This window comes from Myotis nattereri (assembly GCF_964212035.1).
Source record: "Myotis nattereri genome assembly, chromosome: 8".
NCBI lineage: Eukaryota > Metazoa > Chordata > Mammalia > Chiroptera > Vespertilionidae > Myotis > Myotis nattereri.
In genome coordinates this window covers 9,773,871-9,845,959 of record NC_138083.1, presented here as the reverse complement: position 1 = coordinate 9,845,959, position 72,089 = coordinate 9,773,871, and the positions used below count along the sequence as shown (strand labels likewise).

The window sequence follows — 72,089 nt, the reverse complement described above, 5'->3', positions numbered from 1 at the left end:
GTGAACTATAAACTGTAAATGGTGTAGCCACCCCAATCACAGTAAGTTGGCACAGAGAAATGTTTTGAATTATGGGAGTTATTCAGGTGCAAATCGTTGACAAAAAATATATCTGCCCTGTCCTGGGAACTGAATGAAAGAATGGCACGCAGATGTGCTTTTCCCACTCAGATTTTTATGTGCCTACAGGTACATACATATTTTTGATTTGTCTCAATGTACAGAGATTTGCTAAAAATATTCTTTCACCAATATTCCATAGACTTATTAATTCTTCACAGAAATTCTTCCTCAGTTAATTTGCACTTACCAAACTTGTAATTATCTCAGCAGATAGGAAGTTGCCTTTGAATGAGACTATTTCCATAGGGTACAAAGCTGGATAATTTTAGATTGTTCCCGTGTGTGAGTCTCCCGGAACGTCGTGGGCATCTGGAGGCGAGAAGTATGTTTATTGTTTAGTGAGAATGTCAGCCATTGTCGTGAGAGCTGCTGTAGATGACGGCGGATTGCTCAGACCTTGCATCAGATGCACATGGAAATGCCTCTTCCATCTCCAATGTTCCTTGAATGGCCTTTGTTAATTGCAGCTCCGGCAGGGATGACAAAGACCCTGAGATCATGACAGGACTGCTCATCGCCTCACTGCTTAGGTCTGCGTCTCTTCTCATCTCAGCGAGTGAGTCACTGAGAGGTACAGTGTGTTTTTCCAAAGATCAAAAGAGAGATTGTACAAACGGTTGGCAAACGTTTTCTGTAAAGGGCCTGATATTAACTATTTGGGGCTTTGTGGGCCAGATGGCTCCTGTCGCAACTGCTGGAGCCTGCCCTGGTGGTGTGAAAGCAGCCACAGACCACAGGAGAGCAAACGAGCATGGCTGCTTGCCAATAAAGCTTTATTTACAAAAGTGGGCCTAGCTTGTCAGCCCCTGGAGTAAAGCATAAATGTTTAAAGATATAGAAATGAATAGATAGATATAAATAGATACTTGAAGCGTGGCAGAGGCCATTACTACCTCTCCACCACCCACCCTCTCCTCTCCTTTGAGAGCAGAGCCTCCAGGGCTGTCCTGTCACAGAGAGATCTGTATCCTAGTCTCTCTTGCAAATAGGGGTGATTCTTGAGGTGAAAGCACAAAATAGAGATGAGGCGCCTGGGAATGCTCTGCAAAGAGGCCTTATCTAGTGAGCAGGTGCTATTTTGCCATTTACCTGTCTCTTTTCTTCTGCCTGGAACATGGGAGTATTTGCTGGTGCTCAAGTGGCCATTTTGTGATCAAGAGGGCAAGTTCCAGAACATGTCAGAAACATCATCCTGGATGATGAACCAATGAAAATCCACCAGTAGCTGACCTCTGGACTTCTTGTTATGTGGGAGGAAGAGACCTTCTATGATACAGCCACTGTTTAAGTCAGGTCTCTACTTGCTGCATAACCGAAATTCTGATACATGTTGATAAGGATAATAGATGCATAGCTCAGCTTACAAATACTAGACATGGTAGTAAATTAAGGCTATGTGAAGTATGAAGAAGCATATTTATGACTCTGAACCCATCAGATCCGGTGGCCAATACCGACCTTGGTAACTTCTTTCTCTATGCCTCAGTTTCCTCCCCTGCAAAGCAGGGATAATAATATCATTGTTACTGTTGTTATTTTGTTGACCTGGTGAATGACCATGCACTTCTTTGAAATAAGGATGTAGATAAGAACAGTTGGTGATGACGTTTCTTCCCCATCCCTCACTTTTCAGGCCTCCCCTTCATTACTAGAACAATCCATGGAAATCCACCCACAAACTTTTACTAGTTATCATATGTCTGTCAGAGTATTAGGTTCTGGGAGTCCTAAGATGAGGGAGACAGTTCCTGACTCACCCACTCAATGGCCAACAAGGGCAGGATATGACTGAAGCGGACCAAGTCTAAGGCAATAAGGATGGGTGGTGAGTGTGGTGAACTAGAGAACACTCAGCTGGAACTACTCAGCTCTATCTGCTTGTAAAGCATAGGCTAATGTTTCTATGAGCATATGCACATTTTTCTGAGGCGCTGTACCATAACAAATTAAGACCATCTGTCAGGGCATTGGAAAGAAAAAAAATCAGACCTGTTAAGATGGGTATAATAAAAATGATGGGAGCCCTGGCTGGGTAGCTCAGTTCGAGCATTGTCCCCATACAAGAATCAACCAATGAGTGCATAAGTAAGTGGAACAATAAATTGATGTTCCTTTCTCTCCCTCCCTCTCTCTAAAGCCAATAAATTAGCCCTAGCTGGTTTGGCTCAGTGGATAGAGCGTTGGCCTGAGGATTGAAGGATCCAAGGTCTGATTCCAGTCAAGGGCATGTACTTCAGTTGCAGGCTCTGCCCTGGTCGGGGTGCATGCAGGAGGCAACCAATTGATGTGTTTCTCTCACATCGATATTTCTCTCTGTCTTTCCACTTCTCTTCCACTGTCTCTAAAAACCAATGGAAAAATATCCTTGGATGAGGATTAAAAAAATCAAATCAAATCAATAAATTGAAAATAAATAAATAAATGAAAGTGATGGGAATAACAAGTGTTGGTGAAAATGTGGAGAAAACCCCAGAGACAACAGCCTTCTCCTGGGGTACCTGCCTGAGGCTCTTCTTGAGGAGGGAGGTGTCACTCTTTACAAACATGTCCATGGTGGTTCGCTTGCTTTCTTTCTTTCTTTCTTTCTTTCTTTCTTTCTCTCTCTCTCTCTCTCTCTCTCTCTCTCTCTCTCTCTCTCTCCTTCCTTCCTTCCTTCCTTCCTTCCTTCCTTCCTTCCTTCCTTCCTTCCTTCCTTAATATATTTTTTTTATTGATTTCAGAGAGGAAGGGAGAGGGAGAGAGAGATAGAAACATCAATGATGAGAGAGAATCATTGATTGGCTGCCTCCTGCATGCCCCCTACTGGCGATCAAGCCTGCAAACCGGGCATGTGCCCTTGGCCGGAATCTAACCTGGGACCCTTCAGTCCACAGGTGGATGTTCTATTCACTGAACCAAACCAGCGAGGGCTCTTTTTTCATTATAGATTTGTTTGTAAGCAGACAATGCACCATGAGCATCCCAAACCCTTCGGGTTGGGGGTCCATGTTTAAAACCTTTTCAGGAGCTTGTTGAAGTCTGCAAAAGCTTCTGCACTGGGGGTTCTTCCTTTCCTCCTGTACGCTCTCCTTTTCCTCTTCTTCAGCTATGTGTTCCTGTTCCATTCCCCACAGAGCCTCATTAGCCAACTCCTCAGGAACCGCCTCTAGTTGCTCCTCGGTGGCATCCTCACCCACACCCAGGATAAAATGGTTGCCATCTCTACCAGCCTTGTGGATTTTTGCAACCTTTGCGCCATGCCATTACGATGACTACGTCACTAGGCGATAGGAATTTTTCAGCTCCCTTATAATATTACTAGAGGCTCAGTGCACAGATACATGCACCAGTGGGGTCTCTTGGCCTGGCCTGCGCCCTCTCACAATCTGGGACCTCTCCATGCCTGTGCATTGAGCGTCTGACCCCTGGTGGTCAGTGTGCATCATAGCTACCAGTCAAACGGTTGAAAAGTCGCTTAGGCTTTTATTTATATAGATGGGACCACCAGCATATGTGTGGCTCGTCACTGACCGCCATGTAGTTCATGACTGTGTATAATGGGGTTGTAATAAGTACACTCTGCAAAGCCTTTTACTGGGACAGAATAATATTTATGCCTGTCTAGGACAAGTCATTACATGGGACTTGACCTCTTTCTTGTTCATGACTAACTGATAAACCATTGTATGGATACACTTTTTAAAAAAAATCATTAAATTTATTAGGGTAACATTGGTTAATAAAATTAGATATTTCTTAAGTGTACAATTCTACACCACATCATCTGTATATTGCATTGTGTGTTCACCACCCAAAGTCAATTCTCCTTTGTCACCATATATTTGTGACCCATTTCTATCTCCCCCACCTCCTTGATATGACTTAATTTATCGCACCAATCTTCTCTTGATGTTTTTAGGTTGTTCCCAGGTTTTAAATTATTTGAGTGCAGGTTTTTCACAATCTTGAAGCACTTGACCCACTAAAAGAAATGCCTTTTTTACATTGAGATCCATTATGCGTACATACAACACACACACACACACACACACACACACAGAAACAGCATTTTGTATTTGTCCTTCCTACATGTCATGCATGCCATTCCGTTCCATCCCATTCTATACCAAAGTGATAGAGACACACTGCTTTCTCTGACCACCTGCTGGTAGGTCACGGCATGCAGTTTTAACAGCACGTTCAGTTACAAATAACTCATGGGATGTAAAGTGCAGCATAGGAAATGCAGTCAATAACAGTGTAATAGCTATGTATGGTGCCAGGTGGGCACTACACTTATGGGGGGATTACTACGTAAATTATATAAATGTCTAAGCGCTATGCTGAACACCTGAGGCGAATAAAATCATAGTGAATGTCAACTGCAATTGAAAAACAAAAGAAAAAAGCAAGTAAAACAAGTTGAATAAAAAGACACTTTTAGTGCATGTTAAAGAAAAAGGGAGCCCCTGGCTGGCGTGGCTCAGTGGTTGAGCATTGACCCATGAACCAGGAGGTCACGGTTGGATTCCCAGTCAGGGCACATGCCCAGTGTGAAGCGTGCAGAAGGCAGCTGATCAGTGATTCCCTGTCAACATTGATGTTTCTATCTTTCTCTCCCTCTCCCTTCCTCTCTGAAATCAATTAAAAAAAATACATATTTAAAGAATAAAGGAAAAGTACTTATGTATATTGTTCTGCTCTGAACATTTTACAAATATAACTTACTTAATCCTTACAGAGTCCCAACAGGATGGGAATCGTTATTCTACCCATTGTTCAGATAGCAACACTGAGCCTCAGAGAGGTTGAATGAGTTGCCTCAGGTCACAAACTAATATGTGGGAGAGCCGGGATTCACCCCAGGCGGTCTGGCTGCAGTTTCTTTTCTTCACCCTCAGCCCACAGGCTTCCTCCTGTCTCAGGAACTGATGTGAGACTAAGTACTCAGAAATCTAAATAGCTCACTCAGTGTTTCAGTATACCTCATTCCAGTATATTCCTTTACAAGACAGTCAACAGGTCATGACAAGTGTCCACCGCTATTCACACACCTTGATGAATATAGAAGCTAAACAAAGACTCCTCCGATGTGCCAGTCTCCAGAAACTCCACATCAGCAACACACACACACACACACACACACACACACACACACACGTACACTGATCAATGATGACCACGGTCAGTGCTGGGCTTACAATAATTCACAGAGGCACGTATTCAGAACCATAGCTTTCCATTATCTACAGATTATAAAGTTCCTAAAGCCTAATTATGGTGCCATAGTTGGCCGAGCTGTTTGGAGAACTGGAAGCCCCTCGGCTAATGCGCGGTGTATGTCGGAGGGACGCAGCTAATTCACATATCTGTTCGCACTATTCATAGGGACGGTTACATGCCAATTACCCGGCTTCAATCGGCCCGTGTGGATACAATGGAGGCAGTGTTCGCACACTGGACCTGCCACATTCCATCCCCACATCACCAGCAGCTGGGCCAGATAAAGACCCCTGGGGTTTGGATATTTAGGGATCACATCCCCGGAAGAGCTGGAATTGAGACTCCTGCTACACGGGCTGCACGCAGGTTTCTTTAACCTGAACCCTGTTCACGGTCTTTAAACGTTTCCTGCTCAGACTTGTTGGGTGGGTGGGTGGAGGCGCTGAGGAAGAGGAGAGAGACAAAGGCACCCATAGCTTAAATGACAAAGGAGAGGATAATAGGACCGGGTGAATGGAGTCGCACAAAATAAAGAACCTGCACACATTCTTGTGCCCAGTTTTAGAACCAAACAGGCTAAGACATTTCCCCCTAAGATTACAGCCTGGTGTGTCGAATAAATAAATGTGTGTATGTTGATTCCCCTCCACTCCCCCCCCCCTCCTTTTCATTAATTGTTTCCCTCTGCTGCAGGCACTGCCCTGGAAGTGTTGCAATCTCATCAGAAAACGCTGCTTCCCGTGTGTTTTGCACCAGGAATGGAAGCAGAAGGGTTTGGAAGTTCACCCCGAGAAAGCCCGACCTCCTGAGGGCTGTTCTGAGTTCTGCTGGCCCTGGGCGGGAGACCAGGAGCTAAGATGGCAGATGTGGGGGACTCGGGAGGGGGGCGGGCGTGGTAGGCAGTCGCCTGAGACTCTCCAGCCACTGTTCCTGGTCTTCCCTTTCCCTCCAGTTCACAGCTCAGGTCACAGTATGAAAACAGAGCCGCTGCCCATGTGTCTGAGGTCACACAGCCCGCCCTGGGCACAGCTGTAAACGAACAATCCAAGCGGCCAATCCCAGGCTGTGTCTTTGTTACCCGGCCCCTCCCCACCCCATATTACCCAATACTGCAGCCCCACCATGCCTTAACATGGTACCAACAGCCAGGCCACAGCAGACACACCGTGCTAGCTTGTTTGTGTGCTGTTTGAGCTCAGGGTGTGTTTTTTCCCACCCTCCCAGATGAAAATACAGTAATTAACTCCATGCAGGAGTGGGTATGGGAGAGAGGAAACTCCTCTCTCTCTCTCTCTCTCTCTCTCTCTCTCTCTCTCTCTCTCTCTCTCCCTAGACTTGAAAAGAAAATCTGGCAGATAATTTGGCTGCACATGAAAAGGGAGAGGCTGCTTACAGCCGCCCAAATAAAGTGCTAGGTTGGTGAGGCTCCGTGGGCTGAGCTGGTGAAAAGCAGGCATTTATCTGTTCCCATGGAGATGCGTTTTCTACTAGTCAATCAGGCACTGGGGAGGTCAGACAATGGCGGGCGGATCCCTTTTTCATCTTCAGAGATAGTCGACTCCCCTTTTCTTTTCAGATTTCACGTAAATTAGAGGAGTCTAAGTGATGTCTCAGAAACACCTGCAGGCACAGCCATGAGCGTTTAAGGGATCCACACGAACAAGAAATCCAGCGCCTCCCAGGAGGACAGGGCGTGACCCCGCCCACCCCTTCCAATTTCAAATCATAAGTTGTCCTGTCACATTCCTATTTGTGTGGATTTGGCTTCCCAACCTGACCCCTCCCTCCCGAATAAAAATAACTAATAAGGTTGTAAATTAAAAGATGAACATTGCCAGACGACTGGGGTGGGGAGCCAGCCTGCGGCGTTTCAAACCGAACCTCGGGGAAGCCAGGAAATGCTGCCCCAGAAGAGACAGCCGGAGCTGCTGAGCTGTCAGCTTCCTCCTGCCATGTCCTCGCCCTAACAGTGCACATGCCCACATGGTTAGGCGGCCACTCGACCTCGTGTCTATCAATCCCAGAAAACAGACCACACCCATTTGCAAAATGTGTGTATTTCAGGAGGTGAGTTGCGGTGTGAGCTCCTGGAAGCTGGGACTCACAGAAGGACTCTGTAAACCCTCATCTTTCAAGTGTCTTTTTCTACATCCTTTCTTTGCACATGCCCGGGGTGAAGGAAATGTAACAGAGGTCTTCCCACAGCTAATTGAGACGGGAGATTGTTTCCATGAATCACACAGGACTCAGCGTTCACAGGGCGGCCGCATAGCAGCAAACAGCAGACAGGACTCAGGATTTTACCCCTGAGCACGGGCTCTTGTTCATGGAGTCACCCCAGTGCAGCCCAAGGGCGCAAGGCAGGGAAGTAAATGCAGGTCTGACTCTGCTCACAAGCCTGGCCTTTGGCTGGACGCTGTGTTTCCATCTCCCTGAGGGCGGGGGCGGGAACAAAGACACCCAGTGGGCCAGCCACCTCGGAAAGCATTGGGATCAGTCCCAGCCAGCAGCCCTTAGGGGAGGCGGGAAACCCCACTGCCTAACAATGCACAATGTCCCACAGGTAGGAGGCAAAAGCAGAATTTCACCTTCAAGGTTCTTGCCAGTTTGATTTTCTTGGGAAGACATGCCCACGTTTCTCATGGATGGTGGGTCAGTGTTTGACCATTTCCTTCTCTTATTTTCTCATTTCAGTGCTTAAAATTTAACATTGAAGTGATATAAGCCTGAAACTAATATAATATTGAATGTCAACTCTACTTAAATAACAATGTTTTAAAAATACAGAACATTATTGAGAGAAATCAGAGAAGACTTACCTAAATAAATGAAGGTATCTACTATGAAAAAATATAATAAAACCCTAATATGCAAATCGACCGAACAGTGGAACGACCAGTTTGCACTGACCATCAGGGGACAGACACTCAACTCAGGAGCTGCCCCCTGGTGGTCAGTGTGCTCCCACAGGGGGAGTGCTGCTCAGCCAGAAGCCAGGCTCATGGCTGGTGAGCGCAGTGGTGGTGGTGGGAGCCTCTCCAGCCTACACGGCAGCGCTAAGGACCCCTTGGGGGATGTCCAACTGCCGGCTTAGGCCCACCCCAAGAGCCAGCAGTAGGACATCCCCTGAGGGGTCCCGGACTGTGAGAGGGCGCAGGCCAGGTTGAGGAGCCCCACCCCTCTGCCTCCAGTGCACAAATGTCGTGCACCAGGCTTCTAGTGAAAAAATATCGAAAATAGTGGCCCTAGCTGGTAGCTCAGTTGGTTAGAGTATCGTCCTGATACCCCATCATTGGAGGTTCAATTCCTGGTCAGGGTTTATATAAGAATCAACCAATGAATATATAAATAAATGAAACAGCAAATTGATGGTTCTCTTCCCCCCTCTAAAAATCAATAAATACAAATTAAAAGAATGAAAGATTCCGACAGTAGGATCAAGGAGAAGTCAGTTCCTCATTTCCTACACTCACCCCACGAGCTCGCCATCTCACTAGCTATAGCTAATAACTACTTTTAGCGGTTGGCACACATCCTTCCAGACATCTTCCATATATAAGCACACATGCACTTTGTTTTAAATATACCACTGGGGTCATATTTATAGACACTATTACACAACTGGTGTGTTTTTCCACTTAAAATATCTATCATGGCAATTTTCAATGTCAGGATGTATTTTTTTAAAAAAATTAGCTGTGTGTCCTTGAGAAAAATGGAATGCCTGCTCCTAGTGGGTGGAGGGATGGAATTCAAATCAGAGGGCTCCTCCCTCCCCAGACAAGCACTGCTGGCTTCGCGTGTACCATCCAGAAGTTGTCTGCACGCAGGTGGCATACATGCATAGCAGACCCTCACAGCCCCCTTGGTCCTGACCAAGTGTCTTTCGTGTGGCATGTTCCCGTGGCTCTCCTGGCGAGGGTCACACTGGAGACACTGGCATTGTGAACGGTGGCGGGCATTTCTCCGAATGGCGCTCCTTCACGTGTCTGGCTTGTCCCTGTGGATGGATCGGGGTGCACTGAGCCCGCTTTTGTGAGCGGCGCTGCCGTAAAGCTAGTCTGTGCACAGCCTGGAAGCTGTGCTCACACACTCAGCCCTGTCCCCAAAGCCACTCCTTTCCTCACACCTGGCCTCAAACACTTCAATCAGAGAACTGATAGAATTCATTTTTTTAAAAAATATATTTTATTGATTTTTTACAGAGGAAGGGAGAGAGATAGAGAGTTAGAAACATCGATGAGAGAGAAACATCGATCAGCTGCCTCCTGCACATCTCCCACTGGGGATATGCCCGCAACCCAGGCACATGCCCTTGACCGAAATCGAACCTGGGACCCTTCAGTCCGCAGGCCGACGCTCTATCCACTGAGCCAAACCGGTTTCGGCAGAATTCATTTTTTTTTAAATGAGGTTTAAACAGAGCATTATGAACCCATGAAGGATCTATTAGGAACAGATGCCCTTTCCTACAGGGTTTACTCTTTTCTCCAGCTTGAGAGTGAGAGGCTCATGTCAAAGAGAAAGAAAGGTCCTTTCCCCCGCCCCCCACCCCCACTCAGGGGTCAGCCATGCCAGGGTCCTTTCGAAGCACCAGGCCGTGCACGCCTCATCTTGGCTCAGAGTCCAGCTCCCTCGCAGGACGTGGGTGCAGCTCCCTGCTTTGGTGTGCGCAGCGGTGAAGGCACCGGGGCTTCAGAACCAGGGTGTCCTTGGGAGGAAGTGGCTGGGGAGGGACCCCTCGGGGAGGAGCCTGGTTTCCCTATGCAGCTGGAAGCCTGGTGAAGTCCTGCAGAGGAAGGAAGCTTTCTGCTCAGCGAGGGAGGCCCTTTTGTTCCTTGTCTCGCAGCGTTTACAGAATGTGTGCTCTGCCTGGGAAGGTGGAGTGGAGTCAGGAGGAGGCAGTGAGTAGTGAGCGAGCTAATTGGAAAATTTACTTCAGGAAGAGATGCAGCGAGGCCAAAATGAAAGAGGAACCGGGCCTGCCCATGTTCAGAGCAGAAAACCGAAGTCACCATCCTCAAGTTAAAAATGATGGGATGTGGGTGTGCTGGGGGAGGGGGGGTTCGGGGGGGGGGTGCGGGCTGGAAAATATACCAGCTGCTGGACTTGGCACTGGAGTCCCAACCTTAGGTGCTGTTCTCTGGAGGCCTGAGGAGCTCTCCTGCTGGTCAAGAAAAAAGAGGGGAGGAGGGAAGATCTAGGAAGAAATGTAATGAGAAAAGGAGGGATTAGAAAAACAGAGAGAATGGGAGGTGTAACTAATACAAGAGCATGGACTTGGGCTTAGACGTGAGGAAAACATCCCAAATGAAAAGGAAGCAACATTCCAGATCTTTGCCCTCTGCCATCTGTCCAATGAGTAAATGCGGGGTGGTTTGCCAGGTGCTCAGCTGAGCGGTGCTGTGCAGAGAACCAACTTCAGGACAAGATGGGCAAACTTAGGGACAGTTTTCCTCCAAAAAGGCGTTGCGATGGGGCAGAACACACACTTAGCAGAGGCAGCGTGACTCTGGTCCCCAAAGACCCCCAAACCCATTTGGGTCACCCGCACACCTCTCTGCTCATCTTTTTCCCCTCCCAGGACCCTCTCTTGAATGGAATTGCTTAAGAAGGAGGAAAAGGGCAAAGGCTACAGTAGGACCAAGTTCAGTTTGCAGACAATGGAGATCTTCCTGAGGCTGCCGGGCGCCCTCCGATGTACACTTCTTTCTTTAACCCTCACCGAGGATATGTTTTCCACTGATTTTTAGAAAGAGTGGAGGAGAAACGGAAACACAGAGAGAAACGTGGATGTGAGAGAAACGCATAGATTGGTTGCCTCCTTCACATGCCTGGACCAGGGCCCGGGCTGGGGAAGAGCCTGAAACCAAGGTACATGCCCTTGATCGGAATCGAACCCGGGGCCCCTTGGTCCACAGGCTGACGCTCTATCCACTGAGCCAAACTGGCTAGGGCAAATGTACACTTAATTGTGTGACTTGGTAGATTGCTCTTCTAGTATAAGAAGAGAATAATAATGATAAAAGGTAATATTTATAGAACCCTTACATGGACTAATTTATACACTGATCCGTTTTATCCTCTGAACTGAATAGTTACATCCATTTTACAGATGAATGGAGAGCCAGCCAGACCTCCAGCCAGAAAGTGGTAGAGACAGATATAATCAGGAGTTGGCAATTACAGCCCAATGACCAAATCAGGCTCAATGACTGGTTTTTTTTTGTAAATAAAGTTTTATTGGAACACAGCCATGCTCATTTGGTTATGTATTCCTCTGACTGCTTTTGAGCTACAATGCAGAGACCCTACAGCTGCGAAGGTTTTATTGCAACAAAGCCAGACCCTAAAATATTTACTCTCTTTTCCTTTACAGAAAAAGTTGGCAGATTCTAGTTTCGAATCACCCGAGCCCATGCTCTGAACGCCATATGTTCTCTCCTGCTCCAAAATGCCCCCCCTCCCCGCCTCTTTTTAAAAAATGTGATACTGAGCAGGAAAAAGCGAATCTAAAATGTCAGGAATAATAGTTATTGGAGAACTGAATCTGGTAGGAGCCCAAGAATATTAAAACTTTTCTTCCTTTTCCCTTTTGGTTTCAAAGTTGGAAAGTGCTTATATCATAAACTTAAAACAACAAACAAAAACCCCCTTCATTTCCTTATCAGCCTCATCGAAACTGCATACAAATGCTTACCTAAAAATTTCTAGGGTGATTTCCAAAATAATGAAGAGATGGAATATGGTTTTCCAGGAGACATAAACATTTTTTTTCCATATATGTTCTTTTCAAAACGGCAAGAAGAATAAGTTCTGAAAGGAAGGAAGTACTAGATTTAAATCCGATGACGATCCCATGATGGTACTGTACAAACTCTCAGCATTTGGAACTTCGTTTATAAATGTAAACATTCTGTAACCGGAAGAGAATGAAATCTAAGGGCAGCTGGGGTTCCCTGGCCAACAGTGATTTCTCCTTCTTTCCTGCGAACAGAAGGTGGAGACTTTGGCCCTTGATCCGTGTTGCCCTGTGAGCCCAGCTTTTTGGTGTTACAACAGAGGCTTTGTTCTCCGTAGGTTTCCAGGATGGATGACTGTAGCTACACATCTTAGCGAACAAAATTAATAATGGTATCTTCTGTCTCTTACATGCCAGGCACCGTGCATGGTGCTAAGTCTTCCTGATAACGACAAGGAAGGTGTTCATATTCTTATTTCCTAGGCGACACCATGAGATCCAGGTGCATAAGGGACCTCAGCTAAGTAAGACATGACTGAATGACCCCCAAACCCTGACCTCAAACCCCATTCTCTTTCCCCTCTAAGAGGAGGTCTGCCATTGAGTGTTCATCTTTTTTGTTGTTGTTGTCAATCCTCACGCTAGAATATTTTTTCCATTGATTTTTAGAGAGAGTGGAAGGGAGGGAGGGAGAGAAAGAGAGAGAGAGAGAGAGAGAGAGAGAGAGAGAGAGAGAGAGAGAGAAACATAGAAGTTAGAGAGACACATCAGTTGTTACCTCCCGCATGTGCCCTGACCCCAGGCCCGGGAGCAAACCTGTAACCCAGGTATGGGCTTTTGACCAGGAATCGAACCCATGACTCTTTGGTGAGCATGCTGACACTCTAAACGCTGAGCCACACCCGCCAGAGCAAGTGTTCTCATTTTCATTTCTTAGATGACACCATGAGGCCTTGGGGCATATGGGACTTCAGCTAAAACCTGACTGAATGACCCCTAAATCCTGACCCCAAACTCCATTCTCATCCACTACAGTCCTCCGCTCTACCAACTGAGCTATCGAAGGCCCCGCTGCAAACTCCGTTCTCTTCTCCTCTAAGAGGAGGTCTGCCATTGTGTCCATCTTCTCATTCAGCCAATTCTTATACTTTGGTGTCTACCATGTGCCAGGCACTGCACTTGGTCCTAGGGATTTGGCAGAGAACCAGACAGGTGACTGTGTCATCAAGCCCACGAACAGATGATGATGAGTTCCCAGGAAGGGAAAGCAAGGTCACATTCCTTGCGGTGGGAAAGGAGATCAGCCATTTTTAGATGGTTTCTCTGATTCTTAAAGGTCTATGCATTTTCAATTTTACACAAAATAAGGAAACTGGAGCACAGAGAGATTACAGTCACAGAGCTGATAAATGGCAAAGCCAGGGCTTGAATCTGTCTGATTCTACCTCCTGTCCTTTTAGTGACTATGGTAGAAAACAGGGTTGTCAAACCATGTCTCATTGGCCAAGCTCCAACTACCTTTTTTTGTAAATAAGGTTTTATTGCAATGCAGCCAGACCCAGTTAGCTTATGCATCGCCTGCACTGCTTTCCCACGATCACAGTGCAGTCGAGTAGTGGTGAGAGACACTGCATGGTGCGAAAGCTGGAAATGTTTACTGTGTGGCCTTAGCAGAAAACATTTGCCCACCCCTACTGACCTAAACCAATCACAGTAATCCTATCTCTCACGATCAGTGCTTGTTTAGGGCTGACTGTATGAACCAGTTTTGGCCAGTGAGACTTAGGATGAATTCTGCTTCGGGGAAATGCCTGAGAAATCCCCCCCATCCTTCTTGCTGCCTCTGCAGGATAAGATGGTCAGAGCCATGGCAGCCATTGCCACCACACAGGAGAGAAGGATCAATACACAGAAGATGGCAGAGAAGAAATGTGGAGAGAGGCTACATCAGGGGTCCTCAAACTTTTTAAACAGGGGGCCAGTTCACTGTCCCTCAGACCGTTGGAGGGCCGGACTATAGTTTAAAAAAAAAAACTATGGACAAATTCCTATGCACACTGCACATATCTTATTTTAAAGTAAAAAAACAAAATGGGAACAAATACAATATTTGTATTTGCATGTGGCCCGCGGGCCGTAGTTTGAGGACTCCTGGGCTACATCTTTGATGACATGTCCACCTTCCTATCCGATGCTCTAACTCCCCACCTGCAGACAACCTGTTATGTTAGGTAATGAATAGTTTAAGTCACTTTTTACAGGCCAGCCCATTATTTGCAGCTGAATTGATCCCATATGATACAAACCCTGTGTCTGGACTTGCTGTCCTTATTTCACACTTCAGAGACTCAAGTCCTGGCCTGTGTGGCTCCGTTGGTTGGGCATTGTCTCAGGCACCAGGAGATTGCTGGTTCGATTCCAGTCAGGGCACGTGCCCAGGTTGCGGGCTCGATCCCTGTAGGGGGTGTGCAGAAGAGAACAGTTGGATGTTGTGCTCTCACATTCACGTTTCTCCCTCTCTCCCCCGCTCCCCCCTCTCTCTCTAAAAATCAATAAATGATTCTTTAAAAAAAGAAAAGAAAATAAACCTCAAAGTTCAGGGAGATAACAGGACTTGCCTCAGGTTGTTTTCATCAAGCTAAACCTGCCTAGCTCTAACCACAGCTCCTGTTCCATTACCTCTCAGAGAAGGGGTGGGGAGCCATTTTGCTGCCAAGGGCCATTGGGATATTTATAACATCATTCACAGGCCGTACAAAAGTATCAACTTAAAAACTAGCTGGCTGTATTTGGTCAAATATTTAATTAACTCACCCCTCATGCCTTGGCAGGGCCAGGCCAAATGATTTCACGGGCCTTATATGGCCCACCCCTGCCTTAGAGGTACATACAAACTCTTGGTATTTGGAACTTTATGTGTGTAAGAATTCTGATTCTGTAGCCAAAGGAGAATGAACCCTAAGGACCATTGGGGTTCCCTAGCCAACAGGTATTTCTTCTTCTTCCTAACAGCCCCTGCATTAGTTTGGGCAGCAATGCTCCCACTTCCAAGGGATGCAGGGATATTTGGCCTAAAAAAGTCATGGAATTCTTTTTCCCCTTCATGGGAAGCTTTACCCCCCCCCAGATATTCTGATTCTGCAGTGGGTCTGGGGTGAGGCCTGGGAGTCTGCATTTCTGACAAGCTCCCAGGTGGTGCCTATACTTTTATACCAAGGGTGACAAACTTCCTCTGTAAAGGGCCAGATGGTAAACATTCAGGATTTGTGGGCCACGTAGTTTCCGGCAACTATTCAACTGTGCTATTGCAGCAGTCACAGACAACACCTAAACGAGTATGTCTGGCTGTGTCCCAATAAAACTTTATTCACAGAAGCAGGTGTTGGGCCAGATTTTGCCTGTGGGCCATAGCTGTCAATCATGGTTCATTTCCTGGTTGTGGGCTCAACTTTGAATACATTGTTGACTGAAAGCTGAACCAATCAGGGTTCTCTTCAGAAGGAAGCTATGGGTGATGGCTGTTGGGTACCAGGTAAGCTGTTGTGATCCAAGCCAACCTGGCATGGAACAAATCTTAGGTTATTTTTGGTAGAGGTGGGAGTTGGCTTATTCCTCCACAACCTAGCTACACAGGTTATCATAAAATCTAATCTCGTTCAAATTCTGCCACTCTGATAGCCCAAAGCTCGCTGGCAAAGGAGGCACGAAGCAGTTCACACGCCTGTTCCGGAAGCGCGGTAACGTCCTAGGCTCCTTTCTTTCCGGGGCAGTGGCCGCACCCTAAAGGGAAGGCCAGCTGAGGCAGGATGACCGCATTCCAGAGCAGGGAGGGTCCTGTGCTCTCTGGTCAGGTGACACAGGCAGAACCTCCTCGACAGTGTCAGGATCAGTCAGGGAAGAGGGGGGAGGGTATGGGTGAAGGATGGATGACTATATCTTAGAGTACATTCTGTATGTGTCTTGAATACCTTTAAGTTCACCAGTGCAAATCCATTTCTAATCTCATCATGCTAATTGCCAAGTCAGTCATGTCACCAGTGAGAAGCCTGTTTCTGAATTGCCGGAAGCACTCACTATAACTGTTGCTGCAGTGTGGTCCCTTCCGCTATGGTGTCTGCATTCTCGATTGCCAATTAGCTGGCCACTCCTATAGCCGCGTTTAGACCAACTGCACGGACAGTTTATCAGATGAATTATACTAAGTGGTTTAAAGTGTAGACTCTGTCACGGAGAGGCAGCCACTATGTCTACTATAAGGCTGGTGGCAGGAGAAAAAGGCGATATGTTTAAAATTCTGGCAGGGAGTGGGTACTAAAAAACAAAACAAAACAAAAGAGGTGTTATTAGTGTTTAGAGAACTCATTAGAAGGAACACTATTTTTTGTTTTGAGATTGAACTCAGCCTTATGGCTTCCTGGGCCCTATGCAATTTTCCAGCTCCACCAGGTAAAGGTACCGTTAAGGAAACGGAGCACAGATGGGGGTAAAAAACGTACCTGTGGCTCTGCCTTCACCAAAGCTGGGTTTACATCTGGTCTGTGTGTACCTCGGTAAGTGACTAATGCTTTCTACGCTGTCGCATAGCTTAGTTCCAGGTGTCGCCTCAGGGAGAGTAGCTGGAGGTGTCAAGAGTGGCTTCCTGTAGAAAAGAGGAACAACAGTGATGGTGATGATTAAGGAAGCCGGCACTTGAAACAGCCCAGCATTTTCTGCCGTCATCCTTAGGCCGATTTTCGGAAAAGATCCAGGCCCAGAGAGCTCAAATTCTTTCCCAAAGACGGAGGCAGAGCCTGTGGCAATGACAACTCTACAGCAGCACCACCCACACTAGCATAATACACTCCAGGAGTTTGGCCAAATCTTCTAGCTCAGGCTTTTCTGGAAAGTTAAGATACCCATCAGGGGTTCAAGTTTTACATTTAAATGAGGAAGTTGGGGAAATATTTAAACATGGTCTTTGGCCAATGCAGACTGAGTTAGATTCAAAAGCTGGTTATCAGAGTTCGTGCTCTTAGGCGTCCAGCAGAGAAAGTCCTGAGATTATCTGTTTATCAGCGAGACAGGGCGTTTATCCTTTTTCAGTCACTGACCATTTCAATCCTAAACTCAGGGGGTTGGCCCCCTGTGATTCTTGGTGGGAAGCAAAGTCCACTTTTCACCAGAAAAACTGAAAATGTCACAAATGAATTTCCAGCCCTGCTTGCAGCGAGGGTGTGGACAAATGAGCTAGGGCCTGCCAGTCAGAGGCAGCTGCCCCAGCCGGGGTTTTAGCAGCTATTATCAAGTTAAGATGTGGTCATACTGGATTGTGGCGAGCCTGGATTCCATTCCTGGTATTGTTACAAGAGGAAAATTTGGACATAAAGACACAAAAGAGAAACACCATGTGAGGATGGAGGCAGAGATTGGAGTGGTGTGGTCACAAGCCAAGGACTGCTGGCAGCCACTGGGAGCTGGGAGAGAGGTGAGGCAGACCCTCCCTCAGAGCCTGCAGAAGGAACCAACCCTATTGACACCTTGATTTTGAACTTCTGGCCTCCAGAAGTACGTGAGAACAAATTGCTTCTGTTTTAAGAAACTCCATTTATGGTCATTCGTTATGGCAGCCCTAGGAAACAAATACAATTACCAACATTTAAAAACGAGTTTGGTGTCCCTTGGGCAATGAACCTTGGAGATTTTTATATAAAAGTCTAGGTTCTCCATAGGCCTGAGAGCACACATACTATTTTTTTCTGTTCTAGAATTCCCAGATGGGTTTGGCAGCCGTAGTACATGGCCTAGGGCAGTGGAGGGTCCGTTGGGGGCCCCTGGGGCTCTTCCAGTACATTCACACACACACAGAAGGGCTACAAGTCATCTTACAGTGACACATGCATGCTATTTGCTTCCCCCCTCTCATTCTTCATGGTTGTAGTGAAAGTGAAACTCATGAACACAGTGAGTCTTCCAGAGATTGCGTGGTGTGTGATATCGCAACCATCCCATTGAAAAGCAACTCTGTGGCTGAAGCTGCCTTCTACGAAGCTGAACATTAAAGGTACTTGCAAAAATGTAAAAATAGCCTGGCTGGTGTGGCTCAGTGGTTGAGCAGTGACCCATGTAACAGGAGGTCATGGTTCGATTCCCGGTCAGGGCACTTGCCTGGGTTGTAAGCTTGATCCTCAGTAGGGGGCGTGTAGGAGGCAGCCGATCGATGATTCTCTCTCATCATTGATGTTTCTATCTCTCTCTCCCTCTCCTTGAAATCAATAAAAACATATTTTAAAAAAAGTAAAAATAGTGCCACTCTACTCACCAAATTTTTGTAAAATGAATGAAATACATTTCAGAAATTTCTCAGTTGTAATTTTGAATAGGTAACTATAAACAGACCTGATTCAAATAAAAGCCCTTTGGAGTCATCAGTGATTTCGAAGAGTGTGCAGGGGTCCTGAGCCACAACCCTGGAGGACTGTGGGCTCAGGGCCATGTTGTGCCTCCTTTCCTGGAGATTTTATAGGGGGGAGACTATTTCCTGTTATTTTCTGCAGGGCAAGAAAAAGTTGTGGTTAAGTGTGTAGGCTTGGGATTCCAAAGGCTTGAGCCTGAAACTTTATTCAAGGACTTACCAAACAGGTGATATGGGATCAGTGGCTAAAACTCTCTGAGCCTCGGTTTCCTCATCTGTGAAATGGGGACATTAAGAGCCAGCTTTTAGGGGAGTTGAAAAGCTTTAGTTAAGTGGTGCTCACTGACTGTTGGCAATGGGAAGCCTTGCTCTGTGGGGGGAAGGAGTGGACCAGAGCATCCTGACTGGGCAGCTGTGCAGTGGGCCTGGGAGACTCTGCATTTATAACAAGCTCCCAGGGGATGCTGATGGCGCTGGTCCCCCCATCGCACTCCGGGAGAACTCTTTGGTTCTCCTTGTCCATTTTCAATGTCTGTATATTTAAAATTCCTACTTCTTTCTTTTCCCTTTTTGTTTCTTTTGCTGTATTTTAAATATATATATATATATATATAGATTTCTGAGAGGAAGGAAGTGATAGGAAACATCAATGGTGAGAGTATCATTGATCGGCTGCCTCCTGCACGCACCCTCCTGGGGATGGAGTCTGTAACCTGGCCATGTGCCCTGACTGGGAATCGAACCGTGACCTCCCATTTCATAGGTCGATACTGAGCCACACCGGCCAGGCCTACAGATCTTCTTCAATGGCTGGTTCCTGTTCATTCATCAGGGCTGGGAGCCTTCCCCGACCCCCCTGCAAGGCTCCCCTCCACCAGGCAGTCCGTTTATTTCCTTCTAATGCCCATTACAATCAGATGGAACATTTATTTTATTTGGTTAGTTGGTTGTCTCCTGCACCTGAATGTGGTAATAATGATAATAATAATAAAGCACCACATCACATTTCTAAAGTATGAGAAATTTGCATTCCAAAGCATATTTAGCTGTTGAGGTTTTGATAAGAGATTTGGATATGTATTCTTCCTCATTTTAAAGCTGACAAATAGAGAGACTAAAGCAGAGTGTCAGTGAGAGGCAGAGCCCAGACTTGGACCCAGGAATCTGATCCTGAGTGTGCCTGTAACCACAGGGCTATCTTCAGAAAGGCTGCTGGCGCTTGTTGGCTGGAAGAATTATGGGCTAAACGAAGCTGGCTGGGCCTCGTGCCCTCCCTGGGCAGGTCTGCCTGCTGCTGGGAGATTCCTGCCTTTCTTCTTGGCAGGCCAAGTGCTGTCTGATTAGATGTATGGAAAACACGCATGTATGCGTGCGCATACACACAGAGAAGGGCTACATATGATGCTATTTCCTGGAGCTCTGTGGCCACCTGTTGTTTTCAGCAGCCTCATCTTTCTGAATCAGGTAACAGAACGCACTAGTGACCAGGCAGGGGAAAGAAAGCAGACCCTCCCCAGCTGGGCAGGACTGAGGGGCCGCTGGTCCTGGTGGTGAGACCCCTGCCTCCCCAGACACAGCCCTTGTAAGACATTCTCTCTGGCTCCGGGAGCTGCCCTGGTCCAGATGCTCGAAGCCACAGCTTGCGGGGAGTGTGCTTGGTCTACTGGGTACTAGCCCGGAAAAGGGCGGTGGGGCACAGAAATGCTGTCTTAGAAATCGTGAAGGCACCATTTCCTCTAGTCAAGAGGGGGCGTGAGCCCCGCCTCCGGTGCTGGAAGGCTTTCCTGAGAGGCATGAAGCGCCTCTAAAAAGCAGGGGAATATCCGTGGTTTTAAAGGAGCAAGAATGTCTTTAGAAAGGCTCAGAGGACCGAGATGGGCTATAGGTTGGCCAGGGGCTGGTGTTGTTGATTAAAACACAATTGTAGATGGGTGAATGCTATATGATTTCCTCTATGTTTACAAAAAGGCATGTAGCTACATGTGTGCATGTGTGTGTAAAAATAGAGAAAGGACAAGGCGAAGACACTCTCTCCTAACACGGGAAATAAATGAGAAACAGGCGACGGAACCTGGAACCTGGCTGGAGATCCTGGCTAGAACCTGGCTGGAGAACCTGGAGAGAACCTCGCTATGCTGATCAACTGAACGCTGTCTCCATGTCATTCCTTCTTCACCGACTCCGTCCACACCTTTGGGAACCCCTGGACCTGCTGGGGTTGGACCCCAACATCCTGTGCCAGAACAGGGATCCCTAGGTAAGCCCCCCATTCCCCTAGGTAAGCCCCACTCTTGGGACGGATAGGACTCCACCGTAGGAAGAGGGTGGATAGTCTTCGCCGACTCTGTCCACACCTTTGGGAACCCCTGGAACAGGATTCCCCTAGACAAGCCCCACCCCCATTGAGAACCCCCACATTTGGGACAGATAGGACTCCACCAGGGTGCTGCAAACCCCCCTATAGAGGATAAGTAGAGTAAGAAGGTGGATAGTACAGAACTTAGATTGAGAAGATGTGCCATACTGAGTCTAAAGAAAAAAGACTCCGTATTGATCTTTTAACACATACGCTTGCTAGCAGAGGAGTTAAGGTTACTCCCAGTCAGACTGAATGTTTTTATACAAGAAGTATGTCCATGCTTTTCTGAGGAAGGAAAGGTAAATGTAGAGGCATGGGAGAAGGTAGGGCCAAGGAGCCTTATCCTTAACCCCACTGCAGCCTTTCCACCCCGGGAAAGTGCAGGATTGGCAAGCTCTCTCTGGGGTGATAGATCAGGACTCAGGTAACAGCGAAAAGCACCAACCCTACTCTTAAAATGGATACAAGAGAGCATTTGGGGTTTTTCTTTTTAATGCCTGCTTTGGATAGGTTAAATTTTTAAAAAATATAATGCAGAGGGTTGTACAGCAGCCAAAAGGCATCGGGCCTCTGCCGACTCAGTCTGGTAGGAGGATGCACAAACCAGACAGGAGTTTTACCAGATCTGGTGATGATGTGGGGAAGAGGTTGTGTTTTATATCTTTTCAGAAGGAGCAACCTCTGCCTCCCTCCTGGGGACCGTCACCCCTGGGAGGCCGAGTTAGCACACCTGACCAGTGCCCGTCTGCAGCAGATGTGCAGCCCTGAGCTGGAACCACCTGTCCATTGGGAGGATCACATGTGCCTCCTTTTTGTCTGTCCATATGTCCCAGCTTTGCCCCACATCTTTCCTTTTTCTTTCTTTCTTTTTTTCTTTCTTTCTTTCTTTCTTTCTTTCTTTCTTTCTTTCTTTCTTTCTTTCTCTCTTTCTTTTTTAAATCTGACTACTTGTTTGCTGGTTCTTTGGCCTTTCTCCTTCTCTCCTGAACACAGCCTTTTCTAGACTCTCCCTACCCTACTGTTCCAGAAAGGGCACCTCCCTTTTCCACCGTGACTGTGGGTGTCTGGTATATGCCCCATACGTGGAGTTGTCTTATGCCAAGAGCCTGACATCCTGGGCTGAGAAAGCCTTGTCCCGGGACTACATGCTGACAGGCCGTTCCTCCCTTGTCCTATATTGGCCCCTCTTGCCCCTGTGTCAAGAGGGACCCTCTTCTCACAGTCCATTTGTGGGTGAGGGGAGCCCAAGACAGGTGCTGGGCGTGGAGGCCACGGGAGCATAAGCTACCAAGGAGACTGAACTGAACCTCTTGCAGGGGGGCACTGCCCCTCCCTCATTCGCACACCTCACATCACCCTGCTTGGCCCTGGAGGATGGCTGGTTAGCCAGAGATGGGTAAGATTCCTCAGGGAAGGAACAACCTAAGACAGGCACAGTTGCAGAGGGGCCATCAGGAGACAACTTGGGGGTCAACAGAGGTGGGGCCCAGACCCTCACCCCCCCAACTTTGCAGAGGCCTGAACCCTCACCCCTTCTGAGGGAGGTCTCCTGCCCCCATGGCTGCTTCGCTTCCCACGCCCAGCTCAGATCAGGACCCAGGTAAAGACAGAGACTGGCTGACAGCAGCTGCCCTCTCATTGCAACAGAACTTGTTTCCCATTTCTACCTTGGACCACAGGGAAAGGGGCAGCTGAAGGAAAGGGCTGTGTCAGGATGCTGCCTTCTTCCCTTTCTTCTCCCTGCTTTTTCTAAACACTTCCATGCCTTGTAGTTCAGTTGCTTTCTCTTCTTTTTCTCCCTACCACCCTCCATCTCTGCCTCCTCCTCCTCCTCCCTGGTATCATCCATATCAGCCGACTCAGAGAACACAGCTGACTCCTCCCGGGGCACCCACACCACCATCAAGCACGGCCCTGATGGACCCATGATCCAGCCCTTCAATGCGTTGACACTTCGGGAAGCCCATCGCCAATAACGCCGCCCGCTAGCCAGATCAACAAGGACAACCAAACCACCGACTTGAGAACAGCTGAAATCCCTTGACTGAAGAGGCCAGGAACAAGGCTCCGTGTGCACTCCATCCACTATGTTTATAGCTATGCTCGCTATCATTGCTTGTCAGTCTTCTTCCGAGTCTTAAACAACCCAATCCAAGAGGTGGCCACTGATTTACACACACTATCATTTAAAAAATAAAAAAGGGGGAATTTGCCGGAAGCCGGTCTACCCTTGCTGCTTGACACAGTCACTACAGGGAAGAAACATCTGCACAGCTTATGTTTCAAGGGACCTGACATATATGGCATATGCTTGCTCTCCCTCTGTGTTTTAAACAGGACCACCTCCCCGAGAAAGGTTGTTTCCCCAGGTGAGGATTTTTCCCTGGAGTTAGGGATGGAATAAAACCCCTTAACTAAGTGCCCGGTGGGTAATTAATCACTTTAACTATGAACAATCACGATTAAGCTACATAATCTTTACTTAGGATAATCTCCTTCAGTTACTTCCTTGTAGTTTAATATAACAATAGAGTAACCTTGGAATGGAGATAAGAAACGCCCTAATCTTTGGAATAGAATTGATAGGATTAAAATCAACTGGTATAAATACAGATGTAACAAGACAATAAACACAGAACCTGGAACCTGGCTGGAGATCCTGGCTAGAACCTGGCTGGAGAACCTGGGCAGGACTTGGCTGGAGAACCTGGAGAGAACCTCGCTATGCTGATCAACTGAACGCTGTCTCCGTGTCATTCCTTCTTCACCAACTCCATCCACACCTTTGGGAACCCCTGGACCTGCTGGGGCTGGACCCCAACAATTTCCCTGAGGAAATTTTATAAAATCTGTGGGGTTTTTTTCTTTTCTCATTAAGGATTACAGGAATAGATGCAGAGGATTCTGGGAGCCCAAGAGCCAATGGAAATGTCTGTGTGGTCTCCGGAGACTGTTGAGTCAGACGGACTGCAGCCAAACATAAAAGATGACAACAGCAACTCGGCCAACTTTTGAACCTGCGAGAGGCAGGAGAGGAAAAGGAGAAGGTGATTGAGCCAACTCTCAAAGCAGTATTCAAGTAGAGACCTACCCTCTCATACAAAGATAAAATACAGACAGACCACTCAGGCTGCCCCTGAAGAGGTTTGGAACCGTGACTTCAGAAGAGAATTAGAAGAGAGAGAAAGAGAGACAGTTTCTGCAAGAGAAAAGAATAGAGAGCGTCCAACTGGAGAACATACAACCTCCTCTTCAGTGTCAAAGAAGCCTCGGCTAGACCAGATTCCTGCTGCCAACCTCGATGCAGATGATCCTCTAACAGATGAGGAAGATGAAGATGAAGATTTTGAAGAGGAGAGTGATGATGATGATACTGCAGCTCTTCTTGCAGAATTAGAAAAAATTAAAAAAGAAAGAGCTGAAGAGCAAGCCAGGAAGGAACAAGAACAAAAAGCCAGCCTCAGGCCAACTTCAAAGTTAAAAGAAGGTGGGATGATGATGTTGTTTTCAAGAACTGTGCAAAAGGTGTGGATGACCAGAAGAAAGACAAATGATTTGTTAACGATATGCTGCGATCTGAATTTCACAAAAAGTTCATGGAGAACTATATTAAATAGTACAGTTTTATGTGCTTTATTAAAGACTATAAAATGTAAATGATCATTCTGACTTTACTTTGGTTAGTCGTTGTTTTTTTTCCTTTTTCCCCACATTTAAATTGTGAATAGGCTTTCCTCATTTTAAGTTCCAAAATATCTTTTCCTTGATTGATACCTTATTTCATAAGTAAGAACTTGGGAATTGTCTTAAACCAGTTTCCAGTCTCTGAATATTTCCAGTCAGGTTTCCTTTTTAAGATTCGAAAGGTAATCTGCTTATAATGTTTTTAATAATTCAAATAACCAAATTCATGTCCCCCAACTTTTTTGTTGAAATGTATGCAGCTTATGAAACATTGCATATTTTCTTTTGTGTATTGTATTTCTTTGAACATTAACTTTCTCCTATTTCTCTAACATGGATTTAAGGGCAGTTAATTCATGATATCTTCCTGTGTTTTTTTTGAAAAGTATGATGAAAGATTAAAGGGATTCCATGGAGGCCCATATGATGCAATGGAAACGTGTCATCAGCCTGGAAGCACCCTGATTTGTGTGGGGGAGCACGGGGTATCTTCCTTTCCCAGAGGCTCCTGGCCCAAGGCGAGCGCTCTCGAAGCTGCTGAGGAGACTTGTGGCATCATCTTGTTCTGGATACTCAGCTGCCATGTTTCTGTCAAATGGAATAGAGCCTGCTCACCGCCAACATTAGATGCAAAGCCTAGGGAAATTTTTACATCAAACGAAACATGAAATAAAACTTTTGGAACCTGAAAAAAAAAAAAAGAGAGACAGGCGATGTGTGGGTCACAGAGAGAAGCTCAACTTCCTCTCCATCACATGCACGTCAGTGTTCTTCCTTTGCTCTGTGATCAGTCAATAAAAACAAAGTTAACTTGCGAAAATAAATACACAAACGAACAACAACCTCCCCCTCCTTCCCAGGAATCAGCTTCATAATAAACAAAAAGCCCTTTAGCTTCTAAGAACTGGAAGAATCCAGGCACAAGGAACTTGCTGGCTTGGGCACTCCTAGGGTAAGCTGGTTTGGAAGCTGACTTAGAATTCTACCCTGCCCACAAGGAGGCCCATTAGTACTTAAACCAGTTACTGAAGCTTCCCTGTTGAACAAAAGGGAAGCGCTCCATCCTCCCCCCCACCCTCTCTCCACCTCACCGCCCCCACCCTGTAAAGTTATTAACACTTCCTGTATGCTTACCATTCTTTTCTTTTCTTTTTTTGAAGAAATAGGAAATTTCCGAATGACTGATGACCTTTATAATCTATCTTTTAAAATACAAATCCTACTAGACTGAAGCCCCAAATCACACCTTTGCATGTTAAAGAGAAAGCCACATTTAAAAAGCAGCCCTTTTTCAGAGACAAGCGAGGGCTTTAGATCATGTCGGAACATTTTTGGGTTTCTGGTTAACCCATTGCAAACCAGTCAGCCAGCCTTCCTACTGTCAGATTCTGTTTGTGTCGAAGTTTCACCAGGTTGTGCGTTCCTTTTGTTTCATTCGTGCCTTATAAATCGGGTGAAACAGGAGATCGGAAGTGAAGGAGGCGCTGAGAGGTGGTGGTGAAAGTGGGGAGCACAGGCTCGCACAGACCCCGGAATTCAGCACCGAGGCAGCTGTAGTCCAGGCCCCGGGAAGCTGCAGCTGCCTTTTCCTAGGAGAAGGGGTGCTTAGCTACCGCAGCTCTCCCTGCGCCCCGCAAAGAATAAACAACCCGCGCCGTGGGCTGGATTGGGTTTGTGAAGCCAGCACATGTTCTCAAGGCTGAGATTTTAAGGTTACCGGGTACCCCTCCGACTGGCAGAAGTTTGTCAGTGTCCTCGAGGTTTTCAGACTTTCGGAATTGTGTTGGAAAAGGTCTACCAGAGCCCACCTTTGTGCGTTGCTATTCTATAAGGGGCGTGCGAGAAATGTTGTTTCCATTGATCAGAGGAGATAAAGAAAAGGCCTTTTGAAAGGCTTTTTCAAAAGGCTTGATCCAAATGCTAAATTTCATTACTGTCTTTTTCAAAGCACGACTCCCATCATATTTCCTATTTGCTCCTCATGGCAACCCGGGGGCTGTCGGAGTAAGCAGCCCTCACGTTGCAGATGAGGAAGGAAAGGTAGGAAAGGTTAACTCGTGCATGCACACAATTGGCAGGAGCAGCTGGCGTTCCCAGTCTCTTTCGCTCGCCCTCCTCAGCAAAGGCAGGTACAGTTTCTATCAGGTTTTATTCAGGTGGAGTTTAAGCATCTCCAGGGTTCATCTTGTGCTAAAGGTTCTGGGAAAAATCCCAAGAGCACAGTAACATACAAAGAAGAGGTTTACGTAAGCATGACTCACCCAACTACCTACTTCAGACTTAGGGGAAGGGACTAATTCTACCTTTGTCATCAGGTACACACCAGGAGCCTTTGCAAGCCCTGCCAGGAACTGGTCTATTTTTATTTTATTACCTAAAGTGACTGTGCAGCTGTTGATCTTGGGGGACCACACTAGATGGCCGTGAGTGGGTGGGGCCTGACTCTGCAGACACAGATAATACTCCGGGACAATGGCAGCCTCCCTTTTACTAGGGGGTGTGAGCCTTTCTTTCCGGAAAGGAAGACTGAATCACAGAATGCAAAACAATGGTGACACAGCAGGTCTGCAGCAGAGCCGGAAACAAAGGAATGGGGTGGAATCTCATTTCCCGGCTGAACTCATAGATTAAATTGTCTTAAGGGTGGACTTTGACCCAAAACTTGTCTTTTTTTCATTGTAATGGTAACTCAGAAGGCAGCATCTAGATGTCCAAATGGACGATCTATTGATTTTTGCTTCAGGAAAGACAAATAAAAGTACCCTGGTCCCCCAGGCAGATCAGTTTAGTGGTGGTGGTGGGCCAGTAATGGGTTTCAGGCATGTACAAAGGGACGTAAAAGCAACAATGATAATAAGACTAAGAATGAATAATAATCATAGCTCACTTACAGCTTGATGTCAGATACTGTTACAGGCACTTTATAAATATGAATTCATTTAAGGGCCACATCAGCCCTATAAGGGAGATGCTGTTATCACCCCAATATAGAGTGGAGAGAACGGAAGTACAGCGAGGCTAAGAAACTTGTCCAAGGCTGGTGATGATGATGGATACAGGTGTAACCCACTTTTCCCAGGGCTCCATGAACACGCAGCTCAATCAGCAGCCTTTGTGCAGGTGAGAAAAAGGCGCCCCTTGGAGCAGGAGCTGCCCCTTTGGGTGGATGGCTGCACAGGCGACCTCAGGGCCCCCACATGGCAAGCGGAGGGAGGGCCAGATTTCAGCTGACACGCACTTCTCCGCGCTGAGTGCCTGTGTGTGGAGCCCACCCTCGTGTCTGTGGTGACGTCATGGCTCCCGCGCACGCTAGCTTGGCCTCTTTGGGCTGCATCCTCCATGATTTCGAGTCTCCATTTTCCCATTTAACAACCAGGGCGGGCGAGGCTGCTGACCTCAGACAGAGGCTTGTAGTGAGGTTTTAACACTGAATTTTCTCGGCACCTGGGAGGCAAAATCAAACATGAGATAGATTATGCCTCTTGTTGGGTCATAATCTCCCTTGGAGACAGGGAGCACCCGCCGAGGGAGTCGTTTTGAGGTGCTGTGGACGATATAGCACAGAGAAGGCACTGGTGTTTCATAAGCCACAGATCATGTCTTCAGTTCTTATCATTGAACTACGTTGGTGCTTGAATAACTTGTCCACTTAAGCTATGTTCTCAGTGAACTCGCTTCCTTGGATTGCTGTCTCAAATGAGCCCTATACTGAAATCGAGTTGGTACCAGTAAATTCGGGAAATGCCTTCAGAATGCCTTTCCCTGTGTTTGAAGGGGCTCGCAGATATTATGTGTGATGCTACATGTTAGTGTGGGGATCAAGCAGCCCACATGTGCCCCTCAGCGCTGCCACTTACAAGCACTAGTGTTCTCATCTGTAAAGCGGGGATATTAACCCCGCCTCTCTCACACACCTGTCAGGTGTGAATGAGAAGACTCCATATAAAATGTGTTGCATCATCCGTGGCAAATAGTAAGTGCTCAAAAAGAGGCCAACTGGATTAATTAATTGGTGATGATTATTAAATAGAATGAAGACCTAAGGGCAGCATTGGCATTTGGATTCTCTTAAATTCTTTAAGTTTAACCCCTAAGAAACTATACTCAACAAATCCATGTAAGTTATCGACCTGTGTTGTCTCTCCTGCCTTCTTAGAGGACGTAATATATTTCTCCAGCCACCAGATGAGTGTAAAGTTTGGTTCCAGATGAGCACATGACTTCCTGTCACCGGGAGGAAGCTTGGGGCCAGAGGATGAGCTGGCATCTTTAACTGCTTAATCACCAGGAGGCATGGATGACAGTTTCTTGTTTTTCTGAGCAGGTTGGCTATGACTTCCTGCATTTTGGATGCGTCAAAACCCAAGGTGTAGTTTGGAGTTGGGAGGCTGATCGGAGCCAGTAAAGGGACTTCTCTCCCCGCGCTCCCCGGGGTAAGTTACGGGCATGAATGATGCAGCTCCGCACATACTTTCGTCTACTGAGAAGGAGCTGCCCCCGGAGCTCTGCTGAGCCAGCTGGACTAGGAAAGGCCCCTTTAAGCTTTCCTCATAGGAGACATCCAGGCTCCTCTACGTGGCAGATATTACTGGTTGCCTAACAACAAGTTGCCTTGGCTACAGTAGTAAGGACTACCCAACGATGGGTTAACCAATAAGGATTTTTCCCCTTCACCTAATAAGAAGTCTTAGATTCCAAGGCTGCTGGAACATTCCAAGCAAGTCATTAAACTCAGACTCGTTCTGCCTTCCTGCCCCACCATCCTATGCATGTGGCTCTCAACTCATGATTCCACGATGACCGCTCATGGCAGAAATGGGGACATATCCATACGGGAAGAGGAAGGGAAGGTAACAGATGTCCATGCTGGCAGAATCTTTGCCTTTTTATTAGAAAAACAATTCTGCAATGGAGTCAGGGAAATCAAAATTTTTTTTTTTTTTTTAAAGCTGGGCTTAATGGCACCCTGAATGATTCTAAGATCCTGTTAATAAGAGAAGAGAAAGGATAGTTGATGAGCAGCTAGCAGTGTCTACCAATTACCACATGGCTATGTCCTTTGCCCTAACAGACATCTATCCTCCTCAGGGTGGCACATGCTTCAGAGAATATTTGTGCCCGCCCTAGGAGGTGAACTCTGATTAGTTTAAGTTACTCAGGGGGATCCCTTTCCTCTTTTCAATGATTAACTTATGCATTGATATGTGACATCATTTTGGGCAATGAGATTTGAGGGCAAAGGTGCCAAAGGGTCTTAGAGAAAAGGCTCTTTCTTCCTAAAGGAAGACTCAAGAAACCAGAGTTATTTTTCTGCCTCTGGATGTTGTTGTGTGAAGATGTGCTGGCTGGAGCTATGCAGTGATGTTGCAGACATGAGGAGAGCTAGCCTGGTAGGCCAAGGCTACTCTGCTGCAGTTGGCATAATGGAAAGACAGGGGGAAATCCATGCTATTCAAGAGGCTGCTGAACTGCTAAATTGGTTGGAGCTACTTTTCTTCCAGCCTTCATCTTTGTGTGAGATGGTAACATTCCCTCCTGTTTAGCTATTTTGAGTTGGGTTTTCTGCTACTTGCACCCAAAGGGCTTCTAATTGATACCTTTACATGATATGACCAGAAGAATGGGTCAACTCTTAAAAAATAAATATGCCTCTATAAAAATGACTATCTAACTTCATCTCCCACTTCCCCTAACCTGCTGTTCTTTCACCAGGCCAGGGGCACGCCTGCCTCTGGGCCATCGGCCTAGTCTTATCCCTCTGCCTGGAATGCTTCCTCCCACATAGACATTTAGCTTCATCCATCACTGTATTCTGTCTTATCATGGATGTTCCCATCAAATATTACCTTATCAGAAAGGCTCCCTGACTGCCCTATCTAAAGTACAGCTCACTCTCTCGCTCTGTCCCGCCATCTCCTCGCCCTGCCTTCCCCTTCATAAAACTGATCACCAATGGGAAGAGCACGGACTGCCTGGTCTCTTTGCTACTTGACTGTCTCCTCATCTTGTTTGTGGTTGTTGACAGCGAGGTTCAGTTCCTCTGACAGTGCCCGGTGCATCGTGGCTGCTCGATGTGTATTTGATGAATAAATGCAAGCGTTGACTCAAAGCGTTGCTTCTACAACTCCCATTTTGCCATAAGAGGGCAGGGTTTGGAGCCAAACACACCTGACTTTGAACTTTGGCTTTGCCACTCGCCAGCTATGTGAACCCGGTCAAGGTGGCAAGCCTCCATTTCTTCATCGATAACAGTTTTTTGAAGCAGCTCATCCAGCCCGGCCAGTGTGGCTCAGTTGTTGAGCATTGACCTACGCACCAGGAGGTCACGGCTGGATTCAGGACAGGGCATGGCATGCAGGAGACAGCTGATCAATGATTCTCTCTTGTCATTGATGTTTCTCTCTCTCTCTCCCTCCTTCTCTGAAGTCAATAAAAATAAATAAATAAATAAAACCCCACATAGCTCATTCACTTGTTAGAGACAAGTAAGAGAAGAAATCTGAAGTGCTGAGGTCCATGTGAGGTGAGTTCGTGAGGTGCAAGTACTCCTGTGCTGTTGAAGGAGGTGTTTGCCCTGGGAAGGACCCGAGCCTCTGCCGGCAGGTCCTCCCCATCCCTGGAAGGAGAGCGCTGCTTCCTTACTTCCAGGCGCCCCCCTTCCCCCGCGGCACCCCTCCCCCCGCAATGCCCCGGGTGGGCCATGTAAATACTGAGAGTCCTCCCGCTTAGCTACTTGTACATTCCCCCTGCAGCCTTCTAGTTCTCATTTTAAGTTTGTTTCCAACATGCTCTTCCAACCCAGATGAACCCAGGCTCAGAAATGAAAGGACTTAGGCTATTGCTTTCCAATGCTCCTGGGTGAAGGCAGGGAGGCCACTCCTGTGGGGGGCTGGTCCTTAAACTCAGCAGAGACTGAGCCACCTGCTGAGTTCCCACCACAGGGAGCTCCTGGGTGCGGAGCCTGCTCCCCACGGAGGCTCCAGACTTGCCCGATAACCCACTCAGACATCATCTTTTGGGAGTTTCCATGTAGAGTCATGAAACCTCTCTGTTTGGGTTCCCCTTCCCCCATTGGGAGTGTTATTACCATAGTCGCCAGAAGGAAGAAGGCCTTTCACTCATTCATTCATTCATTCATTCATGCATGCATGCATTCCTTCATTGAACAATTACTGTGTGCTACTGCATGCCAGGTACTGTGTTCCCAGGGCATTTCTTTGCTAATAGGTGAGCTAAGAAAGCACTAATAAGCAAAAAGTTAATTTATAAGTCAATACAGAATTGAATTGTAAATGTTATATTTATTATAATTACAATTAGTAAATTAATTAAATTTATCCATTCACGACAACCTCAATATAGTAGCTGTAACATGCTGAGTAATATCCTAAGTTCTTTATATATTAACTCAATGCTTCCCTATTTTACAAATGAGGAAACTAAGAAACCAAAAGGTTAAGTATCTTTTAAACTCCCACAGCAGTTAAGTGGCCAGTGGGATTTGAAGGCCAGCCCTATGGATTTTTAAAAATATATATTTTTATTGACTTCAGAGAGAAAGGGAGAGGGAGAGAGAGATAGAAACATCAATGATGAGAGAGAATCACTGATTGGCTGCCTCCTACATGCCCCCCACTGGGGATCAAGCCCTCACTTGGCATGAACCCTGACGAGGAATCAAACCGTGACCTCCTGGTTCATAGGTCAACGCTCAACAATTAAGTCCATATGGATTTTTGAGTCCATCTTGTAACCACGTGACAGCACTCTGTCTGACCTTTGAGCAGCCCATGACTGAGAGGACAGGAGGAGGTCAGTGCTGACAGGTGACACGCAGGAGGGTGAGCTGGGCCAGGATGAGGCGTGGGATGGTGGATGGTAGGGGTCTCTCTCACGTGGGAGAGGCCAGGCAGAGACCTGAGGGATGAGAAAGGGCCAGCAATCTGGGAAAAAACCCTGTAGGTCGAGAGGACAGAAAATGCAGAAGCTTGAAGCAGGAAGGTGTGTGGCACATTTCAGGGACAGAGAAAAGGCCCATGTGACCGGGGCGTGTGACCAGGTGAAGCTGACCCTGGGGAAGCCAAGAGTGGAAAGGTAGGCAGGGGGCAGAGCCTGGTGGGTTGTCATTCAGATTCCATTCAAAAGAGAAAACTGCTCAATAAACCACCTTGCTCAGGGTCTGTGGGGCTTGTGGCTGGCATTTGTCACAGAGCTCCAGGAGCTGCAGAAAACCTATCATGCCCTGTGGCCGAAAACCTGTAAGCATCTGTGAAATTCTCCTTCCTTTGCAAGTGTCTGCACATAATCGAGTCTCTCCGGACTGACTGGTGGTCCGACCTGGCCACAGCTCTGGACCCAGTGACCCAAGTTGAGCTCTACAACCTGGGCGGAAATTATGCTAACCTCAAGACTTCCCCGAAGAAGCGGTGGTTCCTTGGTTGTGGATTAAAAAAAATTCTGAGTATTAGACTGTTTTCCTATGATTTCCTTTGATTTCTTAAAATGGGTCGCAGGAGTCAAAAATAGGAAGAAAGAAGGTGGGCTTTATGCAATCGCTTTCCAGCGAGTCCCGTTTCCTGTCATTTGTGTATGCCTCCGCAGTGGAGACTCCTCCTGGACTTTCGGCTTTGCCAGGTAAACAAAACACTCGAGTTAAGAGGAAATAAAGAGCCAGGCCAATGAGCCAATATTCTGCAACAAGAATTTATGCGCTGGCACCGCTTGGCTTGCATGCAATTGGGTAAACAATCTGAGTACAGCGGTCAGAACACGTGGGTGGTCCCGATAGCTGAAGCGCGTTGGACCCCAGCTGACCACTGTGAGGGGCAAGGGCGGCCCCTTTGGGAAGTTCTTCGGAGGGGAATACCTGGGAATTTCACAGAAGATGCACCAAGAGGAAGTGACAAGGTCAGGCAGCCGGAGTTAGAATCCCCGGCCCCCCATTTCCTGCTGGGTGACCTTGGGAAAGTTACTTAACCACCCAGAGCCCATTTTGCAGGGTTGTCCTGAGGGCATTGGATAAATCAATTTGTAATCGATAACAAATTGAAGTTAGTTCAGAGCCTGGTGTGAGTAAGGCTTCGATAAACATATCTATGTGTTTCTTTTTCCATCAGCCCCTTCCCAGTCCGCAGCCTGTGGCCCCAGAGCCACTGCCCCACACACTCTCTGCGGGACCTCAGCGGGGAGGCGAGCGTGTGCCCGCACGGAGGCCCCACAGAGCAACAGCCTTGCAGAGAGCCCCTTACAAAGGAGGCTTGGCTCTAGGGCAGGGTTTCTAGTGACAGGGACAGATCATCCTTTGTTGTGGGAACTGTGCTGGGCACTGTAAGGCGTTTAGGAGCATCTCTGGCCTTTACATACTAGATGCCGGTAGCACCCCCTCCCCCAACAGTTGTGACAACCAACATTGTCTCCAGACATTGTCAAATGTCCTCAGGGGACAAGCCACAGGGAACACTTTATATTTATTGTTTTAAAAACCTATTAATTGCCAAAACCGGTTTGGCTCAGTGGATAGAGCGTCAGCTTGCGGACTGAAAGGTCCCAGGTTCGATTCCGGTCAAGGGCATGTACCTGGGTTGCGGGCACCTCCCCAGTGGGAGATGTGCAGGAGGCAGCTGATCGATGTTTCTTTCTCATCGATGTTTCTAACTCTCTATCTCTCTCCCTTCCTCTCTGTAAAAAATCAATAAAATATATTTTAAAAAAAACACCTATTAATTAAATCATATGCCCTTATTGCTGGGGAACAGAGAGAGAGAAGGGAGGAAAGGAAGAAAGGAAGGAGGAAAAAAGAGAGGAGGGAGGAAATGTACATAGATGAATAGAACAGAACTAAAACTAACTAGAACAAAACACTCCTCTCTATCCCTATAAAAGTTTTAGAAAATATTCTTGAAAACTATTTTTTTTAATGTGAGAATTTATAGACCAAAATATCTTTGGACTCTTGCCCTGGCCAGTGTGGAGCAGTGGTTAGAGCGTCGACCCCTGCACCTATGGGCTGTGGATTCGATTACCAGTCAGGGGCACGTGTCTAGGTGGCAGTTTTGATCCTTGCCCCAGTTGGATGCCTGTGGGAGGCAATCAATCAATCAATGTATCTCTCTCACATTGATATTTCTCTCTCCCCCTCCCTCCCTTCCACTCTCTCTAAAGATCACTGGAAAGAAATATCCTTGGGTGAGCATTAACAACAACAAATCTTTGAACCCAACCATAACACCCTTAATATAATCACAACTCCAGCAAAAGCTCCTAGGCCGGAGATGACGACCTTGAATCTCAGCTCCACCCCTCATAAGCCATGTGACAGTGGTTGAGCTTTCTCAGCTTCCTCATCTGTACCTCAGTTTCCTCCTTGTACCTAACTGCGCACACTGCCTGAAATACTGAGCATGCGCTCTTAACGTTTGCCAAAATATGTAAGTGAATGCCCTGTGCCACCCAGGGCTCAGTGCTTCCCACAAATCCGTGCACGTGGAGACCAGATAACCGTACAAAATAGATGTTAATTTGTCCCCATTCTGCAGGTCAGGAACCTGATGCTGACAGTAATTGCCGTGGTCACACAGTAGGCAGTAGAGTTTAGCAGTTGGCTCCTCGGTGACTCTGCTGTCCTGCCCCCTTGGTACTGATGTTGTTTAGAATTAGAAAACCACCCCAACAAGAGCAGAAGAAAGGCCAGTCTGCCTCCATCTCCAGGGTCCTCTGGCCTGGGAAAAACCCAGGAATCCTGGGGCACTTCCTCCATTGATAGAGTCATTTATTTTCTGTGGTCCCCTGCGGAAGACGGCTGTCAGGAAATCCCAGGAAATGTCCCCAAGGCAAAAAGGTGGCAGAAACTTGAGAGGAGCCAGTACCCCGTGATTTGCTGCAATGTCTTCGATAACCTAAGAGGCACCTGTCACATCCGTGTATTCTACTGGTCACACAGCCAATCCTGATAGGACAGGGTGGGGATTCCAGGAGGATGGGAATATCGGGGGTTGTGGGACCATCTCAGAGGGTGCCTCCTGCACCAGCTGTATGTCACAGAAATCCTTCAAAAAAAGATATACTTCAACGAGGAAACCAGTTTCATAAAAGATTGAGGCTCACATTGTAGATGATTAGTTCACTTGGAAAGACATTCCTGGGATATTTTACAAACACTTTTCACATAAAAGATAAGAAACACAACATATTGGGTCAGTTGCTATATGAATTTAGATCTTGAAAAGCAAATTAGCTAGAAACCTTGACTTTGAGGAATAGATACTGAGGCTAATGCATGTGGTTCTAGAATATGATATATACTAGAGGCCCAGTGCACAAAATTCGTGCATGGGTGGGGTCCCTAGTCCTGGCCTGCGATCAATACTGATCAGGGCTGGGCTGATTGGGATCTACTGGTGGGGGCGAGGAACAGGGTGTGGAAGTTTGGCCACTAGCCCCGAGGAGGGACCTGGCCCTTGGCCCCCCTGGGAAAGGGGCCACGTCCGCAGTCACCCACCCCCGGTTCCCCATCCCAGCCTGGGGCCCGAAGGCCCTGGGCAGGGTCAGAAGAGGAGGCGACGGTTACCAGCCGGGTGCGGAAGGAACAAACGCTGGATGCCAACGCTGATGCCAGCGCCCTGACACTGTCTGGTTTCCCGGCCCCCCTTCCCGTTTCCCTCGCCACTGTGCCACCACTGTGGTGGGTGGATGGCAGACCAATTGGGGCCTGCCAGCGGGTGGAGGGATGGCATGGTACATTGGCCACCAACTCCGAGGAGGGAGCAGGCCCTTGGCCCCCTGGGAAAGGGGCCGTGTCTGCCACCACTCAGCCCCGGTTCCTTGTCCAGGCCTGAATTCTGACCCCAATCAGGTGATTGGGGCCTGTCGGTCAGTGGGAGGGACCACGGGAGGTTGACTAATTGGGGATGGTTGGCTGTGGGAGTGCACTGACCACCAGGGGGCAGCTCCTGCGTCGAGCATCTGACCCCTGGTGGTCAGTGCATGTCATAGTGACCAGTTATTCCGGTCATCCTGGTTGTTCCAGTCTTTCCAGTCAGTTAGGCTTTTATATATATACTAGAGGCCTGGTGCACAAAAATTTGTGCACTCGGGGGGGGGGGTGGTGGTGGTGGTCCCTCAGCCCGGCCTGTGCCCTCTCTCAGTCTGGGACCCCTCAGGGGATGACCACCTGCTGGCTTAGGCCTGCTCCCGGGGGATTGGGCCTAAGCTGGCAGTCAGACATCCCTCTGGCAGCCCGGGAGCCCTTGGGGGATGTCCACTTGCCAGCAGGGAGCAGACCTAAGCTGCAGTCGGACATCCTTAGCGCTGCTGAGGAGGCAGGAGAGGCTCCCACCACCACCGCTGTCAGCCTGGCAGCCGCCAGCCTGGCTTGTGGCTGAGCAGAGCTCCCCTGTGGGAGCTCACTGACCACCAGGGGGCAGCTCCTGCATTGAGCATCTGCCCCCTGGTGGTCAGTGTGTGTCATAGTGACCAGTCACTCCCAGTCTTTCTGCTGTTAGGATCCATTTGCATATTACCCTTTTATTATATAGGACTAGAGGCCTGATGCAGAAAATTCATCCAAGAGTAGACCTTCCTTCCCCCGGCTGCTGGCACTGTCTTACCTCTGGCACCTGGGACTCGGGTTTCCCTCGCAACCCCGGCATCGTCCAGAAGTTCGTCCAGAAGGACATCTGGGAGGACACCTGGTCTAATTAGCATATTATGCTTTTATTATTATAGATAGATAAGAATATAGTAAGTTAATAAGTATTATGATACTACAGTCTTTAAAAATGTATAGTCAGTCAACCTTTGAGATTTGTTTAGTATGCCCAGGAATTAGAGATTAGATACATCCCTCTCTTGATGGGAAGACATAATTTTTTGAATATTACACTTGTTTTCACAAAGTGTTATTAACTACAAGACCCTCATGATCTGGCTTCTGCTTGGTGTTAAGACATACTCTCATTCATCTCAATCTCCCTCCTCTGGGAAACTCTCAAACACAAGACCCCTCCTACCTCAGGACCTTTGCACTTCCTGTCACTGGCCCAGCCTTCATGAATTTCTGTGCATATGCAATTTCTTCAGAGTCCTTTCTCTACCTGCCCCTCTCCCCCGCCGCCCAGTTATTCTCATTTTCATCAACTAGTTTGTTGTTGAAATCTTTAATAATAAATCTATAATAATAAAAGCACTCCATAGCCTGATTTATCTTTAATTCTTAAATTGTTTATTGCCTATCTTCCCCTAAAAATATAAACTCCTCGTTGCACATATTTGATTATTTATCCCCAGTAAGCTAACACACTATGTTGCATACAATTGGTGCTAAATAAATATTCTCTGAATTGGTTTTTACTCTGAATTTACAGAAGAGTGACTAACGTTGGCTGTGCTCGCCTTCGATCGGTGGGCATCTGACTTTTGCTTATTTCTGGTGGCCAAGGGTTGCCTTTATCGGGGACAACAGCAGCAAAGCATGTGCTGGCTTGTGTACCAGGAGGTGACACTAGGGAAAGAATGCCACGGCAGCTTTAAACAGAGAAGCATATCCACCGCTCAGTGCACCCCACCTGCTCATAGAGAATCCCAACCTGAACGCGCGACAAGTTGGGGTGCACAGTCAAGCCCACTTAGCAAATGTTTGTTCTAAGACGTGCTTTCCTTTTGTTTCCTGTAAGGATGGCTTCAAGCGCTGCCAGGATCTGAGGTCAGAGAAACACGAGGAGGCTATTAACATATCAATGGAGGAATCGCCCTGGATCTAGAATTTGGAATAATATTTGCATCTCAAGCTCCTAAACTGCCCAGGCAAGCCTGCTTATTGATTGCCTTTAATTTCCCCTTAAAACAGTGTCTGTTTCTGAATAAAAGATTAATGGAGGAGGGCTCAGTGTGCTGGTGATTTATGCGCAGTTCTGCCTCCTTACCGTCCAGAAGCACGCAGCACACAGGGCCCCACCCCGGACGCTGGAATCCAGTTCCTCCAGAAGAATTGCTGCTGATCACCAAAGCCTGCAGCTTCATCGAATCTGTCTTTGTTCACTCCATCTTCGTGCTTACAAAAGGGGGGAGGGGGGTGGGTGGGATTTATACGGAAAAAAAAACGTACCTGAAGAGTACAGAGCATCACTAGGAGAGAGGGCTGAGGATAGAGCTCTAACATGCCCTCATAAATAAAATGGAGGACTCCTTTGGGATGTCTGAGCTGCGCTTCTCCTTGCTCTCGCCTTTAACAGATACACCAGTATCGCCCAGTATAAACAGGGTGACCTGAAAAGTAAACCATTGTACCAGTTTGGAGCAGCTCCAGCATTTTTGTCCTGGCTGCACATTTCTACTTCCTTTTGGGGAAGAAAAAAACATGAGAAGGAAGTGAAGATTTCTGCTCTGGGTAAAGTTTGGAAACTTCTTTCTGTAAATGAATGGTGGGTAATAATAATAACATTAATAATAGCAATCATTTATCAAGCACTTTTACAAAAATTTGTACTAAAAGCTTTCTACTCTTTATCTCATTTAATCTTGGCTCCAACCGTCGAAGGAGGTCCTACTCATATTCCCACACAGGCGAGGCTCAGGGGAGCGCGGGAAACTGCCCAAGTTTGAAAGTGGCAGAGCCAGCTTTTGAAGCTGGGTGTGTTTGGGTCTAAAATCCAAGAATGCAATCCCGCCAGGAGAAGTGCGTACATCTGGGTTGGCCTCCCTCTACATGTATTTAGTCCGTATGGCGGACGGAGGAAGCATACACTGTCTAGTTAGCCAGCCAACTAGGAGCCTCGAGCTTCCAATCCTAGGACTGTCTTTTAATACCTGGGCTTAACCGCTAGGAAACATCATCTCCCATGGCCAAGTCGGATTCCGGGAGACAGTTTTCTTCCAGTGTGTTGATTTTGGTCATTCTACATGGGCACTTTCAGCATAAGTGACTTATGATGCTGCAGAGATGCAAGGGGCAGAGCGGAAAGCCGGGTCCATGAGAATCAGAATATGATGGGACTCACGACAGAATGCCCTGTTACCCCAGCAACAGGGATTACATTCCCAGCACTGATAAAGGGAATGAATGACACTCCCAAGATGCCACTCACTGAGAAGTTCACATTTTGCTCCTCTACTAAATAGATACGGGGATGACCAAAGTTGGAGCTGCGTGTGTGAGAGGCGGGCTTGAGATGTTTGCTAGTTTCCCTTTTTGGGGGGAACATGTAGAATAATTATTGATCTAGTGATCACGACTGAGCTAGAATTAAAGTTCTGGTAGAAAGAATGAGACCAGATTTTAGAAGCAAAAAGTGAATGTGCCCGTTGTATAGTTTGGGATAATGATTCCTAATTCCCTAATTCTGTGATTCTCCACACTTCCAACTCATCTTTCCAATTATTGCTTCATTGATTCAAACCAAAAAAGCAAAAAGCAAAACAGAAGATATTGATGGAGCATTGTCCACCGACAGACTCTGTCACAGGTACCAGGACTAAGACAATAAGCAAGACCAACCTAGATTGTACAAATCATTCAATGGAGACATACACTGAGCAAATAATTGCATGAATAATAATAATTTAACTACCATTTTGATACTTGCTTTGAAAAGAAACAAACATAGGATCAAAGAGACTATATTTGAACTGCACATAAACGTCTATCATACCTCCTGACTACCTGTAATTCCTTTTCCATTTCCCTCACCAGAAGGTGTTGGCTATGCCTGTAGACTCTGCAATTGAACCATAGGTTTTCAAATCCTTTCTTGGAAAAGTTACTGAACGTATCTGAGCCTAATGTCCCTTAGCTGTAGAATAAAAATAATAGAAGTACCCATCCATGGAGTTATCATTAGAATCAAATGAGATGATCTAATTAAAATACTTAGCCTTAGAGATGGGTATACAGTGAGTGCTCAATTCAGTCTAGTTGCTATTGTTAGTCTCTGAAAGTGACGTCTGTGTGTTTTCTCCCCCATGCAGAGAGGTATTGGATTGTTTGCTCATGATGTGGTCAGGAGCGTGATTTGGAGAGTGGCTTGCTAGGGTCAGAAGCCTGGACAGTGCTCGATAGCTGTGTCCTTGGGCAGGCCAGTGACCTCTCTGGACTCCATTTCCTTCATCTACAAAGGGAAGATTAACTCACAATTAGAGTTAATGCACATAAGACACTCAGCTCAGTGAATGGTGGCTGCTATTATTATGACTTTATTATTTTGGACTCTGTATGAAACCTAATAATGCCCAACAATGCCTTTAATCCCCCAGTTTTAGTGATGTTTATGCACCAGTTTCTAACTGGGATTCTGAAAGTCTTTCTCCATGGAGTGAATTGTCTTTATCCCCTAACATTTCTCCTGAAAGCTCTTATTTGGCGAGTACATTGACAAGAGGGGTGCTAGATAAGGGATTTTGTCTTTAAAACACTTCTTTCATCTCCACCGTTGCCATGGGATTTGTGTCATTTTGCTTGGGTGATCAGATTACGTTTCATAAACAATATCCCCTGTGTTTAAAAATCTTTAAACAGCCACTTATAAGTGTCTTGACTTGGACTCCCGTTAATGCCTTGTTTGACTTGGGCCTCCCACTGTCCGAGAGGCCGAAGATCAGCTGTGTACACCAGCATCAGACTCCTGAGTAGAGACCCATATTTTTAAAAATATAATTTTCTTATTTGAAACAGCTCCTTTGTTTTCTGATATCCTCTTGTAGAAGAACTTCATCTCCTGTCCCTTGTAACCCTCCCCAAATCATAATTATTGCTGCATTTTTATTTATTGAAAATTAAAATATTGACTTGAGAGAGAGAGAGACATCGATTTGCTGCTATTCTACTTACTTATTCATTCTACTTATTTATTCATTCATTAGTTGGTTCTTTCTTGTATGTGCCCTGACCTGGGATGGAACCCACAATCTTGGCATATCAGGCTGATGCTTCAACTAACTAATCGACCCAGCAGGGCTCTATTGCTGCACTTTTAGATTTCTTACTTTCCCTGGAGTTCATCTTTGGTTTTCTTTACCCAGACTTTCAAAGTGAAAATTTGCCAGCTCACCCTGATCCGTCATCACCTTGGGCAATTGGGGAGAACTGGACAGTTTAAATTGCACTTGTCATTTAGGCTTTAACAAAAATTTAATGTTCAAATGGAAGCATGAAAATTCCTGTTGTTTAATGGGGATCCTGTATTATGTGCTGTTGCTGCATGCAACTCATTTGGTGTGTACGTTCCACGATAGCTTTTTTTTTTTTTAAATGTTTTTATTGATTTTTTGAGAGAGAGAGAGAGAGAGGAAGGAAGAGGGAAAGAGAGATAGAAACATCAATGATGAGAGAGAATCATTGATTGGCTGCCTCCTGCACTTCCCCACTGGCGACTGAGCCCACAACCTGGGCATGTGCCCTGATCGGGAATCAAATCATGACCTCCTGGTTCATAGGTCAACACTCAACCACTGAGCCACACCGGCTGGGCCACGATGGCTTTCTAAGAGAGCCTTCCCTGACTCCATCCCCCTACCCCAGCTAAAGCAGCATACCGGGTCACTCTGTCCCATTCTCTATTCTGCTGGCTTTGGAACACCGAGCAATATCTTGAATTACCTTTGATTTGTTTATTCTATCTTGGCTGTCTCGTCCCTTCTAGCAGAAGCTCTCAGCCTCAGCACTATTGACTTTTGGGTGGATAAATTTGTGCTGTGAGGGCTGTGCTATGCCTTGCAGGGTTTTTAACTGCATCCCTGTTTTCTACCAGTTGCATCTTCCCCCGCCCCCTGTATCGTGACAACTAAAAATGTCTCCAGATGTTGCCAGATGTCTTCTGGAGGGCATGGTCGCTCCATGTCAAGAAACACTGTTCTAGAATTTAAGGCCTGTCTCAACCTGGCACCTTATTAGTAGTTAATAGATTACTGTTGAAGGACTAAATGAGCAACCCTCAATGGTAAGTGGTCTCATCCCCATTACATAGCCACTGAGGCTCTGGACTGGACATGACCTGCTCAGGGTGGCACAGCAGCAAGGGTTGCAACTGGATTCCACCCAGGTTGGTCTGAAATCCAAGTTCAGTCTCACCCTTTTTAAAAAAAACATCATTTTATTGATTTTAGAGAGGAAGAGAGAGGCAGATGGAGATAGAAACATCAATGATTAGAGAGAATCATTGATTGGCTGCCTCCTGCATGCCCCTACTGGGGATCGAGCCCACGACCCAGACATGGGCCCTGACTGGGAAGCGAACCCAGGACCCTTCAGTCCACAGACCAAAGCTCTATCCACTGAGCAAAACCAGCTGGGGCCAAGTTCAGTCTCTTTACTTTAGGCCTCACTAATATGCGGATAATACTATAGTTAATAATATTGTAATAACTATGTATGGTGCCAGGTGGGTACTAGACTTACCAGGGGGATCATGTTGTAAGTTACACAACTGTCTCTAACCACTACGCTGTACATCTGAAACCAATATAAAATCATATTCACTGTCAACTGTAATGGAAAAATATTTACCAGTATGTTAGCTGAAAATAAAAAAGCCACCTGGGTCCTTTCATTGTGGATCGCGTCTATGAGCTTCCACAACCAGCCTCACTTCACACTACTCTCTAAGCAGGTGATACCCTCCTAAGTCCATTATTTAGCTTATTTCATCTCATTTTTACCTAGTGTGGAGAAATAAGAATGCTATTTTAACAACTAGTAGCAATATCTTCTTAGAATTATCATGAACACTTGGATAGTTTAAAATATATATATCTACTAGAGGCCCAGTGCATGAAATTTGTGCCTGGGGAGAGGTGTCCCTCAACCTGGCCTTCACTCTCTCCAATCTCAAACATCCCTCTCACAATCCAGGACCACTGGTTCCTAACTGCTCACCTGTCTGCCAGCCTGATCACCCCCTAACTGCTCCCCTGCTGACCTGATTGATGCCTAACTGCTCCCCTGCCAGCCTGATTGCCCACAATTGCCCTCTCCTGCCATGACCCACCTTCTTTACCAGGACTGGCCTCCTCCACAGAACTGTGGGACCCCCAGGCCTCACTGTGCAGAGCAGCCGCGGGGCTCCGCCTCTGCTGTGCCTGTGGCCATCTTGTGGAGGCCACCTTGTGACGAAATTGCACGAGGGCATCGTGTGAGGGCATGACGCCACCTAGGCTTTTATTACATAGGATGTTTTTGCTTGGCTAGGGTGGCTCAGTGCTTGAGTATCGACCTATGAACAAATAAAATATATAAAAATCAATACATATATAAAAATAAAATGTTTCATACATATTAAAAAACAATAATAAAAATGTCTTTATTGATTTTATAGAGAGAGGAAGGGAGAAGGATAGAGAGATAGAAACATCTATCAGCTGCCTGCTGCACGCCCCCTACTGGGGATTGAGCCTGCAACCCGGGCATATACCCTTGACTGGAATTGAACCCAAGACCCTTCAGTCTGCAGGCCGACGCTCTATCCACCAAGCCAAACTGGCAAGGGCTATGCTGGTTTTTCTGAGTAGAAGAGTCCCCCTGTCCAGGCAGGGTATCAACAGGGTGGAGTGAGATGGGAAATCCATGAGGATTTGTGAGAACAATTGAATGGGAAGAAGATAGAATTTCAAGGTGGGTAGAAGTCTCACAAAATTGGAAGATAGGAAGAGAAGAGATCAGAGATGGGAGGGCTCTTCAGTGAGATAAACTAACCTCCTAAGCCAGAAGGCACGATGGTTAAGGATGGTTCAGCAAGCTATGATCCATGGGCCAAACCCAGTCAATGTCTAGTTTTGTAACTTAAAGTTCATATTTGAGTTGCATATTTAAGTAGAATTTTGCCAAGCAGATTTGGAAGGAACTATAGAATGTTGGGATTTGAGGATTACAGTCAGCAAACTGCAACCCATGGGCCAAATCGGGCATACTGCCTATTATTGTAAATAAAGTTTTATTTGAACACAGCCACACCCATTCATTTATGCATTGTCCATGGTTGCTTTTACTAGACAAAGGCAGAGATAGTATGGTCCCCAAAGCCTTCAATATTTACTGTATGGACCTTTATAGAAAAACATTTGCCCACCCATGGTGTTGGGATTAAGCACTTAATCTCTGTTTTACGACTTCCGTGTAATTTTGGTTCCATAGCTATCAAAAGGGAGTGCGAATACCTCTGGCTTGATGTAAGAAGTAAATTCAATAATTCTAGTAAGTGCTAACTCAATGATAGTTATTCACCCAAATTAAAGACTTCCAAGGGTTTCCTATATTCCTTTTTTCATTTTTGTATGAGTTTTGGGTATGCAGCATAGCGTTGGCTTTCCCATACTCTTGATGGCCTAGGTTATAATTTTACTGGATCTTTTTTGTTCTTATAAAAATTAAACCATCCATCAAAAACATTTGAGGAATTTGGGCAGCCACCCTTCCTGTTCCAGAAATGAGAGATCATAAAATACTGGCGGCATATTTTCAGTATATTTGATGTTGAAAACAGGGCGGGGGCCACTTAGGAAGTGCCCATTGGCGAGCTATGGGGCACTGCCTTTGTCTATTCTGGATATCATTTTGGCTCAGGACTGAAACATTAGGGTATCCAGATGAGATTTCTAGGAGATGAAAAATTGGTATGGTAGGGTCAAGATCCACAACGCTTTCAAAAACGTCAAATGAAGGGTTGGAAGAAATAAGAGAATGTTTACCAGGGACTTATGTGGATTCTGGCATCAATTACTTAAGTCTGGGAATGGGGAGACTTGGCCAGACAGCAGTTCCTGGGAAGTAGATCTGGGCTTCTAGTTGGCCACAAGCTCAATTTGAGCCAGATGTATGATCTGCCAAGGAAATGATCAGAGGCCGCATTGGCAGCGTCAAGTATATATGCCTTGTGGGTCCAAGGAAGGAAAGTAAGAAAACAGCTTAAATGAGCTAGAGGGGAAGTTACAGAGAAAAATTATAAATTTGAATGGGCACGTTGCCAACATTGAGCAGGCTGAGGGGGAGGGTCGGGCAGGTTGGTGAGTCATCTGGGAGCCGCCAGGATGAGGACTGACTAAGGATCTAGAGATATTTCCTGGGAAAAGAGATGACCACAGGGAAGAGAGCTTTCCTAAAGCTCTGAAGTCCTTCCACGGAAATAGCTGCCTTACCGTCTCCATCGGCTTTTCTTTGGGGGGAGGGGGGGACGGTCCACGTGGAAATATCCACAGTATCAGCTCAGCTTATAACATCCTACCCCGTGTACCCCAAGTCCATGGTCTTAAGTGAGGTGAGTCCCAGAAAGCCATTGCAATCCTGCTTTCCCGCTGAGAGCTGATGGGACAAGGGATGCATGCCTGCTAGAAGCCAGGGCATCTCTCGGGAATGTGCAGCTTGCCCTGGGGACTGCCAGTCTGCCTCTCCGTGTGACTGTAGCTGTAACGTGTGAGTGTGGGGCACACGGGCAGCCATTTTGCCAGCAGGACAATGAAGCAGTTGAGAGAATCAACCTGTGGAGAGAAAAGAATGAGGCAGAGACGCAGAGCTAGAAGAGAGAGGGTGTGGCCAGGCTGGAGTCTTCTCAGCTTCCCAGTCCCGTTGCAGTTCTTCTGAAGCCCAGTGCCTTCCTGGACCTGGACTTCATGGGATAGCCATGTCCTTGTCATCCATCCCCCTTTTACTTCTGCTAGGTCAACCGGGTGCCTTCGGTTGTAACTCAACGTGTGTGAACCAGTTCCGAGTGCAGGAGCAATTAGCTGGGTCTGTGGCAGGCACAGGGGTGAATCCTGGTCAGCCACAGAGAGTGAGGACAGTTCTGTTTCTGGCTCATTCCAGTAGAAGCTGAATGACCCTCAGACTCTGGGATGCACAAGGCAAGAGCTTGGCCTTGGGCTTCAGAAAGACTTGGAATTGACAACGGGCTCTGCCACATTCCAGCTGTGAGACGTCGGGAATGTTCTTAACCTTTGCTGAGCCCGTTCCTTCTGCAGAATGGGGAGCACAGGCACACCTCAAACAACTGTTCTGAGGCGAGATGATCTAATGTCTCTCTTCCTATTGCTGCTGGAAGAAGTTGCCACAGGCCCTATCTGGTTTGGCTCAGTGGATAGAGCGTCGGCCTGTGGACTGAAGGGTCCCGGGTTCGATTCCGGTCAAGGGCATGTACCTTGGTTGCAGGCGCATCCCCAGTGGGGGATGTGCATGAGGCAGCTGATCGATGTTTCTCTCTCATCGATGTTTCTAACTCTCTATCCCTCTCCCTTCCTCTCTGTAAAAAAATCAATAAAATATATATATTAAAAAAGAAAAAAGAAGTTGCCACAGGTGCAGTGGCTTCAGGCAGACAAACTCATTATCTTCTGTGGTGGAGGTCAGAAATCCGCAATGGGTTGCGCTTGGCTAAGGTCAAGGTGTCGGCAGGGCTGACCCTCTGGAGGCTCTAGAGAAGAAGCCTTGGCCTTTTCAGCTTCTAGAGGCCTGCGTTCCTTGACCTGTGGCTCCTTCTTCCAGATTCAAGGGCATCACTGCCCCTCTGCGTCCCTTCATGTCTCCTCTGACATTGACCCTCCAGCCACCTTCTTTCACTTATAAGGGCCCTGTGATCACATTGGACCCACCTGGATAACCAACACTAATGTCTCCATTTAAAAGTCCTCAACTTAATCACACCTGCCAAGTCCCGTTTGCCATGAAAGGCACCATATTCACAGGTTCCAAGGGTTAGGGGTGGATATCATTCAGGGGCCATTATTCTGCCCCAAATGGAAACAGCCTACATGTCCATCAGCAGAGGAATGGATAAATTATAGTGTAATCACACCATGGCCTATTGTTTGGCAATAAAAAGAAATGAGCTACTGATACATGTGATAATACGGGTGAACCTCAAAATCATTATGCTGAAAGGTGCCAGACCCAAAAGGGTCTATACTGTATGATTCCATTTAAATAAAACTCTAGAAATTATATCGCAATCTATAGTGACAAAAAGCAGATCTGGTTGCCTGGTAATGGGAGTGAGGGTAGCAGAAGGGAGAGATGACAAAAAAAACTTGTGGGGAATAAAGAACATGCTCACTAAATTGGTGATGATGTTGTCATATGTAAATATACATACATGCATACATACATATATATGACAGAAAACAGCAAATTGTACCTTTAAATGTGCAGTTTCTTGTATGTCAATTACATGTCAACAAAGCTATTTTATTGGTATTTATTTATTTTAATTTTTTAAAAAGATATTTTTCCATTGATTTTAGAGAGAGTGGGAGAGAGGGGGAAGACAGAGAGAAACATCAATGTGAGAGAAATACATCGATTGGTTGCCTCCTGCATGTGCCCTGACCAGGGCTCAGGCCAGGGAGAAGCCTGCAACCTAGGTATGTGCCCTTAACTGGAATCAAACCCAGGACCTTTGGTCTGCAGGTCGACACTCTATCTACTGAGCCAAACTGGCTAGGGCAATAAAGCTGTTTTTAAAATCCCTCCAAATATTACAATATTCTTGTTGTTTCAATTACTATCATTACTGTTGTTATTCACAACCCAGAGGTGTGCAATGAATGCAGCGGCCTTTCCAATGCACTGAACATTCATCAGCCTTTTTCTTCTCATGGGTGTTGCCTTTTAAAAACCATCCCTAAGCTCTCTTTATATGTCCAGGCTGTGAAATGGGTGTGTCGTGTGTGATGCAGGTTGCACAGATGTTCTCCAGTGTTGCGTTTTGGAGCTGAGTTTTGGTGCTGAGGATCCGGTGGTATTTACTTCTGATCGGCTAGCATACTTCTTGGCAGAGCACTGCCCTGTGGATTCCTTTCCTGGCACCTAGGGTCAGCGCTGAGCAGTTATCTTACAAAACAGGTTTGTCTGGCAACTGGTACTTGTAATCTTCCCTATGATTTGGTTGGTCAAGTCTATTGTCTCTTGTCAGGGTGCTGCTGGCTTACAGGTGAAAGGCATTGGGCTTTGATGGGCATTCTGAGGTACTTAACCCAAAACCCAGCTCTTAATAAAATAACAGTCAAGAGTGCTTCTCCTCCCTACTTCTGTTTCAATGACAGTGAACGGGTTTCAATGAGTTGCTTCTGAGTTTGTCTTTCTTGATCCTAAGAGACAGAGGTAGACACATGTTTTGTCTGTTAATCCCAATAACAAGCCTAAGATTTTGTGCGCAGTAGGCCCTGAGATCGAGAGGTATGTTTTGTTTTCCCTAGTAACTAGGCTGAGCTGGATAACTGTCTGTGTGGGGTGGAGTGAGGGGCATGCCCAGGAGGTGCTTCTAGAATGTTGTCACTGCAGTCCTACATGCAAACATAATATTCATCAAAAAGTAGTAAGATGGGCCCAGCTGGTGTGGCTCAGTGGTTGAGCATGGACCTATGACCAGGAGGTCATGGTTTGATTCCTGGTCAGGGCACATGCCCAGGTTGCGAGTGTGATCCCCAAAGGGGGGTGTGTAGAAGGCAGCCGATCCATGATTCTCTCTCATCATTGATGTTTCTCTCTCCCTCTCCCCCTCCCTTCCTCTCTGAAATCAATCAAAACATACATATATTTTTAAAGTAGTAAGACAGGAGCTCCCTCTGACAGGCACTCCCTACCTTTTTTTTTTTTTTAATTTCAGCATCTCACCCCAGTAGGTGCCCTGTTCTGACAACCAAACATGTCTCCAGACATTGTCCAATGTCCTCTGGGGAGAAGAATTGCCCTTGGTAAAGAATCACTGGTCTCTGATTAGTAAAGGCTTAACAATGACTTTCACAGTTCCAAAGAGATGAAAGAGATATCCTTAGATTACTGGGCCAGTAAAAACACAAGGGGGCCTTTATTTCTCTCTCGCACTCTTTTTTTCACTAGCAGAACTTCCTAGTGGAAGCTAAATGTTGATTACCACGCTTTGAAGCCTGAGAAATGTTTACTTAAATATAGAGTCAATTAGAAGAAAACACTTTTATCATCCTTTCTCATGATTGATGAGACTTACGGAACTCACTCGATTTGCAAGTTTCAGTGGTAAGTTCCTTCGTGAGTGTAATCTCACTTCATATTGAGAGCTTTTTAAAGAGGCTTACACATTATCCCCTGTTTAGGGATGAGGAGACAGAGATTCCCAAAGAGCCACCTACTCCCTCAAGGTCACTCAGCATGACTGTGCAGCTGGGATTTCACCCACATTGGTTTATGCTGGGGTTCATTTACCATACTGACTTCCAGAATGAATAGTAATTCACAGAAGGGCATTTAAAAATCTGAAAACAAAAAGAAGAAAATAAAAGCACTGCTAATCTCACCACCTAGCAATTCCCAGTGTTGCCTTTTTGTTATGAATCCATCCAGTCTTTTCCCTCTGCATTTAAAAACATATAGATTTGCCAGTCAGAGGGGGACAAGTACCATATAATTCCACTCATATGTGGAATCGAATGAACAGAATAAATGAACAAACAGAATAGAAACAGGCTCATAGATACAGAGAACAGACCGACAGCTGTCGGGGGGGGGGGGGGCAGGTGGGTGAAAAAGGCGAAGGGATTAAGCACCTCCCCTACCCCCACACCCCCCCCGGAAAAAAACCCAACACCTCATGGACACAGACAACAGTGGGGTGATTACCAAAGGGAAGCAGAGGTGGGGCAGGTGGAAGAGGGTAAGTGGGGGTGGGGTGGGGGTATAAATGGTGACAGATGGGCACTAGACTTTGGATGATAGAGCACAATGCAGTGTGCAGATGATGTATTGTAGAATTGTACACTTGACACCTATATGATTTTACTGATTAATGTAACCCCAATAAAGTCGATGACAAGTTTCTATTCATCCAACAATAGAAAAAAAAGAATAGACTTTAGAAAAGATGGGGCATGCTTAATATTTTACTTTTGACATTTGGGACCACTTTTCCATCACAATGCAGAATATCATTCACTTGCATAATTTAAAAGGATGGTATGTATTCCCGTGGGGAACATTTGTCAGGCATTCTGGTTGCATGTTTTCCCATCTTTCCTTCCTCCTTCTCTCCTTCCTTCTTTTCTTATTTCCTCTTCTATGATATGTAACAAGATAAATTCCTGGTAGTTAGCCTAGTGGTACCATAGTTTAAGACTCATGATACTTGCTCATGTCAAACTGGTTTTATGTTTTATCTGCATCGTATGGAAAGATATATTTGCTTCTTTCAAGAAATTCAGGACTTTTAACTTAAAACACACACACACACACACACACAGATATCACAGAAATCGTATTTGTTTTGTTTGTATTTCTTTGACTACTAGTCTAGTTTGAAATTTTTTATGAAACATGAGAAATGTATGCACATAATAAAAAATCACAGGACAGTAGTGGTGGAAGCCAGATTCTCTGAAATACGAGGAATATTCAGACCCATTTCAAAGAAAAAAAACACACATAGTTGCAGACTCAGTGTGAACATCTATGTTTAGTGGGACAAAAATAAACGCAGAGCAGTCTAAGGCTTAAACTCCCTACACTTTGAGTTCTTAAAGAACCCGGAGATCAAAGCAAAAAACAAAACAAAAACCCTGTAAAAACTGTTAAACAAAATTAGCAGCAAGATTTAATACGGTGGTTGAAATAACAGCACGTTAGTGAAACCCAGAAAGCTCTGCGCAGTGAGGACTCCTCCTCATGGCGCTTTCAGATGCCGCGGAGCTCAGTCCGGGGGGGCCCCCCTCCCCCTCCTTGGGGAGCAAGAGAAGCAAAGGGCTCGCGGGCACAAATGCATCCTTTCTGCTGTCAGCCTGCCTCTCTCCTCTTCTTTTCACCCCACCAGTAAAACAATAGGACTCGGGGCCAGTCATTGTAACCCAGCCCAGAGGCCAGCGGGGTGCTTGCACAGCTAGCAAATGGAAAGATGATTTTTAGATGATTTGCAAAAGGGAACCTAAAATGCAAACTGGTTTCTTATAGGCAACTGGAGAACCTCACTTTGCTAAACTTTGAGCGCAGAGAGCAAGATCAGACAGACTGTGAGCACGTCAGGGCCACAATGGCCTCATCTGTGAAATGGAGCAAATAACACGGACAGGAGTGGATTGAGTATGAGTAATGCAGGCAGCTCAAGACACTCACGTTAGTGTTAAAAATCTCTGTCCCTCAGTTGGTTTTGAGGGACTTTAAAGTTATGTAGACTGTGTTGTCTTTACAGGGAAAGGTTGCTCTCCCCCCACCCACTCCAAACCAAACCAAACAAAACAAAAAAATCGCCTCAAAGCCAGAGATCGCTTTCTGAGATGCCTAGGCTGTCTCTTGTAGCCTGGGGGGGACGGGGGGAAGCTTGAGGGCTCCACACCAGGTTTTGTGTGAGTTTTCCTTGGAAAGGTTGGATTTGAGCACAGAACACTTCTAGCCTCCTTGATCCAATACTTGTGTGTATTCTGAGCGATTTTCCAAGCGAGGAATCATTGGCCTTTATGCAGCATAAACACCAGGAACCTGATCTGCAACTTTCTGCGTGGGGCCTGACTCCTACGGAAGGCTCCCCAGGGATGTGGCCTGGAAGGCTCCCCAGGGATGTGGCCCTCAGGCGGGTCTGAGCCTCCTCTGGCCAGCAAACTCCTGGGAAAACAGCTTCCCTGAGGCACACCCACAGCCCAGTCCTGAGTGGTGAATGGACCAAGGGCTGCTGTCCACACAGGGAGCTAGGCGCCAGGAGCAATTCTAAAACGAACGAAGGATACACGCACAACGTGAGCGGATCACAGGAGCGTTACAGTATTGGAAGAAGCCAGACACAAAAGTGTAGGTGCAGATTAGAATAGGGAAAGGTCATTTTCAGATTGTTTGCAAAAGGGAGCCTCCGTGGAGGGGTGTGTTTTGTCGGTGCCGCCGGCGTGTCTCCTGAACGTGGCGGTGAATGATCTCAGCGGCAGGATCAGGTGAGGACACATGGAGGCTTCCAGCCTGGCCCACGGGCTCCACGCTTCCCGAATGCGGTGACTCACGGAGCCTACGGCTCACCAGGAAACCCTGCCAGTTCCTCCAGACCTTTCTAAGAAAGCCTCTGGAAGCCTAATGTCATTATTACTACGGTTATTAATAATTGGTGTCCAATTTGCATAAAAATTGCAAAGATGATAAGACAGTTTTGTGAGTTTTGACACATGGCTACGCCCTTGTAACTAACTGATAGAGAAGCTTCCATCGCCCGGCGCTCCCGCCTTCCTCTTCCCAGGAACCACGAGCCCCGCCTCTGTGGTTTGGGTTTCTATCCCCCCCCCCCCCCCCCCCCAGGCTTCAAGGGCCAGCGCCTCATACACATGGAACTAGGCAAAATGCACACTCTTTGTCTGGCTTCTCTCAGTACTGTGATGCCTTTGAGATTCACTCATGTTGTTGTGTGTTTTAGTTTTTAAGTCACTCCTGGGTCATAGTTCATTGTGTGGACTTTGTTTATCCATTCTTCTGTTGATGGACATTTATTTTTCCTTTGCCAGCCTTTGGCTACTTTGAATAAAGCTGTAATGGACACCTCTCACTCCTTCTGGGGACACGCATGTTTATTTCTCTTGGATAAATACCTCGGAATGGAATTGCCGGGTCATAGGGTAGGTGTATGTTTAATGTATGTAGAAGGAACTGCTCAACTTCTCCCAAGTGGGGAACTTACTAGGTTTTGAGGCCTCTGATTAAACCATGTGCCTCATTTCCTGCCCTTTCGTAGTACAAGAGTATTTTTCTTTCTTTGGGTAGCTTGCAAAAAATGGCTGCATCTCTTTGCTCCTCCCTGTATCAACACAGTCTGCAATGTCATCTTTGCAGAGCCTTCCATAAAGAGTTGGGGTCTATTTGCTACTTCTCAAATATTAGTTAGATATGTGTCTTGCTTTGACCAATAAATGTAGTGAAAATAACAGTAAGCCAGTTTCCAACCTGCACCCTTGTAACCACCACCTGCCTGATACAGAACCTGCCATCGCCCAGGATACTCCCTCCTTCCTCTTCTATCCTGTGCATGTTTCGGAACCCTGCAATGGCCACATGCACAGGCTGGCATGGCCTGCTGGGGGCTGAAAGACCACGTGGACCAGGGCTCAGCTGCCTCAGCCGAAACCATCACAGGCAGTCTACAGCCAGCCAACCCTCCAACACGGCGGGAGCCCGTTCTGCATTGGTACGACCACCTGCTCAGCCCACAGCTGACTATGGAAGCATGAGCGGGTTCAACTTGGAAGAGAAGAGCCACTTGGCTGAACCCACAGACTCAGAAACACTAAATGCCTGTTGTTTTAAGTTGCTGAGTTTTGGGTGATGTGTTACATAGCCATACCTAACTGGCACTCCACCATTTACTACTTGTATATATAAACATGGTCAGTTTCGTTAACACCTCTGAGCCTCCACATACCTCATCTGTAAAGTGGGAATTGTAATGCTTACTTTACAAAACTGCTTCGAAGATCAGTTGAGCAACTGATATGAAACCTGAGTAACTGAAACAGAACAGTGCCTGGCTAATAGTGAGTCCTTAATAAATTCTTATTAGAGTAATAGTAATGCTTACAAAAATCACCACCTGCTTTTTTTTTTTTTTTTTTTTTTTTGCCTTACCACATTTTTTGGACAATTTTCTTCTGTGATTTTAGAAAGAGAAGAGCTGGGCATCCTCAGGGTTTGTCCTAATTTGGAGTATGAGTGCATATTTTTCACCAGACATTCCATAGTCCGGATATAGCTAAGCTATTCATTTTCACTGATTGAAAAAAACCCAACATAATGACAAATTCACAATTGTAAATTCTCCAGTGCTTTTGCAATGGACTTGCATTTTGGGAAAATACAATAGTGTCGCCAAGACATTTAAAAGCTAGTGGCACATGAAAAACAAGATGCATTTATTTAGTGGGCAGACACTATTCTGCTCGAATACCAAATCTTGGGGCCTTTATAATAACTCCCTGTCTTCACAAACTCCTAACCGTCCACCACCATTGAGAACTACGGTCCACACATTGGAAACCACTGATCAAGGTCAACAGTGGCTTGTGATACAAGGCCTTGCATGGACCACGCGTTCCTCCAGCTTGCTTACTTCTGGCCCTTCCTGAGCCTCAGAGGCCATCTATTATCCCTCTCCCATTCACCCATTTTGCTGCATCCATCTTAGCCTCTGGCTGTTACTCAACCATGCAAAGTGAGGTCTTTGCTCTCTTGCTGTTCCCTCTGCCTGGAGAGCCTGTCTCCCAGCTTTCCACATGGCTAGCTTGTCCTTGCATCAGACTCATGCTCAGGTGGCACCTCCCTCAAGAGCCTTTCTCAGCCCTCCATGTAGAGTAGCGCCCCCCGCCCCAAATCTTCTTGATTCCTCTGGTTTTGAGTCCTTCACTTCTCCGATATGATGTCAATGGCTTATTTCTTTACCTGTTTGTCTTTTTTAAAAAAATATGTTTTTATTGATTTCAGAGAGGAATGGTGAGAGTGAGAGAGATAGAAACATCAATGATAAGAGAGAATCATTGATCGGCTGCCTCCTGCACGCCCCCTACTGGGGGATTGAATCTGCAACTGGGCATGTGCCCTTGACCCTTTAGTCCACAGGCTGACTCTCTATCCACTGAGCCATGCCAGCTACGGCTCTTTACCTTTTTCTTTTTAAAATATATTTTTATTGATTTCAGAGAAGAAGGGAGACGGAGAGAGAGATAGAAACATCAATGATAAGAGAGAATCATTGATTGGATGCCTCCTGCACCCCCCACACTGGGGATCGAGCCTGCAACCCAGGCATGTGCCCTTGGCTGGAATCGAACCCAGGACCCTTCAATCCCCAGGCTGATTCTCTACTCACTGAGCCAAAGGGCTTTATGTTTTTCTTAACTGTTTCACCCTGCTACACTGTAAGCCTCATAAGAAAAGGCAAGTACACCCTGGATGGTGTGGCTCAGTTGGTTGGGTGTTGTCCTGTTCACCAAAGACTTGTTGGTTCGATTCCCAGTCAGGCACATGCCCAGATTTCAGGGTATGATCCCCAGTGGCGGGGCATGTGGGAAGCAGCTGATCCACTCTTGAATTAATGTTTCTCTCTCTAAAAATAAACAAAAATACTAAAATAAAAAGAAAAAAGAAAAGGGTAGTTCTGTGCGATGCCCTGTGTAGTGGTGCTTAGAAACTTTATGAGTGGATCTTAGTTTACAGATGAGGTCCAGGGACAAGAGGACTGCCAGAGTCACACAGCTGGTTAGGGATCAAATCCAGTCCCTAAATCTCCCGGCAACACTCCTGTTCAAGCCATCACTAGCCTCATCCAACCCGAATTAGTAAGGATTTGGTTTAAATGCAAGGACATCAACAATTTCAATGATTTAAATGTGATAGAAAATGATTTTCTTTCCTATAGAAGCTTGAAGGTAAGCAGTCGTTCTGGGTATCTCTGAGTAACAGACTATGCCAACATTTTGTGTTGTGTAGTAATAATTTCTCTTTCCCAGTTCTGAGTGTTGACAGTTCTTCCGCTCCATCCCATCAGCTGGGGCTTCACCCCCTGACCGTGATTTGGGATGAGAAATGCAATAATATCATTATGCAGGATTCCCGTCATACGTGGGAATAATTTCAGAGCAATAGGAAAATCATTAGAAAGTGATGGCCGTATATGTATATGTATATGTATATGTATATGTATATGTATATGTATATGTATGTGTGTTATATCAATGTGGTAAAATATACATAGAAGTTGCCATGTTAGCCATTTGTAAGTATACAATTCAGTGGCGTTAGGTATGTTTACAGTGTTATGTAGCCATGACCGCTATCTCCAGAGATGACCTCCATCATCCCAAACAGAATCTCCATCCCCATTGAACAGTAACTCCCCATTCGCATCTCCCTTCCCCAGCCCCTGGGAACCTCTGTCCTTCTGTCTCTATGAACTTACCTGTTCCAGGTGCCTCGTAACAGGGAATCACACACTATTGCCCTTTTGTGTCTGGCTTATTTCACTCAGCATAGACTTTGTGTTTCTTAGCATGTAATTTAACTATAAGTTTGTAGAATTTAATTGCTTTAAGGCTGTGCTTAACAACCAGCTAGTGACATTCCTGAACATGTGACACTGGGTTCCCATGGGTGATATAGCTGGCTCTAGCCCGGCCCAATAGTCCTGCAACCAGAGTCCAGCCAGGAGTGTGGGCTCCACAGCCCTACTCTCCACCACCCGCCCCACCAGCCTTTCTGGCCCCGTTGGGTTCCATCATCAGCCACCTCGTCACAATCCAGGGCAGAGCTCAGGCATCCGAACCCCTCCCTGCTTTGGAAACCTGGGAACACCAATGTGCCTCTAGAACAAGGCCAACACTTACCAACTCACTGTAGACCCAGTAAGTTGACTAAATTTGACTGTCCCCCCAAAGCCATTATATATATACTAGAGGCCTGGTGCACGAAATTCATGCGGGGGGGTGGGGGTGGTGGTCCTTCAGCCCAGCCTGCACCCTCTCCAATCTGGGACCCCTCGGGGGATGTCTGACTGCTGGTTTAGGCCCAATCCCTGCAGTCAGACATCCCTCTCGCAACCTGGGACTGCTGGCTCCTAACTGCTCACCTGCATGCCTGCCTGCCTGATTGCCCCTAACCACTTTGCCTGCCTTCCTGATCACCCCTAACCGCCTCTGCCCGCCAGCCTGATCACCCCTAACTGCCCTTCCCTTCTGGCCTGGTCGCCCCTAACTGCTCTTCCCTGCCAGCCTGATCGCCCCTAACTGCGTCCCCCTCGGCCCCTGCCACCATGGCTTTATTCAGAAGGACATTACAATGGATGCCTGGAAGATGTCCGGTCCAATTAGCATATTACCCTTTTTGAGTATAGATTTTTATATATATGTATATATACATAAATTTATTAGGGTAATATTGGTTCATAAAATTGCATAGGTTTCAAGTGTACAATTGTATGGCACATCATCTGTGTGTTGCATTGTGTCATTATATATTTTTTAAGGCAAGAAAATGGGAAAATAACATGCTCTTGGAAATGAAAGTCTCTCACCAAGATACTGTTTTTGCCCATCACTCAGTAACCAAACCTGACTAGCCTGGGTGTAGGCCCTTCAGTATGCACCGTGTTGGGCATTGTGTACAAGGTACAAGGGACATGCAATTGGTGATTTAAAGCAAATGCCTGCTTCAGGGAGTTTATAGTCTCATGGAGAAGTTAGGCAACAAACAACTAAATATATTGCTAGATAATATAATATCAGCTGGTGACAAGTGCTACGAGGGGGGAACACAGCAGAGTTGAGAAATAGAGTGGGAGAAAGGAGGAGCTATTTTAGGTGGTGTGGCCAGGGAAGGCCTCTCTGAGGAGATGTCATTGTGCAGAGGCCGGCGTGATGAGGGCATCTGTGGAAGAGCATCCCAGGTGGAGGGAACAGCATTCCTGGTAGAAGGAACAGCAAGTGCAAACGCTCAGAGGAGAAATAAGGTCTGTGTGCAAGGAACAGCATGAAGGCCAGTGCCTGCAGCCAAGGGGGAAAAGGAGGCAGGAGATACAGAGGATTAAGTTGGAGAGTACCAAAGCCAGGTCCTGTAGCACACAGTAAGCCAAGATAAAGACGTTGGGTTTTATTTTAAGTGTGTGGAAGTCACTGGAGTGGTGATTATTTAATACTTCCCTTTTAATCCTTACAATTAAGTATCATCTTACTTAATCCTTATAATCATACTGTGGGGGTTAATGTTGTTATCCCCACTGGCACATCAGGAAAGTGAGGCTCAGAAAGAGAAACATAACTGGTTCAGGGTTACACAAATGGGAAACAGTTGAGTCAGGTGTTTCTGTTTTTGTTGTTGTTTTGTTTTTATAGATACGTTTTTATTGATTTCAGAGAGGAAGGGAGAAGGAGAGAGAGATAGAAACATCAATGATGAGAGAGAATCATTGATCACCTGCCTCTTGCACATTGCACATTGGGGATCAAGCCTGCAACCCAGGCATGTGTCCTGACTGGGAATCAAACCATGACCTCCTGGTTCATAGGTCGACGCTCAACCACTGAGCCACGCCAGCCAGGCTGGAGTCAGGTTTTGATTCTAGATAGCATGGCCAACTGCCCCGACGTGTCCGGGACTGGCCCAGCTTTAGCACTGAGAACACTGCGTCCTGGGAAACAGCTCAGTCCCAGCACAGCTGGGGGGTTGGTCATCTAATTCCAGGCCTTCTTTGCCTGCAAGCCCCTTTGCAAAACGATTCCAGAACACCGGCAGAAAGTGACCAAAAGTTCAGGAGCGCCAAGCTTCCCTAATGAATTCTGCTGAGGAAGAGAGAGGTGCCCCTCAAAGGATGTCATAGGGCAGTGATGGCGAACCTTTTGAGCTTGGCATGTCAGCATTTTGACAAAAAAACCCTAACTTAACTCTGGTGCCGTGTCACATATAGAAATTTTTTGATATTTGCAACCATAGTAAAACAAAGACATATTTTTGATATTTATTTTATGTATTTAAATGCCATTTAACAAAGAAAAATCAACCAAAAAAATGAGTTCACGTGTCCTCTCTGACACGCGTGTCATAGGTTGGCCATCACTGTCATAGGGGCTCGGCAGCTAAGAGAGAAGGGTGGTCCTTACCTACAGGGACCACTTCCTACAGCAGCCAAACTGGGATGCTATTGATAATCACGTGTGGACTGCACGCATTGACACGGGCTGTTGATAATCACGTGTGGACTGCACGCATTGACACCGGCTGTTGATAATCACGTGTGGACTGCACGCATTGACACCGGCTGTTGATAATCATGTGTGGACTGCACGCATTGACACCGGCTGTTGATAATCATGTGTGGACTGCACGCATTGACACCGGCTGTTGATAATCACGTGTGGACTGCACGCATTGACACGGGCTGTTGATAATCACGTGTGGACTGCACGCATTGACACCGGCTGTTGATAATCCGTGTGGACTGCACGCATTGACCGGGGATATTGATAATCACATGTGGACTGCACGCATTGACCCGGGCAGTCCAGGCCATCTGGGCTGGAGGGTCACCCATCGGTGTCAGGTTGCAGAATCTGGAAGGTGGGTCTCATCAGGGGCTCCTGTGCCTGAGTGCATTTGACTTTGGCTGTCAAACTCTAGAATCTCTGATTAAAGTGCTTTTCTGATCAGAAGCCGGAAGTCCTCTGAGAAGAATCCAGCTGAGGTAAACGGGCCCTCCGCTGTGTGCACGTTAGTTTTGGGGCTTCATTAGTCATGGGACTGGGATCTCTTCCTTCAGTCACCTGTGACTCATTTGGTTGTTAAAAGCAGTGGAGCTTTCCAGGTCAGAAGGAACTGGTGTAAGTGCAACATAGAAACGGCAGCTGCAACCTTCTGAGCATCGATTACATGTCAGCAAGAGTCATCTAGGCGACAACATATTCCTTGGGGGTGGCTGCGATTAGGCCCAGATGAGGACACTCAGGCTCAGAGTGGTTAAGGAACTTGCTCAAGGTCACACTGCCTAGAAGAGGCAGCAGCAGAAGCGGAATCTGGGACTGTCTGGCAGCAGACCCTGGCTCTTGATCTGCACGGGCTCTTTCTTGTGTGGGGACGCCTTGGACCCTGGAGCCAATTGATCTCTCTACAGGAGTCCTCACCCTGAGACCCTGCGTCCTCCCAAGTGATGCTTGAATAGAATACAAGATAAATAGATACACACACACACACACACACACACACACACACACACACCTGAACTTGACCATTTTTCTCATTCCGAATGAGACAAACCACAGCAGTATTAACAGTACTTGGAACTTTGTTACCCATGGAAGCTAGATATTTTCATAGAACACCAGAGTCACAGATAATCTGAAATATCAGTTATTGTTATTTAGAAATTACAGTTGTTTTTAGACTTCCCACCAGGGCTTGCCATTTAGTGTGTTAATAAGAAAGCACATATATTACCACAATCCACATTTATCTAAGCATTTTTTGTGGGTAACTGTGTTTTAATGTAATTGGCTTGCTTTGAAAACTTGTTCATCTTTTATACATTTAAAAACAGTTTGGAGAAGGGCATCTCAGGCTTCCCCAGACCCCCACAGGGTCCGTGGCACCAAGAAAGATTGAGCTCCTGCAAAGAGCCAGGAAGAGGGCCATTTATTGGATAAATGATTCCATTTTGGGGCACACAATCTTACATAATTTCTTTACAATGTCACCAAAACTTGCATGTCTAAGAGGCGGGGAAAGCCTTAATGAAAATCTCATTCATGCATGCATTTCTTAAGCAATCATTAATTAGGCATCTACTGTGTACCAGACCCTGTGAGTGGCAGGGGAGACAGGGCACACCAGAACTCTGCTCTCACACAACTGACCTCGTAAAGGGTCAAGTCAACAATAAAATCATCACACATATAATTAGCCCATGCAAGTGTGCTGGGCACAGAGAATTTCCTGCCAAATACTGCCTGGCTCAGACCTGAAGGATGGGGAGGTGCTAACTAAGCAAAGAGAAAGTGGGGAAACCTGGGCTCAGGCGGGGTGCGGGTGGGTGAGCTAGAGCTGGCTTGCACAGGTTTGCGACAGCTGACTGTTACATTTTCAGGAATTTTGTGAGCCTGTTGTTCAACACAGCCATTAAAAATTGTTAGACAAACTTAAAATGAACGACATGATCTTAAAAGCAAAGAAAACAAACACCTGTAGCATTGCTGTAGAAGTGGGAACAGGTGGGGCCCGCCCTGTCCTCACATCACCGTGGCAGTGCCCCTACAGGGAAGCAGCATGTCCTGAACAGGATCCATTTGAAATACCACCCCCTACTCCTGCCCCAACTCTCCTCACAGCCACCCATTCAAGCGACAACTCCCTGTCCCTCTCCTGCTTGCTTCACCTTCCCAGCTTCCATCTCCTGCTAACACACATAGAATCTGATTATTCACTTTCTGTCTCTATCACTTTAAGGTCAAACTCCACGAGGATGAGGATTTTCCCCCCTGTTTCTTTCCTTCTCTGCCATGGCACTAGATCTAGAACTGTGCCTGGCATAGAGGAGGCCAGTGACTATCTTTTGGATGAATGAATGAATGAATTAATGAATGCTGGGCTTTGAGCACTGTTTAGGAGATGACTGATGATTGAAAGTCTGTTTTCTTTCTTTTAAAAAAAATATGTTTTTATTGATTTTTATTGACAGAGAGGAAGGGAGAGGGAGAGGGAGAGAGACAGAGAGACAAACACAGAGAGAGAGAGAAACATTGATGTGAGAAACATGGATCAGCTGCCTCCTGCATGCTCCCTACTGGGGATTAGCCTACAAGGTGGGCATGTGCCCTGACCAGGAATGGAACCAGCCACCTTTTGGTGCACAGGGTGATGCCCAACCAACAGTCTGTTTTCTTAACCTCGTTCCATTATTGTCTGAAGCAGAGGGACAGCAGGGCCACCCGCTTTGTCCTATAGCAGACACACAGGCCCCAGCACCTTGAATCCACTTGGAAGTTGTGAGCACTCCTCATGGAGTTCATTTTATAACAGCAGAGAAGCTCTTAAAGTCCAGACTCTGTAATTGCTGACTTGAACTTGAATCCCAACTCACCATGGCCAAGACACTAGACGTATAGACCCAACATTGCTTTACAGAAATTTGAGCAAAAAAAGGGAGAAATCAGATATGTAATCAAGTGGCTCCTAATGGCCCAGTGTCAAGGCAGGACTATGGCTATTTTAGGACCGCACACCTAGAAGGTAGGTGGGCAGCAGGTACAGTAGGGTAGGTGTGCAGTCCTAGAGCAGCCTTCCTGGGTTCAATTCCTGCCTGTGCCATTGGCTTTGCGACCTGGGGGAGTTTACAGATGAGTCACAGTCTGCTCATCTGTCAAATGGGGATGATCATACCACATTTCACACAATCCAAGAAGCCACCAATAAAATACAATATTATTGTATGAACCAGTAAGAAAGAAAAAAATACTAATTATAAATAACTTATTGATTCTAAGACTTATATGGACTTTAGAAATGTGTGAGTAGAGCTGTCAGATAAGATATGGGATGTCCACTTAAAAATTTGAATTTCAGATAAAAAAATGAATGTTTTAAAATATGTCATTTGGCCTGGTCAGGGTAACTCAGCTGCTTGGAGCATCGTCCCATACACCAAAAGGTTTTGGGTTCGATTCCTGGTCTGGGCATGTATCTAGGTTGCGAGTTTGATCCTCAGTTGGGCGTGTACGGGAGGTGACCCATTGATGCTTCTCTCTCACCTGCATGTTTCTCTCTCTCTCTCTCTCTCTCTCTCTCTCTCTCTCTCTCTCTCTCTCCCTCTCTCTCTCTCTCTCTTTCTCTCTCTCTCTTCCTTTCTCTCTAAAAATAATAAATATGTCCTCAGGTGAGGATTAAAAACATTAAAGAGTAGACTATTGAGATCACTTTTTATGTTATTTTAACTTTGTATTATGCATGACTATATGTGGAAATGTGTATATATCATAAATGTACAATTCAATGGATTTGCATACACTGAACAAGCCTGAGTGACCAATGACCAGACATAGACATAGCATATTCTAGCACCCCAGAAACTCCTCTCTACTCCCTTATAGTCCTCACACAAGTATCTGTCTTGTTTTATTTTGTGGTCATTGAAGGTGCTCCCTCCCTCCCTCCCTCCCTCCCTCCCTCCCTCCCTCCCTTCCTTCCTTCCTTCTTTCCTTCCTTCCTTCCTTTTCAGATTCAAACTGAGCAGATAGCATCTCATCTATAGCCTGGGGACAGTGCCCTCCTAGTTGTCAGTTGCTGGTAAAAGGAGCTCTGGGAAGATCAGGAGAGCTTTTGATGCACATGTGATAAGACAGAACTCTAAAACCATATGAAAGTAAAACATTAAAAATGTATTTATTGATTTCAGAAAGGAAGGGAGAGGGAGAGAGATACACCAATGATGAGAGAGCACCATCAATCATCTGCCTCCTGCATGTCCCACACTGGGGATCGAGCCCACAACCCAGGCATGTGCACCGACGAAGAATCAAACCGTGACTTCCTGGTTCATAGGTCAATGCTCAACCACTGAGCCATGCTGACTGGGAGAAAGTAAACATTTTGAAGAGCTGATGAGATGCATTTAGACCTTTATAAGAACATTATTCTTCTAACTTATTTTGCACAGACCTCCAAGGGAGAACATTTATACTTGGCATGATCTTGGTTTGTATCTAGTCATTAACCGTACGTTCATTTCATCGTCATTCTTCATTCATTCCTCTCAACGAATATTTTGATTGATGACCTACTACAAGTCATAGGCTATTTCGGGTGCTGGGGAGATGGCAAGAACAGAGAAACAAATGAACAAGAAAAGCACATGGCCTGTCAGATGGGTCTGATGCCACGTGAAGCAATGGGGGCGGGGGGTGAGGGGACAGGGAATGCCAGCAAGTGGGGGTGGGAAGCCTATTTCCTACAGGCAGTTGGAGGGGGTTTTCAAGGAAGGGAGGCCTTTATTTATTTATTTAAATATTATTATTTTTTTATTAATTTCAGGGAGGAAGGGAGAATGGGGGAGAGATATAAACATCAATGATGAGAGAGAATCATTGATCAGCTGCCTCCTGCACGCCCCCTACTGGGGATCAAGCCCACAACCCAGGCATGTGCCCTTGACTGGAATCAAACCCAGGACCTTTCAGTCCGCAGGCCAATGCTCTATCCACTGAGCCAAACCGGTAGAGGAGTGCACTTAAGGTTTTGACCTGAGAGAGAAATGGAGAGCACATTCCCAATGTCTCTGGCAAAAGCTCTTCGGGGCAGGGGATCTCATTTGGTCATTCTTGGGTCCCCTGCTCATCCTTGATGTGGGTCAGGTCCACTGGTCATGTGACTTGAGCAGGATTCTGAGATTCTGTGCCACAAAATCATTTGCAGTGGGGGTGTCCGGTGCATTGTGAGACATTTAGCAGAATCCCTGGTCTCCACACCCTAGGTTTCAGTACTAACTCCCCTCTCTACCAGTTGTGACAACCAAAAATGTCTCCAGATGTTGCCAAATGTCCCCTGGCTGACAAGATCTCGAAAACCATTTCTAAGATATGAGAGAGCTGGGTGGGCAAGTAGGCCCACCACCCACTGCCCTGTGTTTTCTGAGTACAAGACAAGGAGGTGGGCCTACAGCTGTGATCCATGCTGTCCTGGGAACCACTGCAGTGGTGACGATCCAGTGCACTGCTTTAGTTCTCACAACATAATGTGGCGGGTCATACAAATTGAGGCAACCCCATGGATACATGAGCTGTGTGTGAATGTCACAGCAGAACCAGAAGGGATGAAAACTGTCTGGTGTCACAGTAAGAACTGAAAACTGAGACCAAAATATCAAGGTCCGTTTGGCCCCACCTTGTACAGATGTATCGTCTTTCCTAAATGACTTCATCTCTTTAGCCCTTGGCTTCCCCCACTAGAAGCGATCATTAATGATATCAGACAAACCAGTCAATACCACACGTGGAAGCCCTGGGTGAACTGTGACTGTGCACACGCTGGGGGCATTGTTTAAACACACTCTTCAATGAGCCGAATATGGAAGCTACTTCGTGGCTTCTGACCTTTTGCACCCACATGCTGTCTCTGGGTTATTTCCTCTGTGGGTGTGGAGCATCATACTGTTGTTCATAGTCTCTCCCTCACTCCTCTCTCTTTCTTTTTGGTTTATTGGTTAATAGAAGTGATGTCAATAGTATAAGGAAGAGATGGTTATTTTTATTTTCTAGCATGTTCCAAGAGGAAAAAGAATTGCTCACCTTGGTTAATTACCAACCTCTTCTATTCCTGCTGTTAAACACACACACACACACACACACACACACACACACACACACACCCCAAAACCAGGAAGGAAAAACATTTCCAGTTCATTGAGCTGACTGGTGGGTGAGAGCCCAGAAATGATCCTCTCCCTGTGAAGGCAGACATTATGTCCCACATGTGCGTGGTATGGATGTTCTAGCTTTCTGGCTCTATTCCACTTGGTAATAACCCAACCGGTTAATTCAGTGGGATTTAAGCTTCTGGTCTCTGTCTGAACAAATCAGTAACTGCCAGAAAACGTTTGAACAAACTGTGGAGCCCAGCTGTAGTCAAGGGTAGATCGTATCCTAGAAACAAACAAATGACCTAACCCATGTCAGAGGCAGGGGATACATGATTTATCTCTTAAAAGAGATTTATAGTCCGTGTTTACTTCCCAAGTGAGAGAGAGAGAGAGAGAGAGACAGAGAGAAAATTCACTTCTTGATCTAAACCAGTTGGAAGAAACTTTCAGAGTGTCACTTTTTGGAGCAAACATTGTTTGACTTTTGGAACAGATTCATGATTTATTACGCAAGACCCGCGTTAGCATTTTCGGGTAAGAATGCCGGGCTTGTTCCTTTTCTGTTTGTAGAAACAGGCTTTTCCTGGGTGACATTTCTGGTGATCACGACCCGTGGATGGCTTTTCATATTCTTGTTTCAAATCTCACAATTGTTGAAATGGACACATGCATTTCCTGGCCAGTAAAACATCTCCTAAAAGGTGCTTTCTTCTCGGGGGGAAAGCTTTGGATCCTTCCAGAAAAAGTCAGCATTCTTTTAAAAGTGGGAGACCACACTAATATTCATCACGATGTACTTATGAATAGTAGAAACTACAGGAAGAGAGAGAGAGAGAGAGAGAGAGAGAGAGAGAGAGAGAGAGAGAGAGAGAAATGTTATGTGCTCAGAGGAGGTTCTGAATGTTTATACCTGAGAATGGATCCTGCAGTCTTCCGTTGTTAGGGAGGGCCCACATTTCACCTCCTCCTCTCTCCCCCCAACCTTGGCTTTGGAGTCAAAAGAGCACTCTTCCTGCACTGCTCAGGACTCTGGGAGGCGGTGTCTCCCCCTTGGCATATTTCTACAGCTGGAGGTTGAGGAAGCAAGGAGGCTGATTAATTGCCTTCCAGCTCAGCACATTAATATTATCCTGTTTGCATCTTCCAACCGTGTCTGTTTTGTTTGTCCCGAGGACCTGCTTCCTTCCGAATGAAATTTTGGTCTGACCTTCTCATTTGAATGTTTGTCGCTGGGCGCTTCGGGGTTTCCTTTACTGGAATTGTTTTTTGAGGCCAGAGAGCTGATCTCTCTGTGAACTGCAGACCATGCGCCGTGGGGGAGTTGAGACGAGGTGGGTGTGAGTGTGGGAAGGAAGGAGCCAGTTCTGCTTTTCCAAATACAGGCGCACGGACCTGTACCCACAAGGCTGAGACGAACTGCTCTTACGTTTTGAAATGCCAACCGTCAGAAATACTAAGCCAACTCCTCCTTCTTCTTGAAGGGTCTCTGAGAACTCTGGCCTCAGCCTCATTTTTAAAAGCATAACCTATTAGCGACTAGAAGAAAACGGTTTCCCAGGGCTCCCCTAGTTAGTGCACTCCCACCCCCAACAATGTCTCATCCACGTGAGTCAGTCTCAGGAGCCGACTATGAAGCCACTGGCCACGTGTCTATTTTTAAAAATCACTGGGAAAAACTGGAAATAATTTTAGAGAACAAAGGAACTGCTTTTTCCCTTCTTTCTTCTCTTTTCTTTTTGTTCTTTTCATTGGGGGGATAAGAAGGGACAGAATCGTTGATTCATGCACAGCCAAGACCCAGGACAAAAACAAACACAGAACTCTCCCTGAAATGGGGGGCACGGTCCTCGTTCCCGCCGCCCAGGGATCTGGTCCACGTCAAGGCTTTAGTGTGTGGGGTTCGGTGTCCACCACACCCAGGGTTCCCTGACTAGGAAAGCAAAACCATTGAAATGATTTATTTGATTGGATTTGAATCCACAAAATACAGCCCCGGAGTCATGTACCAAATCTCATTGTTCTCATACAAGCCAGCGCCGCCTCGCCCACTGTCTGGTTGAATTAAAATGCAGCGAGCCCGTGACAACGGCCTGTGATGGAATTCATCAGCTCATAAGCAGCCTCCCTGACTGCACCCACCTGGCATTTGAAGGGCTTCCTGAGGATCAAAGTTCAACCACATTCATAGTGTCAGCAGTGCCACCGCTTGGATTTCTGTTTACTTTCACTTCCCCTGGGCAGAACTCTCTAGTCTGCGTTTCAGTTTTTCTACCACACTATTGAGAGGTGCTCCAGTTACCCTCGTCCAGTAATAGCAATACTCTTCACAGGGGGATTTGAAAGGTTTCTCTGCCCACTTCAAACAGGGTTTCCACTCCTCTGCCACCACTCGGCATTCATGCTGTCCATACACAAAACAGTTACTGGGAACTGAACTAGACCCTTGGGTACACGGAGCTCTGGTTTTCCCCCTCCCGCTTCCATCATGAGACAGGGGTTTCGTTTGATCAGAATTAAATAAAAATAGATGATGTGGGTGCATAGCTAGGGGAAGGGGAAATCTCTTCTTGAGATCTTTATTACTTGTGCCTAAATAAGACTGTTCTCTGATCTTTGCTGACTGTGTACAGGGGAAACCATTATTCCTGGCTGCTAGTCGAGCAATCTACCATGGGAGACACACAGCATTTCAACCGTTTTTATTCCCTCAGTTTCCCTCTGAGTGTGCTTTCAACATGTTGGCTGGTAACACAGTGAAAGAACACTTCTGGGTAATCAAATACTACTTCTTCAGAAAGACCTTCCATGTCCAACCTCTGTGAAATACTGCGAGCCCCCACCTCCCCTCTCACTTCCTCTTCCTGCCCTGAGACATTTTTCTTCAAAGCATTCATCAGTGCAAGGCATTGTATTAATGCTCCTATTTATTTCTAGCTCAGAAACTTCTAGAACAGGGCTACCAGAAGAAATATAATGCAGTAACACATGAACTTAAAAACTTGCTAAGAGCCACATTAAAAAGGTAAACAGAAACAGGTGAAATGAATTACATGTTTTATTCAACTCAGTGTGTCCATCATATGATCATTTCAATACGAAATCAATACAAAATGATTGTGAATGATATATTTTATATTTGTTTCTTGGGCTAAGTCTTCAAAACCTGGCATGTCATCATGTGCACAGCACATGTCCCTCTGACGAGCTACCTTTCATGTGCTCAACGGCACGTGTGGCTTGTGGCTGCCATATTGGACTGTGTCACTCTAGGATATAAGGTTTAATGCCTTTTCCCCCCTCATAACACTGGGAAATAAAATAAATAAATAAATACTAAGTACATAGTAAATAGTCAATGAAATAGCAAATAAATACTAAAATGATAAGAATCACGCTATTTATGTGAAGGCCTGTGGATTGGCTGTCTTCCAGCGGGTTGTGATGCCTCAGTTTACTCTTTATCCTAACACCTCTCTCTTGCCTACTCCTCTAAGAACGTCAACGTGCAAGAAAGGTCACTGTGATCCTTTATTCTGCCATTGAACTAGTTTTGCTGGGAAAAGCTATGGTGACACTCTCTGGCCCTTGGAATGGACTCAGTGAAGTCCCATTCCTGCTTTTCTCCTCTTAGTTCTATGTTCCCTCCTTTATATCGATGTGAAAGTCGCCTAATCAGCCACGGTTCATAACATTTTTTTAAAGATCGCACACCCCTTGATATTTTGGGCAACACCTCCTGATTTTCTATTCCTTCTGTCAAGTCCGGAAAGCAAAGGATGCGTTCGGCATCTTCTTTGTACCAGATGCCATTGAAGGTGGCCCCGCAGACGCACGGCAGGGCAGCCTAGAATTGGCCCTGCCTACGAAAGACTTCCAGTCCAGCCGGGCAGGGCGGCCAGCAAACAGCAGTGACTCCGATGACAGAGGAGAGGGTGGTGGCAAACACACGGGCTGCAGAGGAAGACAGACAGGATTCAAATCTTGGGGCCGCACTTACTAGCAATATGGGCTTGAGCTGATCACAATCATCTCTAGGCCCAAGTTTTCTCGTCCGCACCACGGGCATAATAATTGGAGGCACCACTGTGAGGAGTAAGTGATATCTCTATCTCTATAGGCCTTCATTGCACCATTACACCCACGCAAAGGAGTGGCTTTGGAGCCTTGCCAGCTGTGGTTAAGAGACGTACAAACCTACTACATTAGACATACAAGAGTATTAGAAGTGTCTGGCATTGGCATGTAGTAATTCTAAGTGTCAGCTATTACTGTCATCATGGATGTTGGAAGAAGATGGTCCTTTAGGAAAACTCGGGGGCCACACCAGCCCGACAGCGAGGGGTCCGGTGGCATTTCCTGGAGGAAGCCCGATCACCAGTGACGCCGTTGACGAGCCCGCGCTGGCCAGATGAAGAGTTTGAAGACCTGGGAGCCAGGCAGTTTGAGGAACTGAAATCAGCTGAGGCTCTCTAGAACGCAAACCCCAAAGCCCCCGGGGACCAGCTAGAACACATTAGGGGGATCATCTGAAATCGTTGACATTTGACTATTTTCAAGCTATAAAAATGGCAATCGCCTATGGTTTAGCCGAACATGCTGTGTGAAACACAAAAACATAAAGGAAAGCAACAGCACGCTCCTTGATCGGTGGCAAGGCTCGGGAGGCGAGTCTCACTCGGACACCTGATGCCCTGGGCCGGGAGGGGTTCTGGAGGAGAGAGCACCTTGCACGGAGGGGCCTCTATGCCTTTGAACTTCTGGAGAGAATGAACCACGCCTGCTCTTTGCTGCTTGAACCCCAACGCCTACAGCTGTGCTTTCCCCAGGCAGTCAGGGCATATGCATGAAATGACTGACGGAATGAATGATTTTACCCATCCCGTTGCTCAAGGACAATGCCTGCTCCCCAATCCTGTCTGTCCTAATAGTTCCTCTTTTCGGGGTGTCACTTCGGCCTGTACGGACAGTTCAGGGCTTTGGTCAACATGGATGCCCAGTTAAGAGGCAGCGTTTGTGAGTGAGATTAGTTCGATGTCATCCCCTCTCTGGCCAGACTTCATCGTTCCAGACTGAAGTGTTTTCAGTGTAATTATTCGCAGCGTTCTAGCATCCCCCCACCCCAGCCTCCCTGGCCTCCCTCGGCCCTTGGATCTGTGGAGTTATCCTTTCCTGCTGTTCCCCAATTCTGTGATGGGGTGTGGCGACCGGAGAGAAGATGCCAGGTGCACAGCAGTCTTGGCTTTGTCCCAGGGCTGCACAGTCCTTGCCCTTCCTTCCCAGCACAACAACCAGTGGGTCAACAGCCTCCTGCTAACACCCGGGGATCAGGAGCAGGAACTGTTCTTCTTGCTTTCTAGGTCCTCTGTTTCTCAGACCCACCCCTCGCCTATTCTCCACCCTCGGCTTCTACTCTACCTGATCTGGACGTTTACATCAATTGGTACTAATAATGAAACAGTAATGGTATAATAATAGGAACACTATCTTAGAGCTGATTATTTGTGAGAGATTTTTACCAAGGGTTTTACATATGTGATCTCACAAAGTCCTTACCATGTAGATGCCACCATTTACCCCCATTTTATAGATGGAGAAACTGAGGCTTGCTGAAGGGATTTGCCTAGAACATAGAGCTAGTAAGTGGGATCTGAATGAAGGTCTGTTTGACTTAAGAGGCTCCATTGTTGACTATTATACTGTACAGTGTATACACACACACACACACACACACACAATTTTATAAGCGCTGAAGCAGTAAAAAGCAGAACTTTGATCCTTACCCTGTCTTACAGTTCATGGCAAACTTTTCCAGAGATTCATCTCAACTTCTAAGAAGTTTCTTTCCTTCCTCCACCTCCCTCCCTCCCTCCCTCCCTCCCTCCCTCCTTTTTCCCTTCTCCCTCCTCTCTTTCATCCTCCCTTCATCTTTTTCCTCCCCACTCTCTTGTGAAACTCTGTGTCACCCATGGGGAGGCAGGTGTGACCGGGACAAACACCTGTGGTTTTTGTCTTTGAAATCTGGCTTCAAGATGCCACAGGCATAGAAGCCAACAGGTAAGTAAATGGCAAACCACAGTCATTTGCAAAAGGTCTCAGAGGTGTGGAAGCCACTGAGGTTATGACTGTTGGGCAACTGAAGGGAAGGTCATGGTGCCAGGTGTGGCCAAGTGAGGAAGTAAAAATATCCTCTTTCCGGCTAGAGGCTTGAGTGCACACAGCTGCCTCAGGCCCTACAGTGCAGCCCGTGTTCTGAGCCCAGTCTCTCTCTCTCCTCCTTGGAGGATGGTGCTTGCCCAGACTCTCCGTTGTGGGCTGGATGCCCATGGTGCTTTTTCAGTGGTTGCCCTAAAATTTGCAGTATATATTTATAGACTTCTATATCAACATCTCTATTTATATCTTTATATCTTTACAACTGATCCAAGTCCAGTTTCAAATAACATGATACAGATTCATAGGTAGTGCTAGTAGTACCTTATGGTAGCAAAATAATCCGAATTCCTCCCCTTCATCCCTTGAATGATTGCTGTCCTTCATTTCACTTATACATAAGCATACACACACACACACACACACACACACACACACACACACACGAGAGGCCCGGTGCATGAATTTGTGCACAGGTGGGGTCCCTCGGCCTGGCCAGAGATAGGGGCTGAGGGAGGTTCTGATTGGGTGGTCGGGGCTGGCAGGCCGGGAGGAGGGACCATGGGAGTTGGCTGGCAGGAAGTTGGCTGTGGGAGCACACTGACCACCAGGGGGCAGCTCCTGCATTGAGCGTCTGCCCCCTGGTGGTCAGTACAC

General features: G+C 46.5%; 1 pseudogene across 1 annotated transcript; it reads left to right on the top strand.

Moving 5' to 3' along the window:
- The first annotated feature begins 23,803 nt into the window (after positions 1-23,803).
- LOC308523560 (spliceosome-associated protein CWC15 homolog) lies at positions 23,804-24,434 on the top strand (annotated as a pseudogene). The gene has a single exon. The product of its transcript is annotated as a spliceosome-associated protein CWC15 homolog (transcript).
- The last annotated feature ends 47,655 nt before the right edge of the window (positions 24,435-72,089 follow it).